The sequence below is a fragment of the Mercenaria mercenaria genome, chromosome 6, assembly GCF_021730395.1.
Source record: "Mercenaria mercenaria strain notata chromosome 6, MADL_Memer_1, whole genome shotgun sequence".
Lineage (NCBI taxonomy): Eukaryota > Metazoa > Mollusca > Bivalvia > Venerida > Veneridae > Mercenaria > Mercenaria mercenaria.
Window position 1 is genome coordinate 89,925,104 of NC_069366.1, and position 72,089 is coordinate 89,997,192.

Sequence of the window (72,089 nt, forward strand, 5' to 3'; positions counted from 1 at the left end):
TGGAATACTCGTTTACTGTCACAAAGGAATTCCATTTCAACAAGGCAGATAGCCCTGTGATTTGTATATCTGGAGTTATCTGCCCTTGTTTCATAGAATTCACTGTTAATCTTTCAGTGAAATTAAATGTCATCAATAACTATCAAAGCTATCAACTTGAAATTTTAAAAAACAGCTTGTAGAAATCGTTGACTTGGTGTTGTTGACAAGAGAAGACGACTCTTTTCTGCATTTTGATAGAGTTTTTCTCTTTTTTAAAATAGAATTTGTTCGAAAACGCAATATCGCAATGACTATGATAGGCATGGAAATAAAGATTAACATAGCCCTTCACTAGCATTAGGCTGGACATATCACAGACATATCACAGACAGATACCCCCATACATACCGCCTCCGACTGACCGCCCCATCTCCCCCATTCCTACCATCCCTCAACACCCCCTCCCCCGCAAAAAAGGAAAGATTCACATTTTGTTCAACATTGTGCACTAAAATTGAAATGTCCACCCATTCGATCTCACACCTCTGACCACGACCTCGCCCCCCCCCCCCCCCCACCCCCCACCCTCCGAAAAAGTTATCTTTTTCATTCTTTTTATTTTACTCATATCCATTTACCATGTTCTCCGTCCAACCTGACCCTCCTACCAGCATTATGTTTCAAATGAACTTAAATGCCGCATATGATCTTTTTCCCTTTCACTATCAAATACGAAAAAGTCGAATGTCCCGCACCGGTTGGCGGTGCTCTTGTTATGTCTCCCTCATACTTTGGGAGAGACATGTTTTTGCCCTGTCGATCCTTGTGTTGGTCTTCCGTCACACTTTCCCTTTTGTTTAATATCTTGAGAACCATTAGGCACAAAGGGTTCAAACTTTACATAATGATTAACCGTGATGAGTAGATGATCCCTTTGATTTTGGTGTCAGTAGGTCAAAACTCACAAGGGAAATAAAGAATAACATTGCCCTTCACTAGCATTAGGCTTGACATATCACAGACAGATACCCCCATACATACCGCCTCCGACTGACCACCCCTCATCCCCCATTCCAACCATCCCTCAACACCCCCTCCCCCGCAAAAAAGAAAAGATTCACATTTTGTTCAACATTGTGCACTAAAATTGAAATGTCCACCCATTCGATCTCACACCTCTGACCACGACCTCCCCCACACCGCCCCCACCCCACCCTCCGAAAAAGTTATCTTTTTCATTCTTTTTATTTTACTCATATCCATTTACCATGTTCTCCGTCCAACCTGACCCTCCCACCAACATTATTCTTTGTATACTTCAACACAAATGTTTCAAATGAACTTAAATGCCGCATATGATCAATGTTCCTTTCACTATCAAATACGAAAAAGTCGAATGTCCCGCACCGGTTGGCGGTGCTCTTGTTATGTCTCCCCCATACTTTGGGAGAGACATGTTTTTGCCCTGTCGATCCTTGTGTTGGTCTTCCGTCACACTTTCCCTTTGTTTAATATCTTGAGAACCATTAGGCACAAAGGATTTAAACTTTACATAATGATTAACCTTGATGAGTAGATGATCCCTTTGATTTTGGTGTCAGTAGGTCAAAACTCACAAGGGTCACAACAGCAATCTTTAAGTGCCGTGTGGCGGCTGTAAAAATGTTTGCCCGTACTTGGATTCAGTGTTGTTATATTTTCTGGTCCTTTGGGATCATGGAGTCCATTCAACATATGTGAAATAGAGTTCCGCTTAAGCCGGTGCTAGGGGGCGTGAGAGGTGTTGCACATTTCAATACCTTTCATGAACAGACTCAATCAAACCGAGTCTGCTAATATTCTTCTTAGTTGTATTATTTGCTTCTAAAGGATCTTTTTACAGATTTTATTGACTTACGTTAAATTGGTTTCACTTTGTTTCCGTTCAATGTTTCGAGAACCATAAGGTACTGAGGCTCAGACATCATATGCTGATTGATCTGATAGGAAAATGATTTCTATTGGTTTTCTTTTCAGTAGGTCAAAGGTCAATGTCACAGGAGTCATTTTTGCAAAGTAGGTTTCTCTTCCATTCCGCTTAATATTTTGAGAACCATTAAGCATAGAGGGTCCAAAGTTCACATGATGACTGATCTTGGTGAGTAGATGATCCCCATTAATATCGATGCCAGTTGTTGAAGGTAAAGGTCACATGATTTACTTTGAAGCAAGCACTTTAAAAAAAAAAACAACAAAAATATAACAACAACAGCATGTTCTAGTTAAAGCTGTTATCATTATGTTATTTTATGTTTTAGGGGCGAAATTTCCTCCATATATGAGATACTAAAGCTATTCCAAATACAAGCTGTGGCTGAATGAACAAGTACAAAACCTATAGTTTTCCGAAATGACATGCTGAATATTGCAATACGGGAAATAGACAGAAAAGCTGTCAATTTGAAAGGAAAACTTTTTTATCAAGTTTAGTGGAGAAGTTTGAGAAGATTATGCTGCACCAAGACGAGATTTTTTTTCAGGGTTCATTTTAGTTTAATTTATTTTTCAAGTCGATAAATATCGAACATAGTATTACTCTGGGCCGTAAAATAACATTAAACTATGTCGCCTGCATAGCATGCCAGACACATAGGCATCACTTTGTCTGCGTCCTCGTCGCTCATCGATATCAGGGGTCACAGTTTAGTTTCTAGTGATTAACTGCAGAACCCAAGGGCGCAGGGTTATCAAAGTTAGTAAGCCTATTGTCATGGTCAGTAAATGACCCCTATTTATTTTGGGATTAAATGGTCAAAGTTCAATGTCACAGCTGTCTTTAGTTGAAAGACATATGTTCATTTACCTGAGAACCTTTGGAACTAAGGTCACCAAACTTAGTAGGCTTTTTGGTGATGTTCATTAGATGTCCTCTATATATTTGGGGTATGTGGGTCAATGGTAAAAGTTACTGTGACCTTTAGTTTAAAATAGATTTATGTTCATTTACTGGAGAAGGCTTGGGCTTTTGGCCATTCAACATAGGTCTATTGAATTTATTGTTCTATGTTAGCTAGTTGGATGTGGGTTTGTGTTTATATTATCTACATGAATGTCTGCGTTATTGTGTTTACGTTGCAGTGTAACCGTGATTAAGGAACGTAGCATTCACTTTGTATATTCATCCTTTTTTCTACTTTTCCCTTCAATTTCCTCCCCGACCCGTCCCCACCCAACGTTTTACCGCTTCCCACTTCCTCCCCTTCTATCTATATATATTCTTCATAGATTCATATGTACTTGTTAGATTTTTGAAGCAACCTGTCTGTAATATTTTTCCTTTACGGCATCTGTTAGTTGAGGGCCTTCTTCGCAGCTGCTCTTAGGCTGTGTCTTTGATGTTCTATGTGTTACAAACTGACATGCGGGTCTCAATATATCTGTAGTTTAAATGCAGGTTGTTCATCATCTTTTTGTAAATGTTTGAGTTATTGAGGGGTAAATGTCCGAGTTTACTTATAAAATACCTCTTATGTGTTTCTGTATTTTATAACTAAAATTTCCATATAAGTTATATTAAATTCAGTTCTGAAATAAAAAAGTTGATATTTTTCAAACTTCAGTAATTTATTTTTCATACCCCAAACCACTTTAACGGGCCTTAAATTGTCAAATTCAAATCCGCGCCAAAGTATTCGAATTTCACGGCTATGTCGTGATTTCCGTTAAAATCGATATAGCAAGAGTTCATACCTATGCAGTGAGTTCCGTGAAATCCAGTATTTGGCGGTACATAACAAATAGACTGGACGAGATATCTTTAGGGAACAACATTTTTGACAGTCTTCAGACGAAATTACGTTACTTTGATTTTTCTTGGTAGAAGTTTTGCTCAATCGAGCTTCTTCCACCAGAGAACTTTTTACCTGGTAATGATGTCACGACCCGGAAATTAAATACCCGATGTCCGCTTTAGTGTTGGAATAGATTTTTTCCAGCGCAGAGCTTTCGTCCCATAGTTGTGACTTAACCGCCAAGACAGCTCAGGGATACAAACACCTACAAACACCGGGCATGGGAAGCAAAAAAGGAGTCAACGTTTTCACGGTTTATATTTTAAGATATGTTCTTAGCGCTACTTTAAGTTTGAAGTAAAAGAAAACACCTGTGATACGTCACAATAGAAATCAACTGTAATTTATACTGGATTTAAGAAAACAGATACTGAGCTCAGATGTTTTTAATTTTCTGTTCTTTCTATTCTTTTAAGGTTTTTTCTTCATTCATTGTAAATGATCATTTTTTGTAAATAAACTTGTAAATATTGTAATGAGTGTCATCCATCCTGTCACACTATGTCTCCGATAAATCTACCATTACCTATTGTCTTTGGTCAGTAGATAACACCTACTGATCTTTCGGTCATTCGGTCATAGGTCAAGGTCACCGTGGCCTTTACATTAAAATTGGCTTCAGCTCATTCACTGGGCTAAGCCTTGGGCTTAGGGACAATCAAATAGCAGCCTACACAAATCTTCCGAGAAGCAAATTTCTAGTAAACTTGGCTGTTTTAAAGAATAAGTAAAGCTACTTTGTTGCAGACACAATACATATTTGACTTTATGTTAGATCCTTACCTAATAGAGGTTTTGCTTTCTTATTTGTATCAATCTCATTCATGACAAAACTTTGTGGCACAAACTGCCCTTTCATCTTTGTTTCATACGTAAAAATTGTGAGAACCACAGAAGAGCTGGGTGAAGAATCAAGGAACATTGTTAGGCTAGCTAGAGTAACCATCTGTCTTTGTATATTTGAGAAGTTGTTGAAATGCCGTTCTTTCCAACCAGATCAAAGACTAACAATAATTATTGCCACTTAAAGGAGCACGCCGTTGCAGGCAGCTATACATGTGTTTGACACATATTTCATATCCAAAAAGTACCGACGTAAGTGGTCCTGGACTGAAAATCATAGTATAGTGACAGTTTTTGTGTTTAAAACGCATTCCGTCAATCGTAAGTAAAAATATGAATAGCAGTTATCCACATATGACCACCCGACTTTCGCACTAAAAGAATTATGGTAAAGTTAATGCGTCTTCGTCAAATGCAAGTTTTATTAGTATATGTAATGAGAAAGTTAGAAATAGGTTTGGAATACTGAATAATGTTTGATTGTTAAGTATTGCTAATTCGCATGTGCAAGGCGTAGCAAACTTGACATCAGAAAGTTCAAATACTTGATATAGTATTTTTCATAATAACAGTTTCGTACAGTCAATAGAAAAAGTGGAAACTTCACAGGTCGCTCAACACGACAAAAACAAAACTGTTGCAGGCTCAGTTTGATTGAGCCTGTTCATGGACGGTAGTGGAAATGCATGCTACTGTCCACGCCCTCTAGCCCCGGGATGAGCAGAACTCAACATTTACACATGCTTAAATTACAAAAAGCAATTTAGAGACATCCGCAGAGGTATTCATATGGCAATGTACAGAGAACCTTCAATGATACACGGGTTGTGGCGTGTAAGTCCATGAAAAGTGGCAGTAGGTCCCCTAATAAAGTAATGGCTTTGCTCCAGACGAGAAAACAATGGGCAGAACTAAACAAACTAGAATTTAGAAAGGGGATCTGAGGTTATGGAGCCTGCATATCGCAGGAACTGTCAAAAAAAACAGGCAAAATATCCAAGGGGTGATTACACAATACCCAAGGCTATGAAAGCGGGAGTATTGGAACAACCCAGGCCGAAATGGTCATGCTGAGAAACTAAACAGTACCAATAACACGACATTAAAGTCGTCTGAACGGTCTGAAAAGATCGAAAAATATTTCTACATTAAGAAGGCTATTTCTATAAGACATTTTCATCAAAAGGTGCCAATTTCGCAACATTATTGTTTTCATCACGAACCTTTAAAATTAGTCAATCTATTCAAACACTGCAACTTTTCAGTTTGAAGATGTGGACTCTGAAGAAGAAAGTTCTCTTTTGCACATGCAGGTAATATATCAGACTATGGATTTAACAACCCATACAGTATGACAGTTCCAAACAAAGAAAAACGTATTCACAAGATAAAAAGTTCTACCTGTTTTTTAGGTTAATATTAAGTCATAACATACTTTTTAACTTTTGTAAGCTTATCTCACGAAATGAATGTTAGAATCACCAATGTTTATTGAAGTACACATTTTAACCTGATTTTCTACGTTCGTGCGGGCGCTCGTCAAACAATTGGTTTTCCTTATCTAACTTTACATAGGAGAGACCCAGTGCATGAAAATTTGCTGTGTTGGTAGCTTGCACGGTGCGGAAGCTTTGGATTGCATATGAGTCAATAGGGTCAAGGTCAATGTTACTAAAAATATATAAAATATTCCGTTCAGTAACTAGTTAGTTAGAAGTGTTCCTTCGCAATGAAACTTAGCACGTGGGTGTCTTGCATGGAGAGGAAGCTTTGGGATTGCATATTTAATTACTACAGTCAAGGACACTGTTGCTAAACAAGAAAATTTTATGTTTCCACTCAATAACAATGAGACAATAATCTCAGGTGAGCGATATAGGCAAATCTTGGCTTTCTTGTTGTAAAATAATTTCAGTTCAAGCAAGGTATGAATGAGGTTAGTTGCATATGGAATTTCGTTGAAGAAAATGCAGAGGCCTTAAAATCCCTGTCACCTCAAAACAGCTTTCCTCGGATGAATTAATAGGTCTGATTTAGGTCAACTATTCCGAGAAAAGATCAAATGTACGTACAAAGGAAGATCTTACAATCTTTGCATTGGAACTGTTCTTACATTCTATTGAAGGTTTGATTGAGTAGGTTAACTTCAATGTTGAAAGAATGATTTAATGATAAAACAAAAGAAAATAGACTAACTGAAGAAAAACACAATTAACAAAAAAAAAAAAAGAACAAAACACACACACACACACACACACGCACACACACGCACACAACAACAACAACAACAAAAACACATAGATGTAAAAGTTTCTACTCAGGTTTTATATTGAGAAAAAGCTAAATGTGCTGCAGACAGTTTTATACTTGAACTTTCAATTTGTGTTTGGCTACTGTTTGGAAAATACACCTGTTCGCATATAAGTGAAAAAGAAAACAACTTATAATTGTTAAATAACTTAAATAACTTGAGTAATTGTTGAGTCTAAATTTGTTTAAAGAGTTAGGTTCAATGCATTATTTGTCGCTTCAATGTCTAACTTCCATAGCAATTTAAAAGAAGTTTATGTAGCAAGCTGGTTCAGTTGCCCAGTTTGTCGAGTACGCTTGCGATGAGCTTGCCTTAGTCTCCTTAATGGCAATTTTGTATGTGCGTATATGTATGATGGATGTTTGGGCTCGTCATGTAGCACTTGGGCATTTAGTTCTTCAAATATGCAGGACTTTTAATAATTGCTATCAATTAAGGATAATAAATACCAGGCCATTTTAGCTGATTTTTTTTTTCAACAATAAGAAGAAGAGATGTTGTGATCACTGCGACATCTTTGGAGTAACCGTCCCTATTTTCAATGTTGTCATGCAAATCTTGAGTGTTAGGTATAGCATTTTCAGACATGTTATATTCAAATTTGACACAAACAATACTTGTGACAAGAGCTTCAAAATAAACTTTAAAAAGGTAAAATTTTGTAAACAGATGAGCCTCGACACTGCATGCATTGTTCTTGTTTTATTGTAGAATTAGTGTTACAGGAATTTACTTTTTAGTCACTTTCTTTGGTTATTTTTCTATACTTTTTAAACAAAATCATGGTTAATATTAATTTTAAAGAACCCATTTTTTTTGTCGAAAACAAAAGCCCTCTAACAATTCTTTTAATATATACACCTAGTTTGTAATTTTATTTTTAACCTTCTTTTAAACAAAATGGTGTGGGTCAAACGTCTGCAAAACACAACAACAGCTATTTGTGAAACTTTTGTTTCAGAATGATATGAATTATTTCATTTTTTTTTCAGAGAAAGAGATTTGTTACACGCGCAGAACCATGCTCCACCATGTGATTAAAGAACCTTATAGAAATTGAGTTTTATGACGATGAAGCACGCTTGCCGCATAATTCAACCTAGGTGTTGGAAGTGTGGCTACCACGTGTGGAAAACTTGTGAAAATACAATGGGCATTTAATGATTCCAGGAAAACAATGTTATCATTGTGATGGTGTTTCTACATAACGTTGCATACATATATGAAATCTTTCATATAATATTTAAACTTTAAAAGAAGGCTTTACACTGATAGGGACTTTTTGTTACCACTGCAACAGAAAATACTGTATTATCCATGTGGATACTCTAGAAGCAAAAAATATTCATCAGTCTTGTTCTCTTTTTTTTTTAATTATATTGGTAGATGAGCTTGGACAAGTTAAATAATGAACCATTTTGGGTCATGTTGATCTGAGTTCAGACCCCTGATTGATCTGTAAAAAAATGCAGTATCTGCCTTAAGAAAACTCTAGAAGCGCCATTTGTACTTCAATTTTGTTCTAAGGGACTGCAGATGCACAATACTATAATATGTTTGACAAGTTTGATAACATGCATGATTGGGTCATGTTGACTTGCGTATAAACAAAAATGTTGTAGGTGAATACACTAGAAGCAATATTTATTCAGCAATCTTCTTAAAATTTTCTGAGGATTTATATTGGTAGAAAATCTAGTGAATTTCATAAAATGAGCATAAAGGTGCCATGTCGATTTGAGCTATTGCCCTTTGGATGTTCGCACACAGAGATAAATGGATCCACAGATAGACAGTGGAGTATATCTATGTCTATAGAGCTTTGAATTTCGAACCGATGTCAAATGTTGGAGCCAAGTCCTCTTAGGCAATATTTTCTACAAAAGAAGTTTCACTATCGCCATTAATGAAACAATGCTTTATAAGTATCTCTTTTGAAACTAGAAACCAAGCTCTGTTTCAATTTATAATTTTAACTCAATATAAGTAAATTATAGTAAGCGGTTTTTGTTTCACTAATAAGACTTAACACAAAGAAATGGACAACTTCATGCTCATGCACCTACGATAAACGGTTTTGACACAACAGTTCTTTTATTTTGCGAAAGGGCAGAAATCTTACATCATACAATAACACCTTACATTCCTATATGGACACATACTTTAGATACCGGGATTAAACATTACACGAGAATCGCCGACAATTGACATTTTTCGATATAAAAATTTATGAAAAACTTTATTTTAACAATCTATAAACACGCCATTTAAACATGTCAGTGACGATAATGACAATCTGATCATTGTCTTAATGGAATGTCGGCCGATATAATATGAGTGCATACTCCAGTAAAATAAACAGGTAAATCACAAGTAGTAAATCATAAATCACAAGAAATGTAATTTAATTCGGGCCATTTATTTAACTAATATCCGGTAACATACAACTGTGACTTAAGTTACTAATATTTAGCTCATATGTACACATTGACGTCTCATAAACACAATATAATTTACTTTGTGATACATTTACCATAGTTTATTGTAGGTTTAAGCATATGTTTGTTTTTTTTCAGATGCATGTAGCTTACAGTCGGTGCTGGCTAAAAATTCATGCACAAGGCGAGAAAAAGGTTTTCGTTATTAGTTTTTTCACTGCATTTCCTAACTGATTGAACTTCTTTCAATTAGATTTGTAGTTTCTGATACCGTATTACAGTATATTTATTTGCATCAAAAGTTGATATTAAAGTAATATTGCTAATTAAGCTATTCCAACCATAACGGTAATGTTAAATATTGAGCATATACTTGTTCTACTTTTTCGATGAAAAATTGTTTTATTAGTTTGCAAAACTCTACAAACATTCACTAAGCAGAATTTGATATTTGTAATATCTCTTAAAATAGTATTTTAAGAGTGAAGCCAACTACTGATAATCTATCGTGATAGTCCTTTCAACTATCGATAACTATCAATAACTATTTTAATAGTTAATTTGGCTGCAAAAGCCAGTCTTAGTCAATATATTTAAATATACATTAACACCTTTTTTTTTGTGACAGCTCTAGTTTTCAATTATCATAAAGTTAAATTCCTGAACATCCGATAGCCCCTAGTGTAAAAGCGCTGTTATAACATATTTTAGGTCTTGTTTTTTTTGTTTTGCGTTATCACGCCGTTTTTCAAAGGTATTTTTGTTTGTAACAGCGGGCAGTTACCCTAACCAGAGTTTTCAGATTCTGAACCAGTACAAACTTAATCTCCGCAAGTAACTACCAACTTCCCTAAATTAATCAGAGGAGGAGGACGAATGAATTAGGATATAATGCTTTTATCAAATCGTCACGGAGAACATACGCCTCGCCCGAGGAGCGAACTTTATCGAATTTATCTTGTAAAGCAAATGCTACAATTATATAAATCAATGTCGACATCTCATTCCTGATGAATTCATCGTCATGAGGGTAGGAGAAGAGAAATCAGTTTCCCTTTTAATGCTAAGCGCCAATAAAGGAAGTTTACCTTTAAGGCGACTGAACCAACGATCGTTTTAAAGGTAATTATTTCATCGAGTACAACAGATAATAACTCCCTTTATAACTATAAACCTAAAAAGGCAAAACTGGTTCTATATTGCTATGGTAACGCATATGTAAAGAAAGATTCGGATAAAGTTGTAGAAATATTCTTGATACGAAATCAAAAGAAACAGACAGAGAAAAAGCCTAGGCAGATTTATAAAACAAAATATATTATTTCTCAAAATAATTTTCGGCCGTCCTCACATGAGAGAGTAATCTCTCTTGTTTTTGCGCGATTATTTTATCCTACAATGCAAAATTAAAGCTCGATGCCCCTGTATTGTGACAAATTATAGTGTTGAGCATTACAAACTAAAACATATTTCAGAATAGTTTTCTTTGCCACCATTTTAAACGATCAAACATATTTTCAGCGTATATCTTAGATAGATGTATTTATTAATTTATTTTTGTCTATTACCGACGTCTGGTCACTATGTCTTTCTGAATTCTGAAAAAAATATAGGAAGTTACCAAAGAAATGGTGATATTTTACATGCAGAGTTAGTGGGGGTAATTTTCCTTTGATGAAATAACACATCAAATATACAAAATAAAAGGAGGAATATTGGACATTTGCTGACTTTGTAAAACTGTAAATATTTTTGTTGTTGTAAAATGATTTGAATTAATGGCAATATTATTTAACATTTTAAACAACTTTTAAAAATCCCTTATGCTTTCAGATTCAGTCCACATTAGTCACACTGTGAATGACATATAGTTTTGCCGATCTACTTGCACGATGTGTATTGTTCAGTTTGCGTAATACGGGATAAAATTGTAGTCGCACATAGTTCTGTAATTTAAACTTAATGTAATTCAAATAAGGATACTGAACGATAATTTTAAAACGGAATGCTGCTAACAATAGAATCAAATTGCACCTGTGTCTTTGTAATTCTAAAAGGCATCTTGTTTTAATTTCATTACTGTGCTTCTGGTCCATGCGCGCACATATAAATGTATTAAAATGAGTACTACAACAAACGTCAGCCTAATAATTTTAATCATTTGACTTTTTTGTGAATATGAAATAAATCTCACCTGTAAAGAAGGCAATTGTCTTATTGTTACTCGCGCTATTTGCACGTGAAAGGAGTTTAACTTGTCTTTTTTCCTTTTGAGATATATTGCATACTTACTTAAAGCATACACAATATTCTCGATAAGTTTCTCAGAAGATGGTTATTTTATGAATTTCAAAAGATAATAGCCTATTAGGTTAGGGTAGATTTCTCGGAAGCACAGAGCACCAAAAACACAGCCTCAGAGCCACGCATAAGCAAAGTGGGCCCAAAACAAAAAAAGTAGCTGTAATGGAAAAGTATGAATGAAGGGTTACTTCATATATCTAACAAGCACATGTTACTTTATGTGAAATATAGATGGAGGGTGAGGAAGTGGAAAAATGGTGGGGTGGTGGGTGAATTTGAAGAGGAAATAAGAACAAGGATGAAAATACCAAACAAATGCTACGTTCCTTAATGACAGTCACACTATAACGTAAGCGCAGACACTCGTGTACCACAATCAAACACACAAACATACCAAACTCAATAACATAGAAAACAGCAGGGCACAGTCTTAAAATCACAATCACACACATATAAGCATAAAAATCAATTGTGTACCTCCTCGGTTCATACATAACATTTAAGCATTACCTATGAATGTTAACACCTTTTAGGTTTGCAACTTTTATTATTTCATTATATCCGCCCGGAAAAAAATTCCAGTTCGCAAAAATATAGAACAATTGCCCGATTTGAATAATAAAATGTCCAATTAGACGACATATATCCGATCGGATTTTGTAAAAAGTCCGATTGGACATTTTGATATAGATCTTTTTGTACATATTTTTCTAAATGTTACAATGTCATTTATTTATCCTTGACCCCTAAACTACCATCTAACCTTAAGTCTTAGTCATTTAGAAATGGAAGTAGAGTTTGGCAAAATCCTAGTTTTAAAAAAGATATCTTGGTGACTGTTCAGGACAGTTCTGTTATTTTAATGATAGAACAATACATTGAGCTATAACTTTTTTTTGACCGGTACTCGAAAAAGCTCAGTTCTGTTTTTAGATAAAACCGGCCTCTGTCGAAAGACATTTCGTTGGACGACCTGTCCGATGAAGAAATATGATTATATCTATTCAAAGACAATGCATCCATTGTCACAGAAAATTTTCTTTATTACTCCGATAGAGTATTGTTGTATAAAATGCAAAAGTCGTTTATGCCTTTAATCAAAACGCAGATGGCAATAGAATAAATTTAGCAACTTTTTAACGACTAAAGTATATCTGTAGCCTACATACTAGATATTTTCTCTCAGTAGTGTAAAGGCAACAAGTTATTTTAAAATTTCTTATTTCTTATTTATGGCCTCTTTCCTTTCAAAAATCCATTTATGCTTGCATTGGATAATCATTCAGTAATAACACATAGAGTTATATATTATTCATGAAATGCGACGAAATCGGTTTCTTTTCAGTTTGGTTTGCATTGCTTGTGTCATGGCGATAGCTATGGAAAGTAATTTTGTGTTTTATTTTTCAACCATACGCTTCAAACATTTAAAAAACGACTATCGAAATATAGATTCCATAAGAAACAGTTTAGTTGATACGGTTAACAAAAATATTTTATTTAGAAAGGTGCATAGGCACCCATTAAATATTTTGTTCTTTAATGCACCTTCTTGGATAAATCTAACAGCGGATAGTGAGTACGTCAAAACCAACTGTGATTTTAATAATTGTGTTTTCACTCGAAACCATGCAAACGTTTCAATGATGTCAGCAGTGGTATTCAGTACACAGAACGGCGTCAGTAAAAAAGATACGGAAAGGTTTCATGCACAACGGTCAAAGCATCAAGTCTGGGTCTTTTTTAGACTTGAAGCTCCTACATTTGGAAATATATCATGGTATAAAGATCCTGTCTGGAGAAGGACAATGAACTGGTCATGGGGATATCGACTAGATTCGGATATCTTTCGGCCTATGCAAGTACTGACCACTAGAAATGTGCTGGTACATAAGGACTATCGTTCAATTTATTTAAGGAAGAGAAAAATGGCCGCTTGGGTAGTAAGTCATTGCAATGCGCCTAGTCGTAGGGATGAATATATTTCTAAACTTACTCAAAATGGAATTAGTGTAGACATATTTGGATTGTGCGCCGAAAACGAAAAAAAAGTAGATGGCTCTTTTATTTTAAAGAAAATAAACGACGAATACATGTTCTATTTATCGTTTGAAAACAATATTTGTACAGACTATATATCAGAGAAATTCTATAGATATTTCAGTTTAGATACTGTGTTAGTTGTACGGGGAGGCTTTAGTTATTCAAAACATTTTGATAGCAAGGCGTTTATAGATACATCAGACTTTCCAACTGTAAAATCTTTAGCGACATATTTGCTAAATGTTAGCCGAGATATTAAACTTTATACACAGTACTTAATACACAAAGATATATATGACGTCGCAAAGTCAAAAACGGAAAGCATGAGACAGTCAGAATGTCAGTTATGCGAAAAACTGAATAACAAAAGTAGTTATAAAAAGGTCTATTACAGTGTTGAATCATATTTACACAACGGAACGTGCCATAATCCTAATTCTATACTGTAAGTTTATTTTACCTAATTAATCTGGCTTTGAATGATATTTAATACAACAGGAAACCTTTCAACTGAACAAAACGCTTGTTCACCATAATTTATGCGTTGACATAGTGTATATAGACATAGACAAATCACATCCCCATAATTAAACAGGAAAATTACAAATGAAGAAAAATATAGCAAGAGTTTCCATTTGTTCAATGCTGCAATTTGAATAAATTAAATAATTTCAGAGAGTCACTTTATGAGTATACCTGAATTTTATAGCGTCTAATCTATAACAACAAAGAGGATATCGTACAATGACGAGGCTTTGAGTATATATATGCAATGTAGGATGATACCAATTCAAAAGGACCCAATATATCATGAAATCTTGTTTAAGAACCGGAATTTTCTAGTTTAAACCTAGACGTGGCGATGTATTGACTGCAATCTGAGGAATATCTGCTTACTAGATAAAACTTATAATAATAACTGAATAACGTTCAGATCAAAACATTGTTCATGTAGAAGAGTCATTCAAATGTAAGTTTGATTTCCTGAGAATAGTTGGTTATAAAGCAAAGGCTTTGTGTATTTTCTGTATATAAAATGTTTATCCCTTTTGTATACGGACCTTCCTATGCTGAGACTTATACAAAATTCAAACTATATTTTTCTATATTGACTAAGTGATTGATTCCTTTACACTTTCCTAGACTAAAAAGTGTAAGACTCCTTGATGCTTTTAACCTAATAATACACAAAATGGACGGAGGTAGATGAATGTTGTCTCGCAGCTTGCTATGTCGTGCCTTTTGGTGCTATGACTTTAGACAAGTTGTGGAGTAAATTGGTGTAATTATACCTTAGATTGACCCTATTTTTATGTTTTTACTTTATATGACCTGCAATTTTGTTACGTATGTTAGAGCCTTCTGTTTTGTCTTACTTGTTGAAAATATGTAAAGTGCCAGGTTTGCATGCCCGATACACGTTTAAACCCCAATGCTTAGGTTACAGACTATTCCGAGGCTGTGCCCATATTTTCAACTTGCTACCTGTCCGTTTCGTGTTGTTGCTTATGTTGTCTCATTTGTTGTTGGCGTTTAATTCCCTCTTTCTTTTTTACTACACCCATCGCCCCCTCGCACTCATTTCTCTTACAGTTGCGTTCCCTTTTATCCAAATGCGCACCTGCTACCTGTGTCAGGGTAAGAACGTCTTGCGCAACGTCCGCCATTTTAAACTTCAAGGACGAGGCGTGCTTTTTTTCGTTTTTATTGAAAAGTTCGAAGTTAGAAGATATTACAAACTTATCAGGTATATATTTTTTCTTTCGGACATTTATATTAATGAAAATCGCCAAAGGACTAATTCGTCACTACCTAAAACGATGGGTGGGGTAAATTAACTTTTGTTAAACTTTGCTCTAAAACATAGATGTTTTGGCTGGACTACTACATGAACTACATGAACGTGAATATCTCGGCGATTACTTGACCGATTTCATCAATCAATGTGTCTATGAATTTGAAAACAAGGAATTGCTTAGGTGCAAAGTCAGTCTGAAAATATCAAGTCACCTCAGGTATTACATAAAATCTGTCAAAGCTTTGTTGTTGCTTTTCAATAATTTTAGCTTAATCAAGAGAATTTTTACACATTCCGATTTACAGACTTTCATCACATTGTTCATCTACATCTACTTGTCCAACTAATTGTACGCCGTCACGATATTGTGATAATGTTTGTACATGTCAATATCCCTCCTTCGCGTCCAACACACAAACGGTCTTTTCTGTGGTGAAAGTTGTAAGCGGATTTTGGTTTCCATTCAATTATTTTCACTGACTTACCGCCAAAATAGTTAAATTTTACACGAAAAAAGCTGGATATTTTTAACTAATTTAACTTCTAGTTTGGGCTATATTCTGGCCATTCCATTTATCCATCGGCCATGCGGACTGGTGGTCTTGTTTATACCAGCTTTCGGATTCGGTCCTGGACAAGCCCTGGACAAGCCTGTTACATGAATATTAAATCCATACGGCAATAAAAAATAAATGAAAAAAAAAAAAAAAACGCGGAAGGAAAATTCAAGAGGGTAATTTTTTTTATTTTTGATTGAATGCAAAATGAAGACAAAAATACAAATTAACAATATTTTCCCATAAGCCGTAATGTTAAAGAAATGACGTTATGTCATAGTTGAATATCGTTGGCGACATTTTTAATTTTGACGTCTACAACGCCGTTTTTAACCATTACGGTCTATGGGATGATTTAGAAACTTTCACATGTTGACATTTTTTTTCATTGTATGTAATGTTCCTTGAAAATGGTAAATAGTATTTTTCTTCTTTAGGTAAAATGATAAAAATGCTAGTGATGTTCCGATTGACGCCGACAATGGATTGTGATCACTTAATGAGCCAAAGCCGCCGACATCGATTATGAACTTGCATAATCGTTTCTTTGACACTAAGGCTAGTTTAATGCATTTTTTTGGAGTTACGAGATATGTAAAGGTGCAGCAGTGAAAAAAATTTAAAAACATGGGGTGTTTTGTTTGCCGATTATGCAATAAAGACCGCAAATAATGGTATCCCGCCCACTTTCGTAATGTAGCTTGATTTACTTCATAATTTCAATTTAGCATTGTGCTTCTAGATTTTTATTAATATATAGCTCTAGATATGTTTGTTAATAATTGTAGCTTAAGCGACAAAGAAACTATTCACTGCATAAAATAATTCGCGAGAACCCAATCACTTGAAAAGAGACAAAACTTGAATGTCATCATACCTGTAACAGTGAATATCATACGTTGCAAACTTTATGGAAAGCCAGTGTCAAGATGACGGCATTACCTGTTTGCCGCGTTCTTATGGCTTTATGCTTATAAAGGACATTTTATCCAAATGTCTGGCCAATTCTTGATCTTTTAAAAGGAAATAATTTTTTTTTTCTACCAACTGGAAATCTTTCTTGCATTATGTTTGAGTGATGGGTTATATTCTGTATTCACTGAAGTTCTGTATTCACTGAGAACAAAGAATTTCCTGTGAGCACCTGTCCGCTGGGGACGCGCTTTTCGTAAAATAAAAGCAAATTTGAAATTATTTCCATAACGTAACTTTTTAAAAATAAAGATACCTGAATGAATATAGGGATTGTAACTCAAATATGAAACTAAAAAAAAAATCTCGACTTTGACGGAAGTAGTATAAAATGGCGGCAGCCAGACGTCGACGAAATTGTTTCAGCTACATCACACTGCCTTATTCGGCACACCTTTGTTATATTATGGAGAAATGTAGTCAATATTTTGGTTTTTACGGAGTAACACATATTATGTAGCTATATTCCTGTTGTCATAGGAAGTGTGTAAATTGGTTGACTGCAAGGGAGCAACAAAGGTTGTAAGTTTAAACAACCTATTCACTCTGTATCTTGTTTGACAACACAGTTTGGCGTTTGTAGTCTCTCTATGGATAATGATGAGTGTTTACCTTGCTACGGTGAAATGTAGTGAATATTTTGGTTTTTACGGAGTAACACACATTATGTAGCCAAAGTCCTGTTGTCTAGGGAAGTGTGTAAATTGGTTGACTGCAATTGAGCAACAAAGGTTGTAAGTTTAAACAACATATTCACTCTGTATCTTGTTTGACAACACAGTTTGGCATTTGTAGTCTCTCTATTGATAATGAGCGTTTACCTTTCTATGGTGAAATGTAGTGAATATTTTGGTTTTTACGGAGTAACACACATTATGTAGCCAAAGTCCTGTTGTCATAGGAAGTGTGTAAATTGGTTGACTGCAAGGGAGCAAAAACGTTGATATTTAACAACCTTTTGATATTTGATATGAAGCATTATTCATGGGTTCTCAACCGATATTGTTCAAATTATGCCCCTGGTATGGAAAGAGGCCTTCCACGGGGGTCACAAGTTATACATAGACTTATACAGGAAAAAATAAATAAAGTATTCCTGTCTGAATCTATAAGGCCTAGGCCTTTGATATTTGATATGAAGCATTACCTAATGGTCCTCTACCAAGATTGTTCAAATTATGCCCCTGGGATGGAAAGAGACCCTTCACGGGGGTCACAATTTATACATAGACTTGTATAGGATTTATTTTTTAAATCTTCTTGTCTGAAACTACAAGGCCTGGGCCTCTGATATTTGATATGAAGCATAACCTAGTGGTCCTCTACCAAGATTGGAAAAGTTATGCCCCTGGGTTGAAAAGTGGCCCCTCCCGGGGGTCAAAGTTTACAAAGACTTATAAAGGAAAATAAGAATTTAAAAATCTTTTAGTAAAAAGCTACAAGGTCTAGGCCTTTGATATCTGATATGTAGCATTACCGAGTAGTCCTCTACCAAGATTGTTCAAATTATGTCCCTAGGATGGAAAGAGGCCCTTCACGGATTTTCACAAGTTATACATAGATTTATATAGGAAAAAACTTTTAAAAATCTTATTGTCTGAAACTACAAGGTCTAGGCTTTTGATATGTGGTATGTAGCATTACCTAGTGGTCATCTACCAAGATGGTTCAGATCATGCCCCTGGGTTGAAAGAGGCCCTGCCCGGGTATCACAAGTTTTACATATACAGGTATAGGAAAAAAAAACTTGAAAAAATCTTCTGGTCTGAAACAACAAATCCTAGACCTTTGATATTTGGTATGTAGAATGACCTTGTGGTCTTCTACCAAAATTGTTCAATTTATGACCCTAGGATTAAAAGAGGCCCTGCCCAGGGGGTCACACATTTTACACAGACTACCAATTCTTATACCTCTGCATACTTCTTTCAGTGAGTCCAACATTCACTTAACTTTACAAGATCTACTGACCTACATTCTGTATTTGAACACACAACAAAACCTTTGTTACCTTTAACGAAGTCTACTTGTTGCATTGTCCTTCGCCATGTAGGGCCATACTACTCAGGTGAGCGATATAGGGCCATCATGTCCCTCTTGTTACAGAGGAACACACATTATATAGCCAAAGTCCTGTTGTCGAAGGAAGTGTGTAAATTGGTTGACTGTAAGGGAGCAACAAAGGTTGTGAGTTTGAACAACAAATTCACTCTTTATCTTGTTCGACAACACAGTTTGGCGTTTGTAGTCTCTCTATTGATAATAGAGAGTTTGAGATTTCAATCTTCGCCTTCCCCTTGAACGTTGCTACTGAAGTTTTCCATGTAATATCAAGTAAGCCTACGACTTCTCTATATTACTATGTGAAATAAAAAGCTTAGTTTCAGGATTTCTGCCAGTTAAGTTATTCGATTATCCACATGTATAATTAGACTAAATTTTTGCCGTATGAAGTGAAGTTTTGAACGTCCGAAGATGTGATATCACGAAAGTCAAAACTTCAGTCTCTTTGGCATGACAGTCATTTTATTTGAAAGATGAATAATAACGCCCGATTATCATTTGGTGGAACATTTTATTTTCACTTCCTAATAAAATCAGTCCGATCATGTCGGACACTTAATACGACAATTGCGTGTTAATTATAAACATAAAATGGTACTAGTAAGACGGAAAATTCTTCTGAAGTATCAGACAATTTCACATTTATGATATCATGATGCGAGAAATTTCCTGTTAGCCGTATGGGATAACTCTATTCTTTACATGCTTGGACCAAGAGCCTGGCAGAGGGCGATTGTGGGTCAATCCCACCTTTGATTATTACATTTTACAAAGAAATTCGGTCTTGAAACTCGGTGTGACCCCCACAACCCCCCATCTCCCACTGAAATGGGTGACCCTCTCTTTAAAGTCGGTGGCCCTCTAACCAAAATTCCTTGATCTGCACATGCTTTACTTATGAAAAAGTATATTCAAACAAATACGTTTATATGCCCACATGTTATTTTGTGCGACAATTTTCGTCTCCACCTAACTTTTCTTGACTGTTTCGCTAGACAATTGGTGACTTGGCACGATTATTTTGTGCTGTCTGAGATTTTGGCATTATACAGAGTCTTACAGAGTGTCTTGATGCCAAAAACATATGATATCACGAGAGTATCTTACATTTGTTTCAAATCGCTTGTTAAATGTATTCATAAATTGTGTATATTGGCTTATGTTATCAACATATCTATTAAAAGGTTAGATTGTCATCAGGCACATTGTTTATGGAAGTCTACATGTAAAACGCGTCTTTTAAGGAATTCGAGGTACAAAGTACCAATTCAAAGTACAAAGCCTCTAAGAAAAACTATGAAATACTAGTCAACAGCATGACGGATGAAAATGTCCTTTACATTTTATGGTCATGACTTTTGTGTTTGCTTTATCGCATAAATTTAACGTAACTTAAAGTATATCGAGAAATGCATTTGTAATAGTTGGCGTCTCATGTTTTTGTTTAAAAAATATTAACTGTATTATCTTTCAAGAATACCACCAACAATAAAATCATTTTTATTTCCTCTCATGTATGATTTACAATCGTACATTGTATACTGACATCAGTTTATATAAAACTTAAATGTTCGGAGCAACACCAACGAGTTTTCACATTGTTCACATTGTTTCGTTGTTTTATTGTAATCACACTAATGTCCATGCGATGATTATAGTAATTGATTTTTTTTTATTTAATTTTCATTTTTTAAAAACCTCTTGTAAAAGCCTTGTCCTTTCGGACAATTGATATCAAAATGCACGAAAAAAAAACAAAAAAAAAAAAAAAACGATCATAATTACGAATAAATCTAATGGGCTGATTAAAAGAAGTAAGGCTCATTCTAAATTTTGAAATCTCAAGGAACTTTAATCGAACTTCAACTTCATACGTTAACTTCGCAAGAGACGTTGAGGGGGAAGGCGAAGGTTGAAATCTCAAACTCTATAATGATGAGCGTTTACCTTGCTACGGTGAAATGTAGTGAATATTTTGGTTTTTACAGAGTAACACACATTATGTAGCCAAAGTCCTGTTGTCATAGGAAGTGTGTAAATTGGTTGACTGCAAGGGAGCAACAAAGGTTGTATGTTTAAACGACATATTTGCTCTGTATATGTTTGTAATATGTATGTACACAGTTTGGAGTTTGTAATCTCTGAAATGTTTTAAGAAAACAGGATATGTTTTGTGTATGTAGAAAATATTAAAAATAAACTTGTAACCTTTTGTATCCTTAGTTTTATATCAGTGTAAAGTAACTGATTCTGTTGTTATTCTTCAGAAAGTGGTGCTGTCACTGACAAGCCAGATTATACAAAAGATGAACCAGATAGGATTTGTCCAGTGCAAGGTGAGTTCTTGTAATTATTCAATATTTACTTATTTAAAATTATCAAGACCATTAAATGTGACATATGAAATAAGGACAACTAGTTGACTTCAAACCCAGCTGTCAGTTGCAATATTCTTTTGTGATGTTTCAATAGTATTTCTGTAAAACAATGATCGGAAGAAGGATTTCTGAGCCCTAGCCATTTGAGCATAAATTGGGAATTTTTGGCAGCTTTCGACTTTTTGACCATATAATTTTTGTCAGGTCCACCACCCAAATTTTGATTTTGGAGGCCAAAGCTGGTCATATAGTGCTATTTTCAACCACTGGTAAAATTATTTTTTTTGAAATGTAGTGAATGTATTGGCATTTAAGTTAGTAACATACAATCTGTAGCCAAAGTCCTGTTATCGTAGGATGTGTGGCAAGAGTTTAGTCCAATATGATAAAGAAAGCTTATATAACTTTACAATAATGAATATAGGGCTATTGCTTTGATAAATTGTTTAAACATTGTTTTACTGATGATGTTGAGGCTGAAGTCGGAGATTAATTTAAGAATAAAGACGATATTTTTAATGATCACACTGATATTGTAAGGTTTGTACTTACTTCGCCCTATTTCCTGCTGCAATTTAAAGCCAGAATGGTTGACTAATGTCAAAATTAATGTAATGAAATTTTGATATATTTGTCAAGGATCAAAACATTTTACGGTGTTTGGTGGAAATTGTATCTTTCACAAGACGATTTTGTGCCAGGTGTCAACCGATTATCTCTGAAAATGTCCATAGCGTTACTGGACTAATGTTTTAGCGTCAACAAAGAATCAGTTTCCGGCTGTTATAGGTTTAATTGGTCTACACCTTAAACAAATCCAAGAGCATTTAGTGGATTGCAGACGTCATACAAACGTAACATAGACCATGTAATATGGAAGAAATATGGATTTATCTGACGTCACGTTAGTCGTAATAGAAGTTTCAACAGCTCAAATCTTTCATGCAACCCTTAAACGCAGGGTATTGGGTCTTGTTGTCATCAATTGCTTATTTAAACTTCAGGACACGTGATTGCATGTAACGCCACTTTTTTCGCGGATATTCGTTGACTCTCATTTTCCCTTTTAGCCTTTCTTCAATTCAAAAATGTCATGATTTCAAGAGTTTTTTTTTTTTACAAAATTGGTTCATTTCATGAAAACAGCATTTGTACGGCATTTTTCATATCTTCACTCGCCTGATCCGATGTCAACGTCATGATTTCTACATGAAACCATTATACGTAAGTCACTTGATAAATCTTCATGAAAACAGCATTTGTACGGCATTTTTCATGAAGATTTATCAAGTGACTTACGTATAATGGTTTCATGTAGAAATCATGACGTTGACATCGGATCAGGCGAGTGAAGATATGAATTGGGATAAAAATCCATTCTCTGATTCGTAAATAATAATAAAGTAGGTTTGTCACAAACTGACATACGGGCCTCAATATATCTATAGTTTGAATACAGGCATTGCATCATATTTTTGTAATTTTTTGAGTTTTTGAGGTAAATGTCAGATTTTACGCATAAGATACCTCTCATGTTTTTTTGTATTTCATAACTTAAATTTCCATGTAAACTTTATTAAATTCTGTTCAGTAATAAGAAAGTTGATATTTTATAAGCTTCAGTAATTTATTTTTATCATCAGGACCACTATAACGGGCCTTAAATTGTCCAATTCTAATCCGCGCCAAAGTATATGGTCAGATTTCCCGGCTATATCGTGATTCATGTGAAAATGTTAATAGTCTGAGTTCACGCATATGTCGTGAGTCCAATGAAATTTAGTATTTGGCGGGACATAACCCTACAAATAGACTGAACTAGATATGCCTAGTGCACACCATTTTCGACATTAGACAAATTTATGTCATATTGATTCTTCTTGGTAGAAATTTTGCTCGATCGATGTAAGAAATATATTTGTTAGATTTTTGTATAACTTTTGAATTACGATTTTTATTTAGTAAATTTTTGTTCATTCTACAGAATTGTGTAAACGTTAACTTTTCGGCATGTGAGTTTGGCTAGTTTTTATATGACAGGATAAGTTATCAAAATTTCAGGCTTTTGTAAATTATTTCGAAAGAGGAATCTAAAACGTTTCTTTTATATAAGCTGTAAGATTTGTACTGAAATTTGTGTAACATGATAATTGTAAAGTAATTTTTGTCATAAATATATGTCAATATTTCGTTGTTTATTATGGAACGCCGTTACTGCATTGCATTGTAATGTATAAATCTATGTGTCTAGTACCGTGTATGTAATATGTTTTTTGTAATTTGAAATTATTGTTTGCCAGTCTATAGCATATACATACAATGTCCGTTTTGTTGAATGGAAATTGATATTATATTCATGCTAGCTTTTGTATAACGTTTATTTTGCATTGCATTTCGTTCATGCTTTGTTGTAAATAATAGCTGCAGTTTATCATTTCCTTATCTATAATTTTTCATCCTAAACTTTCATATCTTTTCCATACTTTAATTTTAGACTTGTAAGGAATTTATGTGAGAAATAATGGAAGTAATAAGTGACGGATTGTAATCACGTGACGTATAAACTTAGTAGCACTCGTATTTTGTCTAAGTAGCACGTATTATTTATGGGAGCCTACGGAGGTATGGTGTACCCAAAGGAGCAGTTCTATGCTCTGACTTGTTTTTGCTATGGTGCTTACCATATGTTATATATTTAATCTTTTTCCATCAGACGACTTTTACCTGGTGATGATGTCACGACCCTGAAGTACAATACCCGCGGTTAACTGGTCTTCACACGTCTGGATGTGATTTTCCTAGCGCAGAGCTTTCGTCCCATGGTTGTGTCGTAACCGCAAAGACAATGACTTTTGCTATCAACTAAAACAGCTCAGGGATGCAAATGTCGTGTGTTCTCTTGCTCAAGGGATGGTGCGTTTTGGCCTGTAAAGGCACAAATACAAAATCTTGATAAATAAATTATCGAGATAGAAAAAACTTCAGGCGCAAGCCATCAAGAATCTATTTCCAAGTGCAATTCAATAAATACAGCGCCGAATTACATAAATATGATATGGAAAGATGCATGAATACATGCCAAAATAAATGATATAACAATTACCTGTAAAAACAAAATCTTGATAAATAAATTATTGAGATAGAAAAAAACTTCAGGCGCAATCCATCAAGAATCTATTTCCAAGTGCGCATGCGTGTAGTTACATCCGGGAAATATTTTTTTAAAAAAATGAGGCCCGGCATGCAAATCTTGTTAAGGCCTTTAATAAATTTGTAAGTGTTAGAAAATGTTAGATGGATGAATGAAATGAAAATGATATAGGAATTCATATAGGATCGGGCTGTAAGGAAATAATACAAAATAATAACACATAAAGACATTTCGTACAATGTATATACACGGAACGAGGACAAAACAACATATAGACAAAATACTGATATTCAGTTGTTTTGGACCTCGTGACATACTCCCCCTCTTCGGAGAATGTCGCCCCGACATTCAAAAGAATCTAAATATACCAGCTTGGAGCAGAATTACTAATGTACTATCAACGTCAGTCTAGACTTTAAAGTAACTAAACTACTCACTACAGTAAGGCATATGTTTACTACAGATATACGTGTACAATTACTTATAGTAACACCTTACATGGTTATATCGCAAACAAAGTTCTTCCGCTTCAACAAGACTGACCACCGAACATCGAACTCCGCGAAATAAGTTATACCTTGAATCTTTAACCACGGCTCGCAAAAATAAATATGTGTAAATTTATCGTAGATGTGCACAGTCTACAATAAATATGAACAATCTCTACTGTGAAGTACACACATTAAGGATTTCAATAGTTTTATGTGATACATTCAATGAACCACATAATAAACTAGGGACAACAAAATAATCAAAACAGGTATATTGACGTGCAACATATCAAATACAAGTATTATACACTGTACCATATGCGAATAAAATGAAAGTGACCAGTATCACTTAAAATTCCAGCTGTCTGATCTCATCCACCCAGGTTTAACTCTGGTTCGTCTAGGTCTCTGCACCCGTCTCTGATCGTCAGGCTTACCACGTAGTGCTGGTATTACATATTTAACACTAGGAGCCTGATCTGAAACAGAATGAGAAACATCATTTGTTGGGCCACCAATGTCATGTGTTCTTTTTCTCAAGGGATGGGGCGTTCTCCGTGATGTATTCACAGATGTATGTTGAACGTTCTCTGTCTCAGCAGTACCTGAAGAATGAACAGAAGTTTCTGGAGAATAATCTTGTGCATTGAAAGAAACACTGCTGGGAGAATCTAGATTTGGACTGGGTGGGTTCTGTTCAAAGGAATTCCCATAAAGGGGAGTAGCAGGTTTCTGTGAAGAACTCTAGGCTTTTTGTCTGCTATGCTCCTTCTTCACTTCGAATATGGAGATACCTTCAGTAGGTTGACCAACAATGATGTACACGTCCTTCTCCCATCTGTCTGTTAACTTGGCCTTCCCTCTGATGCCAACATTCCTTACAAGAGATCTGTCTCCAACCTCAAGCTTTGCTTCCCTTACCCGGAGATCATACCACCTCTTGTGTCTTTTACCTTGCTTCCTGGCGTCTCTGCTTGCTACACTATAAGCAAACTTCAGTCTGTGGCGAAGACCAGAAACATAGGACTTGTCCTTGACCTCAGATTTGTCTGGTTCGATGCCCAAGAACGCATCGATTGCAAGCCTTGGATGGGGCCCAAACATAAGAAAATGGGGTGTGTAACCAGTTGAAGAATAAGGGGTAGAGTTATAGGAATGGACAAGGGACGGGACATGAAACTTCCAGTTGGCCTTCTGGTGATCTTCTAATGTTCCTTACATGTTGAGGAGTGTCTCATTAAATCTCTCCGGCATTCCGTTGCCTTGCAGGTGACAAGGATTCGTTCTGAACTTGTCAATATTGGCGATCTTGCAGAGCTCCCGGATCACTTCACTTTCAAATTTCGACCCTGATCACTATGGATCCTTAGGGAAACCATACTTACAGATGAAATTTTCAAAGAGAAGCTTTGCGGTAGTATGTGCGGTAGTATGTGCAGTCTGGCTTTTGGCTGGGAGTGCCTGGGCGAACCGAGTAAAATGATCGGTTATGACCAAGGTATGTTCATAACCACCAAGGGACATCTCAAGGAATAAGAAATCCATACAGACGATTTCCATAGGATAACTGGAATGTACATGATTCAGCTTGGCTGCAGTCCTATCCAGTCTCTTCCGTCGAATACACCTTGGACAGTTACGTACTCTATGTTCAATGGACTGCTCCATCTAGGGCCAAAAGAAACGATATCTGACCAAGGAAACAGTACGGGAACAACCCTGATGATCTGCCTCTTCATGTAAACCTTGAAAAAAAAAAAACAAGAGATGTTCAGGAAGATCAAGTTGAGTGACGGGAGAGCCATTTGACATACCGTTACGGAAAAGGACAGAGTCTTTGAGATAGAGGTTACTCCACTCTCTGAGGTAAGCTGTCACCTGTGATGTCTCGTGCACCTTCTGAATAACACGGGTCAGAGTTTGATCAGTTGCTTGTTCCTGCTTCCAGTCTATCGACTTCAAACCACTTCCAACAGGTACCATATCACGGGGGTTGTCAGTAAGAACTTACTGAAAAAAATAAACTCAACAGCTGGTCGCTGATTTGGACCATCAGACTGAGCTTGAAGTAAAGTCTTTACAGTACCAGAAAGAAGAATGTTAGAGTCATGACAAGAAGAGGAAATTCTAGACAATGTGACGGCATTGATGTTCTCTTTACCAGAGCTGTAGTTCGTCTTGATGTCATAGGTGGACAAAGAAGCAAGCCATCTGTGGCTAGTGGCATCCAGTTTAGCAGAAGAAAAAGCATATGTGAGTGGGTTGTTGTTGGTACGGACTTCCACAGATTTGCCATATAGGTAATCATAGAATTTATCGTTAACAACCCATTTGAGAGCCAGGAACTCAAGCTTATGAGCTGGATAGTGTCTCTCACTTGCTCTCAAGCCCCTGCTTGCGTAAGATACAACATGCTCCTTTCCATCAGGTCCAATCTGATAAAGAACAGCACCTAAACCACTGCAACTAGCGTCGACATTAAGAATAAAAGGTTTGGTGTAATCTGCAAAAGCCAGGACTGGCGGAGAAGTCAATTTCTCGATCAAAGTAGAGAAAGCTTTCTGTTGCTCGGGACCCCAAACAAAGGGAACCTTTATCTAACGAGATGTTTGTAGATATTCCAACTAAGAGATCGTTCAAGGGCTTGGCAATCTGAGCATAATTTTCCACATACCGTCTGCAGTAGCCAGAAAAACTTAAAAAACTTCGGAGTTCCTTAATATTGCTATGCTGGTTACAATACCCCACCCAGTCATGAACGCTAGACAAGCAAACTCTTGTCATAAAATTCACAAACAGTATTAGTGCTTCACTATAAATATTAGTAACACTTAAATTATAGATATAAAATGTATCTTTTGTTAAAGTTTTCATGAATAATTATTATAAATATTACTTGTATTTAGTCCAAATGAAAGTAGCATGCACCATATACTGTCAACTTGTAATGGCCGCCATATTGGTCGAATCTGATTGGTGGATATTTATTCTGGGAAAAACCTACTTTCATTTTAGACGTCATGTATAGAATGTAAACGTGTATATAAACTGAAAACCGTTTGATTATAAGAGGCATTCGATCGAAAGAGATCAAACGAAAGAGCTATAAAGAAAACCGAATAAAGATAGAACACAGTTAGAAAATAGTTCAATTTTAAGAACTCTAAAGACAGAAAGCGATGCAGGTATTTTATAGAAAAATAGAATAGACAAATTAAGGAGTTCATATAAATTTTTGGTCTATGAAAAATAAATATTGGAAGTATTTGAAGAATTAAATCTGATTATTGGCCATCCTAACAAGTAGTGTCAGAAGTTAAAAAATAAAAAGATAACGATTTTAAACAAATGAAAAAGATAATTTATTATTAAAATTGTTAGAAAATTGACATTGTTGAAAAAAAAATAGAAAAAAAATAAATAAAAAGAAGCATGTGGAAAATGATAGAGAGCATTGTATAGCAAAAAGAAAAACAAGAATATTTTTTGACAGTTTTATTTGTAAAAAATATACAAGATAATATCATTAGTATCTGTCACCAATTATTGTTAGCTGCTGTAGTTGTTGTTTTTGTCTGATGTGATATAGGATACCTGGGAAGAATAATTTTATTGAATGGTTATCTAAAAATGACAGATATGGATAGAGGTGAGATAAATTCAGAATATGATGAACAAGAAACTGAACGGGTAAATGAGGAGCCTGATTTAAGAAATAGCTCAAATTTTCATCTAGAGAGGAAAATGTCTGACATGTCAGAAATTCTACAAACAAGCAGTGTAACTATGTGAATTTTAAATACACAATTACAGGGAAAAGTTGATACTTTAGAAAAACATGTACAAAATATGTCTGACAGACAGAATATACATGTTGATGATGAGGTGAATTTTCACCCTAGACACTTAAACTGTGTAGTTGGTGTAAATAAGTCAAATGACAGTATAAATAGGTTAGCCGACAGAAATACCAATCAAAACATGGTTGATACAAGTAGTATAAATAATTTAAAACTTAAACCTCAGATGTATAATGGTTCATCAGATATTGGTGAATATTTGACCCGGTTCAACATATTCTCAGAAATAAATGGTTGGAGTTACCAGATGAAAGCTCTATATCTGGCTAGCTCATTAGATGGAAATGCTAGGTCTTTGCTTAGTGAGTTGAATGAAATGCAGAAAAGAGATTTTGACAGTTTGGATAATGTTCTTAAAACAAGATATTTCAGATCACAGTTAAAATCTGTAAAAAGACAAGAAGGGCAAACAATTACAGATTTAGCTCAGCAAACAAAGAAATTGACATGACAAGCATATCCTGATGCTAACTCTGACTTGACAATTTTGAAAATTTAGCACTAGACTCATTCATTGATAGCACAGATGACTCCGACATTAGATTCCGATTAAGAGAATGTTGTCCGAAAGCAATAGCAGAAGCTGAAACAATAGCTGTAAGATTAGAGGCACACAAATTAGCTGATAGACAGAGATTACAAGCAGTAAATAGCACAATACAACAGGACAGTTTAAATATGTCAGTTAATTCTGTAACACAAGAAAATAGGTTAAATAATCCACATACAAATATGGAACAGCTATTCAGAAAAATTGATGCACTTACACAAGAAGTGGAAAAATTAGATTCTTTGCAGAAAAATGATAGAATACAACATGTAGAGTCACACAAATTCAGAATAGTTCCAACAGACGAAACAGTGGTACAAATTACAATTTTGATACTGAAAATGCTAAGCCAGTTTAAATGTATCCTTACAGAATACCGTTAAGTAAAAGAAATGCTGTCGAGGAAGAAATTCAGGAAATGAAAAATGACGGTATAATTGAGAAATGTCCCAATAGTCCATGGAATGCGTAAGTTGTTACTGTAACTAAATCTGATGGTACACTTAGACTTTGCTGCGATTACAGGGGCTTGAATGTTCTCACAAAGAAAGATTCTCAGCCTTTGCCTAGAATTGATGATATTATTGAAGCTTTGGCCGGTTCAAAGTGGTGGTCTTGTCTAGATATGAAATCGGATTATTGGCAAGTAGATGTTGATGAAAAAGATAGACATAAAACTGCATTTTCTATACCAGGGGGTGAGCAGTGGCAGTGGAAAAGGTTACCATTTGGGTTATGTAACACACCAGCCACATTTACACGCTTAATGCAAATGGTATTCACTGATTTGTTGTGGAAAACTATTATCATATATTTGGAGTGCATACTGTTTCAGAAAGAGGTTACTTTTCTAGGTCATACTATAAATGAAAATGGTGTAGGCACTTCTCCTAAGAAAATTCAAACAATCAAAGATTGGCCCATTCCCAGAAATGCTAAAGAAGCTAGAAATTTTATATCTTTAGCTAGCTATTACAGAGCATATGTTTTTTCAATTTGCTTCAAAGCCTAGACATGAATTAGCTGAGAACGGTAGAAAATTTGGCTGGACAGTCGAGTGTGAGAAGTCATTTCAGGCAATAAAAGATGCTTTAACAAATGCGCCAATATTAGCTTTTCCGACAGAAACTAATCAGTTCATTCTGGACTGCGACGCGTCTCTAGTTGCACAAGGAGCACTCTTGTTGCAATGCATTAATGGTAGAGAAAAAGTTTTAGGATATTTCAGTAAATGTTTCACAAAAACTAGAAGAGAACTGTTGGCTATTATAACAGCAATGAAACTTTTCCATTACTATATCTATGGAAGACATACAATTGTTAGAAGTGATCATTCCAGTTTGAAATGGTTATTAAATTTTAAGAATGTTGAAGGTAAGTTGGCAAGATGGTTAACATTTCTTAGTGTTTATGAACTTCACAATTGAGCATAGAACTGGTAGGTTACATTCTAATGCTGATGCATTGTCTAGACGTCCTTGTTTAGAGGAAAATTGTAAATACTGTATGAGAGTAGAAGCAATACAAGATAATGGTTTTATGGTATCTAATATACAGATTTCAGACAATGATAAAGTAGCTTCGAATCTGATATATAATTACAGTGAAAAAGTTTGTGCCAAGAGAGATAATTCACGGATGACTGATACAGGTTGTTGTAGCATACTTCTTTCCCTTGCTTTGATATTGATTTTTATCCACATAATACAAACAAGGAGACAATGTTTAGTACTACCACCCATTAAGGAAGAAGAGACTCAGTCCAAAATTTCAAAGACCATGGATTGGGCCATGTGAAATAATTGACAAGGTTAATGATGTTTTATACAGAATTAAGACTGGTCCTAGAACTAAACCAAAACCAAAAATTGTCCACCATGATAAACTAAAAAATTACAAAAACAGGAAGTTTTAGCTTTATCTATAGATATTTAGAAATATGATGATAAAGAAAAGATTAGATAAGAAACAGTTAACCGGATACCTAAATAAAACTTGATTATTCTTATATTTGCAGAAATTCCGTTGCGGACTGCGTGAGGATCTCACTTTTCCTGTCAAGAGAGCGTGTATGGCCCATCTGAGAGAGAAGCACAGTGGAATTTCATATAGATAGGAATGACAATCCTCATGCATGCAGGACTGACAGAAATGATTACGTAATGTTTAACCAAATTACTGGAAGCAAAGGTATTAATGCCGAGAGAGATATGGACAAATTCATTCAGAAAGCTGAAAAAGAGTACTGCATAGACATAAATAGGGAAATATGCGAAAGGAAGAAGACGATGCCGGTATTGCCAGGAAGTAGGAGTGTTGCAGAGGAACTGCATCTATGTGATAGTTCAGAGACTGTTACAGAGAGTGATACAAATAGCGATACAGACAGTAGCAGTAGTGAAGATAAGTTTGAGAAATTTCGAGAGGATAATTATTTGAATGAAGTCAGGATATACGAAATAGATGAGTTGGAATAAAAGAATACAGAGGAGGAAAGAAGAAAGAAAGAGGAAGAAAGAAAACAGAAAGAAGAAGAGAAACTAGAAGCAGAACGAAGGAGAAAGGAAGAGGAAAGATTAAAAGCAGAAAGAAAGAGAAAGGAAGAGGAGAAATTGGAAGCAGAAAGAAAGAGAAAGAAAGAGGAGAAGTTAGAAGCAGAAAGAAAGAGAAAGGAAGAGAAATTACAAGCAGAAAGGAAGAGAAAGGAAGATGAAAAATAGGAAGCAGAAAGAAAAATAAAGGAAGAGAGAAGTTAGAAGCAGAAAGAAAGATAAAATAAAAGGAAAAGTTAGAAGCCGAGAGCAAGCAAAAGGATGAGGAAAAATTAGAAACTGCAAGGAAGAGAATGGAAGAACAGGTCAGAAAATAAATAGAAACAAAATTAGAAGAGGAACAGAAGAAGAATGAAGACGATAAAAAGCTAACAGAGAGAAAGAAAAGGGAGGAGGAGAAAAAGACTGAAACTGAAAAGAAGAATGAGAAAAACACAGATGAATCTAAGAAAAAGGAGGAAGAAAATGAAAAGAAAAAGAAAGAAGGATAAAATAGGAAAGAGAAAAATAATAACAGTGAAAATAGGAGAAAAATGGATAAAGAAGAAAAGAAGGAAGAAAAGAAAAATGACACAAGCAGAATATTGAAAGATTTGACAAATAATGAAGATGAAATGAAGGAATTAGATCGAGTTCTGAAAAAGGTGGAAAAACTATTGAGAGGAAAAGGAAGCTGAAAGAGAACAATTATGTTTTTGAAGAAAATGGTTATGTCTATGAAGTCACAACTATCACCAAAATGTTTAATTTGAATTAAAAATAAATAAATATATAAAAAGAGTGTTAAGTAAAAGGAAAGAAAACTGTTACATAGAAACTGATTTAAAGAAAACTGATTTATGGGAAACTGATTTGTAGAAAACTGTTGTACCTAAGACAACTTAAATTCTCATAGTGTAACTGCCTGGGACTTATCTGGAATACAAAAAATAAGACAGACATTAATGTTTTGATAAACAATGATATGTTTTAATTGTATTACAGTAAGATTTCCATCTATAAACAATTGAACATTTTTAAATGTATAAATGTGTTTATATATTTCATGTTTAAAAATGTGTAAAATATGTGCTAATGAAAAAAAAAAAAAAAACAGAAAAAACATTTAAACTGAATTATAACATGACACACACTTGAGACAGTTTTTATGTATGTATTTATGAACAAACTTACCCATTCCAATTATTAAGAATTTGGACAATTCTTGAAGCGCGGGGGAAGTGCTATGCTGGTTACAATATCCCACCCAATCATGAATGCTAGACAACCAAACTCTTGTCATAAATTCACAAAACGTATTAGTGCTTCACTTCAAATATTGGTAACATTTAAATTATAAATATAAAATGTATCCTTTGTTAAAGTTTTCATAAATAATTATTATAAATATTACTTGTATTTAGTCCAAATGAAAGTAGCATGCACCATGTACTGCCAACTTGTAATGGCCGTCATATTGGTTGAATCTGATTGGCGGATATTTATTCCGGGAAAAACCTACTTTCATTTTTGACGTCATGTATAGAATGTTAACATGTATATAAACGTAAAACCGTTTGCTTATAAGAGGCATTCGATCGAACGAGATCAAACGAAAGAGCTGTAAAGAAAATCGCTTATTTCCTTAGCAACTGTCGAGAACGTAACTATGATATTGTTAATCTGTTTAAATCTGAATACAGAATTATGTTTAAATATCTTACCAACAGGAAAGTAAACAATCTTTTCACACTTAAATTTCATGAATATGCAGAATCATGATATAATAACAGAGAATGAACTACATATTTGTTTATTTGTGCCATTTTACTTGTTTATATACACTTGTTTTTGTACAATGATTGATTAATAATAAAAAAAAAAAGAAAATCGAAGAAAGATAGAAAAGAGTTAGAAAATTTTAAGAGTTCTAAAGACAGAAAGCGATGCAGGTATTTTATAGAAAAATAGAAAAGACAAAATAAGGAGTTCATATGCATTTTTGGTCTATGAAAAATAAATATTGGAAGTATTTGAAGAATTTAATTTGATTGTTGGCCGTCCTAACAATATTTGTAGGAACTGGATAGGTTTTCAGAGCTCTGATCTTTTCAGGACCGGTTTCAACACCTATGGAACTCCCAATATGACCAAGATACTGAACCTGGGGTCTAAAGAACTCACATTTGGATCCCTTTAACTTGAGGTTATGCAGCTCGAGACGTTGAAATACTTCTTCCAGACGCCGAAAGTGAGAATCAACAGAATCAGAGAAGATAATAATATCATCGAGATATATCAAACATTCTCTGAGATGGAGCTCTCCCATACAACTTTCATCAAACGTTTAAACGTTGCAGGGGCGCTTGCAAGACCAAAGGCTATCCTGTTGCACTCGAAAAAGCCGAGTGGACCAACACTGAAAGCGGTCTTGAGCTTATCCTCCTCTTTGATAAGGACCTGCCAGTTATCAGAGCGAAGATCAAGTTAAGAAAAGAGAGTAGAACCAACAAGAGAATCTATAGTTTCATCAATACGAGGGAGTGAATATGCATCTTTTATGCTGCGATTGTTTAATTTCCTGTAGTCTATGCAAAAACATAAGGAGCCGTCCTTTTTCCTAACAAGAACTACGTTGGAAAAGAAAGGACTGTTCGAATCCTGGATCGCTCCAGCATTGAAAATGTCTCGCAGGTGTTCACGAACCTTTTCAAACATTCCTGGAGGTATGCGACGGTAAGGATCTTTAAAAAGAGTGGGATCAGATAGCTTGATTCCGTGCTCAACTAAGTCTGTGGAACCAAGATCTGTAGGTCCGGCCGAGAAAATATGTTTCCACTTACAAAGAAAGGAAAGGGCTTCATGTTGTCCAGAAGTTAATGTGTCAGTGGGAATCGTGATACCAAGATCTTCCAGAGACTTGTCCAACTTCTGTGATTATCAACAATTCCTTCACATGGATCAATAGACCGCACAACAGAAACATCCTTTAAATTACAAAGTGTCATTCGAGGATGTATAGACATGGGTCTAGCAGTTAAGTTACATACACGTACAGGAATTCTACAAAATGAACTACCTTGCTGCAACTTTACTAATCTAGGGCAAACATTCAACATGAAGGAATCAGTAGACTCTGTTACACCTGCTGACACGTTACCAATATTCCTTGCTTTGCCGTGAAGAGTCGTAGTCTCATATGGTTTCACTATAACTGTGCGTTGATGAAGAAGTGTGACAGGTGTGGTATTTTCTCCGGGCAGGGAAGCCAAGACGTCCGACAGAGAAGATGACAATCCTTCGGTTCCAGATGACTTCAAAAAGTTCAAAATATTGGTTCCTATAATCAACTAGACAGTGAATATGCAGTGTCAGGGACAATCATAATAGGGACTGGAATAGTAGTTGATGTAAAAGATGGAAAAGAAACATCTAAAACAGAATACCCCAAATATGGTATCTGAGAAACATTAGCACCAGTAATGTCTTACCTGAAATCTGAAAGCTGACTCAACTTTGGCAGTGGATCTAATGATTTGAAAAAGGATTTACTGACGGTAGAAACAATAGATCCGGTGTCTATCAAACCTTTTGTCAAAGTACCATTGATACGAATATCGACCTCATTAGATGTACCAACAAGTGGCAAAGACGAACCAGGACTAACACTGTGATGTGATGAGCTCGACCTTCGATCTGCCCTACGACGAAGGTCGGTCGGAGTTTAAATCTGGCTTGTCAACATTTTCCTCCTTTGGAATATCTGCTCCTTTGGACTTACCACCGTTCCACTTTTTTCTACTGGCTTGGTTAGCTTTCAAGTCTCTAATGTCCTTCTCCATGCCCGAGTTTTTGGCATTCATCCGTTCCATTTCCTTGCCATGCTCTGGATCTCCTTAAGTAGTCTACTTTCTACAGTGGTAGCTTACTGTTTGGCAGCAACCGGGTCAGCTGTATCTGATTTCTTGTCTTCAGATGGAGGGGATATTTCCTGTTTCACTTCAGGTTTACATGCTTTGAGGGTAGATGTTGGAGTTCTAGACTGGCGAAGATCCTCTTCTATGGCTCTCAGCTCTTTTTGAAGCGTGTTATAATCCATGTGCTTCTCGAAGAGGTACCTTGATGCATTCTTCAGGTCCATATCTCGGAGTCCAGACCATAGCCTACTCCTCTGCATGTTGTTCCTGCTTGTTCTATCAAGGTGTCCAGGGACCCTGCTAAAAAGTCGCTCTAGACGTAGACTATAATCTGCAACCGACTCCTCTGCGTTCTGCCTCTCGCTATAAAACTGCTCCTTGGGTCGTTCGACTGTACATTGCCATATATACCCTCCAGTTTAGCAATAATTTCTGTAACAGATGCATATTTACCTAAATGGAGAAGAACACCTCTGGCACTACCCTAGAGGGACTTACGGATAGCCTCCCTAATAATATGGGAGGGATATATACCCGCATCAAGGAGACAATTTACATCATACCTCAAAATTTCAAACATGGAAGAATTTAACTTTCCATCACCAGAGAAAGATGGTAACTAAGGAATGCGAGGATGTACATAATCAATGCGAGGGGCCACAAAAGATCTATCAGCATACTGGGGAGGGCTAGATCCTGGAAATAAACGCGCAGTAGTAGAAGGATGAAAAGAAGCTTCATCAGGATATGGTCTATCTGCACCAAATCTACTGGACCTCCTATTATATTCTCGTATTGGGGTAGGCGTCACATTATACGTGGTAGTATGGGATATACCTGTAGTACGTGGGTACTAGTAAACTCACTGACATGAAATTTGCCAGACTTGCGTAACTCTGAAGCAAAAAATTCAAGATCTGCAGAAGAATACTCCATTGAACGTGTCGGTCCATCCGCCATGTTTAAAACAAACAAATATACCTAATCAAAATCAGTTCAAAAAGGTTCAACTCTACCTCACAAAATAATTTACACTAATACTGGAAGAGTGAGATTACATATGACAAAAGAAAAAAAAATGTTACAAAAAATTCAGGTTTTGAGAAATGGCATTACTAAGACGCCATACTATTTATAAAGCACAAGTCTGGGTAACAATGATGCTATCAGCAGTTCACTGTAAAAAATCAAAAAGCTATCACTGGTAAGGCTAAGTCACCAGTGCACTCAATTCATACACAATGGCTTTCTCTGTACACCATACAATCTGTACTGACAATAGTATGAGTATCAATCAATGTGTTCACAAGATCAAAACTTGTTACACAAACAAGAGAACTTGAAGTCAATTTCAATTACTCTAGAAAAATATTCTATATAAAATCAATGACTGTTATGGTCTGACTGGTACACCATACTCTGCAGACAAATTTTCTGTAACACTGCTTGCTTCTCATCTTACAGTATATTCTAATGACAGCTTAACCACCAGCTGTATAACTCAAACACAACGTTGTAAACAAATTTTTAAACCACATACAAAATTAGTGCAATAAATTGTGAAATGTGGTAATCCAGAAAACAACTTTATCTGTGGTAACTAAATTTTTATTTGAACTAGTAATCTTGATAATAAGAAAACACAATAAATATATTCTGCAGATAATATATTTCAAATGCTTTCTATATTTTCTGCACAAAAACAGAAAAATTTGATGAAATAACACAACACGGTTTCAGATTTTATTCAATAATATGTCTGATTTTCAATTCAGATCTTACCACTTGACTGTATATCTTCCACAGCTGTTACTGTGCCTCAATCTTGATCACCGTTCAAAATTCCGCGACAACTTTTCGAAATGAACAATTCATTCTATCCAAAGCATAAATATTGCATTTCAAAACTTCTGCTCCGATTTAACAAGCTCAACACGTTCACTTCTGGTTTAGCTTTAAAATATGGCTTTTCATTCCTTTACAACTGTGTCAAACTAATCGAAATGCTGTACTGCACTTATCTAATACTAAGCTACAAGAAATTCTGTTCAAAGATGGTTCCTTTGTTTTTCCAAAAGAACACCACTGACGAAAATTACACACAAATAAATATATGATGTTACACCGGAATAATGTATTGTGACCGGAATAATATACTGTGACCGGATATTTTATAATATATTTGATATATTTCAATATAGAATTTTCTTGGACTGGGGTATGAGTTAACGAAGTATGAACTTGTTAGTTTAACAATTACCAACCCTTCACCACCTGTAAATCTGTGTTTGTGTCAAGTTGTGATGCTGTCACCCGTGCCAGCCACTGTACAGTTTAGACCATTCAGTCAGCAAATCATTCAATAAATATATGTGAGGCAGCCTGAGATACAAGGCTCCTTAAACTTCAGCCTGAAAATATCAATGCAAAAGACTTTGAAAAGAAATAAAGAAAACTTTTGTGATATGTGCACTTTTGTCATGTCCATGTGTTTGTTGACATGACATTCCTGAGGAAGTACCGAACTTCCGGAAGTAATTCCTCTTTCTTACAAACGTTTTCATTGGCTGTTCGCGGGAATCCGTGACGTCATTCCCGAAGTACCTGTTTCGTCCCCAAAATTTCGTACCATAAAATATCGCCCATCTGTACTTGAAAAATCCACACTGGCAACCGATGTCGTGTGTTCTCTTGCTCAAGGGATGGGGCGTTTTGGCCTGTAAAGGCACTAAAACAAAATCTTGATAATAAAATTTCGAGATAGAAAAACCTTCAGGCGCAAGCCATCAAGAATCTATTTCCAATTGCAATTCAATAAATACAGCGCCGAATTACATAAATATGATATGGAAAGATGCATGAATACATGAGAAAATGAATGCAGTAACAATTACCTGTAAAGACACTAAAATAAAATCTTGATGAATAAATTATCGAGATAGAAAAAACTTCAGGCGCAAGCCATCAAGAATCTATTTCCAAGTGCGCATGCGTGTAGTTATATCCGGGACAATTTAAAAAAAAATAGAGGCCCGGCATGCAAATCTTGTTAAGGTCTTTAATAAACTGGTATGTGTTAGAAAATGTTAGATGGATGAATGAAATGAAAATGATATAGGAATTCATATAGGATCGGGCTGTATGGAAATAATACAAAATAATAACACATAAAGACATTTCATACAATATATATACACGGAACGAGGACAAAACAACATATAGACAAAATACTGATATTCAATGGTTTTGGACCTCGTAACACAAACACTACCATCATAGGGAGCCAAAACGGAGTCAACGTTTTCACGGTTTAGAGGGACTTTACTTGAAGATATTTTGTTTATTTTTGTGCTACTTAAAGTTCGAAGTTAACGGAAGCACCTGTGTCACGTCATGTTAAAAAGGAACTGTTAGTGTTAGGACTTTATAACTGTTAAAAAGAGATACTGACCTCACATATTTTTTTTGATTCATTCTTTCTTACAATAAGATTTTTTTTTCACTTTTTATTTATTCATTGTAAACAATAATTTTCTGTAAATAAAATTGTAAATATTGCAATGGGTGTTGATTTGTTCTGGTAGCTCTTGTCCCCGGTACGTCCATCCAGCCACAGGGTTCTTCAATGACATTTTCCCGTGTGAATATGTTTCTGAAAAAATCCAAATGTTTGGGATGAAGCTTTTTTTATAATTTCAGTATATTATTTAATTACGATAGTGTTTTTGCTTTGATAAATTGACTTATATGAAGACTGTTAGTCATTTATTATCTTAGTAATAGAGGGGTGCAACTGTTTTTTGATATTTTAAGAATAGCTATTTACTTTCAAGAGCACAACGGAATCAAATAGTGTAATATTATTTACTGTTGCAACAACTTATCTGTACTTGATTTTACTATAGAATATTTTTTTACAGCTAATCATTTCAATTTAGAAACTATATAAAAACCAAAGTTTCTTTGTCCTTTATTTCTAGATGATGATGTCGGTGACCCTGACTTCATTGATGACGATAGCAGTGAAACTTCTTCCTCTGAAGCTAATATATTTAGAACAAGCGAGAGTCCGATACAGCTTGATAGACAGGAAAAACACTTTAAAAACATGACACAAGAATGTAGCATTCCTTGCATTTGCTTAAACTTTTGCCATATTTTGGAGTTAATTAATTTGAATACATTGTAAGATTGCAATGGTCTCCTAGCAATTGAAGCCATCCCACCCTTGCAGACACATGTTTTCCAAAGGCATAATGTCATGAAAGAATGAAATGTATAAAAGTAAAAGAGTTCATATATCTATAGCATATGTTATTATAATGCAAGGCAATAAAGTAAACAACAAATGTTGTGATTTTTTTTCTGGTGAGGAAGATTCCTGGTATTCTCAGAAGTTTATATTATTGTGTTTGTGTTAGAGTAACTGATTGATATAGTAGGAACTACTTTATAAATCATTGATAAAAGTAATGCTTTTAAGTTGGATCTATTTTTCAAAGAAATAAAGGCCATGGTTTTATAAACCGCCGGCATCTGTTGATTGACTTGTCCGTTGTCTGTCCATAACACAATTACAGTCTACCTTGTGAACATTCAACACCCTAAAGGTCACATTTTTGTCAGATCTTCATCAAACTTTGTCAAAATATTCATCTGAATGATATCTAGGTCAACGTTGAAACTGGGTCACTTGGGGTCTAAAACTAGGTCACTTGATAAAATTATAGAAAAAAATTGTTACCTCTCTAGAAGTCATGTTTTAGTGTGATCTTCATCAATCTTGGTTAGAATGGTTTTATCAATGAAATCTAGGTCAAGTTTGAAACTGGATTACTTGAGATCTAAAAGTAGGTCACCAGGTCGTCATAAAAAAATTTGTGAACACACTAGAAGTCATATTTTTAATCTGATCTTCATCAAAATTGGTCAGACTTTTCATCTTGATGATATCTAGGTCAAGTTCGAAACTTGGTCACCTGGGGCCGAAAACTAGGTCAAATCATAGAAAAACCTTGTGAACACTCTCTCATGTTTTTAGTTCGATCTTTATCAAACTTGATCAGAATATTTATCTTGATGACATCTAGGTCAAGTTTAAAAATGGGTCACGTAGGGTCAAAACAGGTCACTAGGCCAAATCATAGGAAAACCTCGTGAACACCGTAGAAGTTAGACATGGTGAGATTGTTTATCTCGATGATTTCTATGCTTAGTTCGACACTGGGTCATGTAAGGTCAAAGACTAGGTCACAAAGTCAAATCATCAAGAAAGCTTTTGATTTTTGTTGGTTGTGTTTAACGTAGCACCGACACATTTTAGGTCATATGGCGACTTTTCAGCTTTGATGGTGGAGGAAGACCCCAGGTGCCCCTCCGTGCATTATTTCATCACGAGCGGGCACCTGGGTAGAACCATCGACCTTCCATAAGCCAGCTGGATAGCTTCCTCACATGAAGAATTCAACGCCCCGAGTGAAGCTCGAACCCACATCGATGAGGGGCAAGTGATTTGAAGTCAGCGACCTTAACCACTGGGTCACGGAGGCCCCTAGAAAGCTTTTGAACGCTCTAAAAGCCATATGTTTGCCTGATCTTCATTCAAATTGGTCAAAATGTTTATCTCGATATCATCTAGGTCAAGTCTAGGTCACATCCGGTCAAAAAGTAGGTCAATAGGTCAAACGATCAGAAAAGTTTGTGAACACTATTGAAGCCATATGTTTAGTCTAATCTTCATCAAACTTTGTCAGAATGTTTATTTTTATGTTATCTAGGTCAGATTTGAAAATTGGTCAGACAAGGTCAAAAACTAGGCCCATAGGTCAAATGAACAATAAAGCTTGTGAACACTGTAAAAGTCATATTTGTAGTTTGATCTTCATCAAACTTGACGAGACACTGTTTATCTTAATAATATCTAGGGCAAGTTCAAAAATATGTGACATGAGATCAAAAACTAGGTTTTAATGTCAAATTATTTCTTGATTAAAAAGCTTGTGCCATTTGCGTTTCTAACGCATCTTCTTGTTATCTAACTTGCATTATTGCACGTATATAAAATATATACCTCCATATGATAACATTCCTTTTGTCAATCAATTTGTATAACTCAATCGCACATTCTGTTAATATTCCACAGATGATGTTGACACAGAAAAGACATCTGATACAGAGTTAAAAGATGTGGTATGTCCTATTCCAGGTAAATTGTCAACATCACTACCTAATATAGTTTCCTAATAAAGGTTACCAATTTGCATCAAAATACAATTTTCTGTCTTTGAACTTTCAACGTTTTGGTTATATATGTGTGGCCATATTGGTCAATGCAGCACTTTTTCTCACAGAGTAATAGAAAACTTGTTTAATTCCTTGAATAAAAAAATGATCTTTTGATACGACATGTTGTTATTTTTTCAGATGGTTACATTCTACACCCAGACAACACGTTGGGTACACAGAAAGGTGATGCTGCTGGTTCTACGGAAGCTAACTGCTCACATATGTACCTTGTTAATAGTAGGTGCTACATCACATATGATAATACATATATTACTAAAACAAAAAAAAGGTTCATTACATATAGTATACTGTACAATAATTTTCAAGAGCAACTATCAAAACAGGACATCCATTAACATCTTGCACTTTAAACTTAGTGTTTTGATAAGACACAGTGATTCAAAGAAGCTGCCCCTACTATTTGTGATACACTTGCGTATAGCTTCAGTCATGTTTTCATTGACCGTGTCAGTGTGTGGTAGCTTTTCCTAAACTGAATAGCCGTAAAAGTTTCTGATTATATATATTAAAAAAAAAATAGATAATACAGCATTTCCAGAGTTTCCTCATTAGTTCTCGTTTTTCCTTTTTTCAGAGATATCTGAGATCATTGAGCCATCGTGTGAAGATATTGAAAGGCCATCGTTTCCACAGCTTATAGTAATGGATAAGGTGAAAAGAAATACTAAAGGCAGTCTCTCCAGTAAAAAACACTGCTGTGCTTACTGTGGGAAGTTATAGATATTTAAGTCTGAAACACACAAATGAGATAGCAGTAGGGAAAATCCTTGCCTTGCCAAAAAACAAAATAGATAACGGTAAGTTCTATTCATTCCGTAGAGATGGTACCTAAAAAATTCAAATTCATCTTTATAGGTTTTTTTTTCAGAGTGAAATGATAAGTGCACCAATTTTCTAAATATATTTATGGTTTTCCTCTTCTCCATGTCAAAAATAGAAATATTTGACATCTAAAAAATGACTTTCTCAAAATATCTGAAGCAAAATGGACAACTCTTGTATTGACCGTTTTTCAAAGATTTTAGGACTTCCCCAATTATAGTCTATATCAAAAGCTCCCACAGCTAAATAAATTCAATAGAGTATAAGGTAAGTTTACTCTACTTTCAACATTTTGAAAGAGCCTATACCGAACTTCCTTTTGTTTTTTAATAAGGTCAAATTCTAAGACTAGCCAAGAGTCTAAAACGCTTGAAAAAATTCTGAGTGAAAGAGAATGACATGCTCTTTATTATAAGCTTGCCAAAACCATACCATAAATGTACCTTAAAGAAGTTATTAAAGATTATATTGTAAACAAACCCCTACACCATTTTACCATCAATATTTTCCACTCATGAATGGACTCAATTCAGGTGATAATGTTGATATATTTATAATTGAGAGGCCCCAACAAAACCCTTTTTTCAAGTTGTGTAAACAATATAAGTTTTAAATTAATGTTGATATCTGTAATTATCCGATTACTTTGTTTTCAACAATAAATAAAACACCTTTTAGTTTGTTTAGGGTAGTTGACCTGTAACGAAAATCATCAAATAGAGTAATCTCCATATGCTTTTTCAGCATTTATTCGTTTTTCAAGGAAAGCAAATGATCGTGCTAGTTCCCTCCAGAGAATGTTTAAATTGAGATTTGCTTAAAATACATTACATAGAGTCATTACCTGTCAGCTACCTTAACATGTAGTAATTACAACCACTACCTTAAAACATTGTAATTATATTTGACGACAATGAATTTTTGTGTTACCAATTTAACGTTTTTTGTTATTTTTTTTTTGTTGGATATATACATTTTACATTTTGATATATAAATGTTGTGTAAACCAATGTATCACCATTGAGAACAATAAATAAACAACTTTGGCTAAAAGATCAAAACTTAATAACATTTCTTAATGTCGTTAATTTTCTTCAAAGGAATGTATGCATTATTCTATATAATCTTCATACATTACTTAACTTTCTATCAGGGCCTCACTACAACTTACAAAATAACTGTCAGTGTAAGTCATGAGAAAAGCGTGCATATTGTATATTGAATACAAAGGGATTTAAACACATGTAGGTCATATTTTGTCTGCCTGATAAATTGTTTGAAACAGGACCTATCTGATTTTTCTTTCACTTTTGACCGATGTTTAATGTTGGCTTCAATTTATTGATCAATTTAGAGTTGTCCCCCTTTGATTTATTTGGGTAGGTACCATCTCTACATTCCGTACTACTTGTTTGCTACTTATTGCCTCTTGTTGGGTACTTAAGGGTACTTGAGAACAAAGGAAGTACCCAATAAAGGGCCGTTCGTTAGTACGTCCGTCCGTCCGTACTAGATCAAAGGTCAAGGTCACAGTGACCTTGCCAATAAAATTTTAAGACAGTATTGTTATCGCATCTAGTCAGAAACTACTGGTGGGATTTCAATGAAACTTGGCATATATGATCCCCTAGTACTCTAGTTGGTCGTAAGTGAAAATGAGGTCACTAGGTCAAATGTCAATGTCACAGTGACCTTAACCTTAAAATTTTAAGAAATATTTGCTATCGCATCTAATCAGAAATACAAGGTGGATTTCAATGAAACTTAGTCAGAGTGTTCATCTAATATCCTACTTTGTCCTACGTGAGTATGGGATCACTATGTCTAAGTTCAAGGTCACAGGGACCTGGACATTGAAAATGGTTTCTGCTCAATAATTAGAGAACTATTTCACCTAAGGCCGCGAAACTTATAATAGTATATTGGTCCTGATGTGGAGTTTAATCCTACTGAATTTTCGATACCTGGGTCAAAGGTCAAGGTCACAGGGACATTGACATTGAAAATGATCTCTGCTCAATAATTAGAGAATTTATTCATCTGGGACTTTGAAACTCGATAGGTTTATTGGCCCTGATGTGTAGATGACCCCTACTGAATTTGAGGTCACTGGATTAAAGGTCAAGGTCAGAGGTTTCTGGATATTGAAAATGGTTTCTGCTCAATAATAGGAGAAGTATATCACCTAGGACATTGAACCTTCACAGGTATGTTGGACCTGATATGAAAATGACTTCTGCTAAATTTAAGGTCACTGGGTCAAAGGTCAAGGTCACAGGGACCTGGACATTGAAAATGGTTTCTGCTCAATAATTAGAGAACCATTTCACCTAAGACCGCGAAACTTATAATAGGTATATTGGTCCTGATGTGGAGATTAATCCTACTGAATTTTCGATACCTGGGTCAAAGGTCAAGGCCACAGTGACCTTGATATTGAAAATGTTCTCTGCTCAATAATTAGAGATTTTTTTTCACCTGGGACCATGAAACGTCATAGGAATATTGGCCCTGATGTGTAGATCACCCCTACTGAATTAGTGGTCACTGGGTCAAAGGTCAAGGTCACAGGTTCCTGGATATTGAAATTGGTTTCTGCTCAATAATAAGAGAAGTATGTCACCTTGATACTTCAAAGGTTCAATAGTCTTGATGTGTAGATGACCCTCGTTGTGTTTTGGGTCCCTGGGTCAAAGGTCAAGTTCAAAGGGGCCAAAACAATGAAAATTTTCATGAAAAAGATAATTCAATGGTGGGCGCCAAGATCCCTCTGGGATCTCTTGTTTTATATGTTTAATATGTAAAGAGTTAAAGGAAAATTCTTAAAAAGCAGTTAATTTCCTTAATTTTGGATTAAAATAAATCGCATTAAGCAAAGTTTTTTGGTCAAAACCTAAAGTGTTAATGCATAATTGTTTTCTTTACTAATCATAATTATTATCTTGTATTGCAGTAAATGTCTAAGAACATTTAAAAGATGAGACAGCATTGTTAAATTTGGTGACATATGGATATTACTGCGCGTTTTGTGTCATTCAATGTTTAGTTTGGAAATAAATGTTTACGTTTTTGTTTTTTAACATCGTACATTTATGAACACATAAAGAAAAAGAGTGTAAAAGTTGTCTTTACATACGTATTAGTGAATTGTAAAAATTGTGAAATGAAATTATGAACGAGTAAACTTCTGATTGTAGTTATTTTAAATTTTTAGAGGCACTTCCGCCAGATTCACTGAGATTATAAAAAGACAAAGAAGGAAAAATGGTTAAAAGCGTGGAGAATTTTCTTACGCTTTGAAAATTGTAGAGAATTACTAAACAAACAAATTAAAGCCAAAAATTGAGGGTTTGCATGTTTAATTTTGAGCCTCTTAATGTGGGATTTTAGTTGTTTAAATTCCTTTCAAGGGCAGATAACTTTTATATATATATATATATATATATATATATATATATATATATATATATATAAAGTCGGGGAAACTAGCGGATGTGCCTTTAAAGGCATACACGTGATCTTTAAATCCACCATATATCTGCACCCCAGAAGATGATCCCTCGAGTGCCTGGACCGTAAAATTTCACGAGATATTCATGAGAGTTATTAAGTTTGTAGCGGTTTACCTTTGTCCAAAAAGCGTGGGGATCAATCACGTACTTATATTTATTTCTGTTATCGTACTCTTGTACTGTTTTATTGAAAATCGGCCAGCGCCATGCGGAGCTAGAGCCCGTTTTATGAGCCTAGGTGGCCAGCTCCGGCCACACCCTGGATTGTGATCTGTGTTGGCAGACAGTTGCTGTGACTGAGCCGTCTAAAAACGGTTCTGAATTTTCAACTGACCCAAATAGTGACCTGTATATGTTTCTATGCAGTTAGCGGGAAGAAATAAATATATCAAACTTAGGCCTTTAAGTGTGTTTTCAACGTTTCCACAATAAACTGTAGTGACTATACGGTACGTCTTACACACGACATGCTTGAAGTATGGTTGATATGACACACGGTAGTATGTAATAGATACCGTATCAAAATAGGCGAAACAGAACCAATTAATAAGTATAAAAAGGCATTCAGTCGGCATTAAATCTCTCATTGGATAAAAAATCTCTACACTTGTGGCCACTTCTTCTACTGAACCCGGACTAATTGTCTAAGTCAAATCAACGTTAACCCGGTTTTAAACCGAATCTATAACGGTGTAGCATAAGCTTCCGTTGACTTTCAGTGCACAAATATGGTCGGGCTTACGTAAATCGAAGAACATTATAATTGGACCTCGACTTAGTAATTATAATCCGTTTTATACCCGCCACTCATAAACCTTCGTCAGGCTGTTCGGCGATATACGTACATATTTCCGATATTTCACGGTATTGATTTATTGAATACAGACAATTTCGCACGATTTCCGACTAACGGTAATTTTACATCATTCTTTGCTGTTTGAAGGATTTACCGTTAGTCAGAAAGCTTACGGGTACGAACGGAATATTGATGAGTGTCAGGTAAATACTGTATCACAATACCAATTCACGACTTTTTGGACAATGGTGAACTGTTGTAAAACAGCAACATTTGTTGAAAAATAATTTAGATAGCCACTTAATACACAGTTTATTATATTTAATATAGTACTGCTTTAATTAATATAATCAAAAAATGAAAATGGGTACAAAGCCGACGAACTTCTTCTCTAGAAAAAGAAAAGTATCGAATACTACATGTAGCAGTTTAAAACAGAAACCATATAAATGTAATTAAAAGTAAATACAACAATTTGTCAAAGTATTATTGTACAATTTATTTGATCTGTCAATATTTGTTTAATGCTTTCATTATATTCTGTTCACGCCCATATAAGATGAACACGAAAGCCGGAAATATGATTTGACAGGTCAATTAAATAGCACAATACATATGTATAATTCTATAATACTATATAATTCTATAATACTACCTAAATACTGTTAGGCTCAAAGGAATAAACATTAAAATGTTTGAACTTTTCAGAGAGTGATTAATGTTAACAAGAAGCAGGTAACATGGGGTTGTGGCAGATGCTCGGCCATCCCACGCCCCTCATTTTGTTGAAAATGTACGAGCTCAACTTTAAAATTTTACATTGTCGCATACACGTGTCATACCCAGCAATCTAAGCCAATTTGCTATCGATTAACCATTATCGCTCAATTTACGCCTATTGAAATATAGAAAGAGAAAAACTTTAACACATCAAATGACATGAAAAACATTATCTGACAATATTTATTAAGTTGTTGAAGTAATCTGCAATATTTACATATTTCTTTCAATATAATTTTTGATAAAATAAAATATGATCTTCTTGCTTCCCTAAGCGTTTGAAATAAGTAATGAATTTTGATCACAAGTCACATTGATTTCGGTAGGAAATGACAGATTTTAAGCTTTACATGGTCTTTTGAAATGATATATTCTCATATTTGTACTCCTCTCAGAACATTTATTAAGTTATCGAAGTAATTAGAAAAGTTAATCTTTCTTTCAATGGGTTTAGTTTTAAGTTATTTTTATGTCTTCTTGCTTTCCTAAACGTTTGAATATCACTGATTTTATTCATTCGGGAATTTGTGCCCGTATTAGTACACGTGTACTGGTACAAGTCTCTGAATTAGATAGACATGTGTGTCGATCTAATTCTATGTTTAATGTCATTACTTTGTCAGTTTAAAATAAAAAATAAAAATACTTCATTTGCAAATTAATTCAATACTAATTTTCACTACCAAAATTATTTATTGCATTAATACATAACATAGTTGATTAACATATAGAACTGTATGTTCATAGTTAAACTTGAATATTGTACATGTAAATGTAACACATGGACAATAAAAGTAATATTCAGATTAAAACATACATTAAATTTTGCAGTTTACCCTGATGTTAATATATTAGATTCTATTCGGCTGCAATTATTAAATAACAAGCTTAAAGTCAAATAACGCGTTTGACAATATAAGTTAACCGAATATTGACATATTTCTGTGTATTATGGTAGCTAATTGGATTAGTGTCTTTTTGCCTGACATGTCCCGCGACTAGGGACAACTGGCTCTTGTCTAAGAATCTTTTTAGTTAAAATCTAAATTATGGATATAAACTTTTATACTTTTTGGTAAAATGCATTTATAGGCCATGGTTTCAGAGTATTTAAAATCTTTTAAAATTGAAAAGACACTTTTTCAAGGAGACCCTAAATACTCATATATTTTGCCTTAAAAAGTAAAAATTAAAAAAATAACACATTTTAAAAATACGCTGAGTAATGGGAATAGCATGCTTCCCGGCAATTTTGAAACAAATGCCAGATTTTCATTCAAAATCACCAACTTGAAGAAATTACTATCTAATTCCGTCCATGTCAAATTAAATAACAAGTGTTATCTTTAATTACGTTTGAATAAAAATATCTATTTATTTTTTTAAATCATTAACATTAATTTCATGATTCACATATATTTCTGCCCTTAAAATATGAAATACATATCTAAATGTTGCGATGAGTAATGGGAATAACCTTCCCGACTCTCAGTTTTGAAACAAACACCCGATTGTCATTCAAAAACACCAATTTGAAGAAATTATAATTCTATGTATACAGAACATAGCCTCGGGCATTGTATTAACTCCGCTTGTGTAGAAAGGTTTCACTCCATGTCGTTACAATACCCATAATTAACAAAACAAGTGTATAGATTAGATATATCAATAAAAATCGATACTCGCGTTTAAATGGTGTGAAGGGAAGCAATCAAAATTAAACAATTTAGATTAATATTCAAGGGGCGATACTTTTCAAAAGACAGTCTCATTTCTGGACATGTTTGTCTATGTGTTCGTCGTACCGCATTTGTTTTGCGCGGATTATTTATTTTGTTGATATTTAAGTTAAACTTAAGGGACATCTTTATTATTACTCGATTCTTGATTAAAATGTATGTGGTGAAAACATTTCGTTGCATGTCCAGTAGTTATACGCTACTAATACCCACTTAGTTAACGCCCGTAGTTATGGAGGAGTGCGTATCATAATCATTCGAATTATTACACAATCTAATATTCGTAAATAAATAGCGTCTTTTTGGCTGGATGCAAACAGCCAGATACATATCAGTCGACGCGTATCGAATGATGGATTTCCTTTAATATATCTAAATATACTCAAAACAGAAAGTTTAGCAAGTCGTTAAACAGTGGTTTTCCCATAGACAACAATCACCACTCCATGCAGGCAAGGGAAGGTAATAGAAAGTCATATGGACAGCAACCAAGAAAGTGCTACACACAGCTAAAATGATCGCGTTGAATAACAGTAATTTTATCAATCCGTTTCCGATTATTTGGTTATCAAATTTTACACTTTAAGCAATGAAAAGGGGGGTAATTTTATCATTTCGTTTTCCAACTAATGATACCTCGCAAAGTAGGGAAGAAAATATTCGTTTTTGAGGCGTTTTTCTTTTTCTTTTTTATTTGTTTCTGACGCATTTTTCTAACATTTTGTTGAACAAACCAGTAGTGATTCCTCGTTTATGGCTTGTAACGCTGTTACAACAAAAGGGCTGATAACTCATTGAATGCATAACTTTAAAGTACGAGCGAGAATTTTTCCTATTCTATGACACTTATTCTTTTATAGCATGCTGGCATTCAAGTGACAAGAAGTACAAGAAATACCTGTTTCGCCTTCAAAACGAGTTGCTAAACCTATTTTTTGAGTATATATTTAATGAAATCAAGAGATGGATATGTAAAATTTTAGAGCATAACTGTTTTGTCTAAAATTTGTTTAAAACAAGTCACTAGCGTCATTTTAGATTGTACAAGATATTCGTCCCTTGAGAACACAGGAGGTCAGGTTTACTTTCTTTAAAACGTGTGCAAGAGTCCAGGCTCGGGAAAGGGAACTAAAACGTTGTCACAAATTAACATACGGGCCTTATTTTATATGTAGTGTAAATGCAGGTATTGCATCATCTTTTTGTAAATTTTTGAGTTATTGAGGTAAATGTCAGATTTCACGCATGAAATACCTCTCATGTTTTTCTGTATTTCATAACTTAAATTTCCATGTAAATTTCATTAAATTCTGTTCAGTAATAAGAAAGTTGATATTTTATAAACTTCAGTAATTTATGTTTTTATCCCCAAAACCACTATAATGGGCCTCAAATTGTCAATTTAAATTCGCGCCAAAGTAGTTAGATTCCCCGGCTATATCGTGAATCCCGTGAAAATAGAAATAGTAAGAGTCCACGGCTTAGCCGTGAATCCCATGAAATTTAGTATTTGGCGGGACATTATCCTTTAAATAGACTGGACTAGATATGCCTTGCGCACACCACCTTACGACTTTATAGACGAATCTATGTCTGAATTATTTTCTTGCTAGAAATTTATGCTCGATCGAGGTAAGAAATTTATTTGTTAGATTTTTGTATGATTTTTGCATTACGATTTTTATTTGGTAAATTTTTGTTCATTCTACAGAATTCTGTAACATTTACTTTTCGGCATGTGATTTTAGCTAGTTTCGGTATGTCAGGATGATTTATTAGATTTTTCAGACTTTTGTAAATTATTTGGAAAGAGGAATCTAAAATGTTTCATTTATATAAGATGTAAAATTTGTACTGAAATTTGTAACATGATATTTATAAAGTACTTTGTTTCAAAAACTTATGTCAAACATTTTTGTTAATTATGGAACGCCATTACTGCATTGTATTGTTATGTATAAATCTATATGGCAAGTCTAGTACCATGTATGTAATATATTATTGTAATTTGTAACTGTGTGCCAGTCTATAGCACATCTAATTAATGTCCGTTTTAGTGTATGGCATTTGATATTATATGGATGCCAACTATGATATAACGTTTGATTTATATTGAATTTTGTTAATTTGTAGTTGTAAATAATAGCTGCAGTTTATTATGTCCGTATCTATAATGTTTCATCATATACTTTTCATATTTTTCTCATACTTTAACTTTAGTCTTTTAAGTAAGTAATTTTTGTAATAATGGAAGTAATAAGTGACGTATTTTAATCATGTGACGTCTGAACTTAGTAGCACATATGTTTTGTATAAGTAGCACGTATTATTTGTGGGAGCCTACGGAGGTATGGTGTACCCAAAGGAGCAGTTTTATGCCCTGACTTATTTGTTTTGCTATGGTGCTTACCATATGTTATATATTTTAGCTTCTTCCGCCAGACGATTTTTCCTGGTGATGTCATAACCCGGAAGTACAATGCCCGAGGTTCACTTGTCTTCACTCGCCTGGATGTGATATTCCCAGCGCAGAGCTTTCGTCCCATGGTTGTGCCGTAAACCGCAAAGACGATGATTTTTGTTATCCTCTGAAGTCAGCTCAGGGATGCAATCACCTACCACCATAGGGAGCCAATACGGAATCAACGTATTCACGGTTTAAAGGGACTGTATTTTGAATTTAGAAGCTATGTTTTGTTTGTGCTACTTAAAGTTCACAATTACATTAAAGACCTGTGTCACGTCAGATTAGAATGGACTATAAGAACTTTTGTATCTAGAGATACTGAACTTTCTTTTTTTTTTTTCTTTCTTATAATCAGTTTTTTTTTTTCTTTTCATATCTATTCATTGTTAATAATCATCTTTTGTAAATAAATTTGTAAATATTGTAAAGGGTGTTGATTTGTTCTGATGGTTACTGTCGCCGGTACGGCCTTTCCTGTCACAAACGTATTTCTGAATACAATTGATCACAGATAAATACTGTCTCTGCATCACAAAATCAAAGGTCTTCAAAAATCCATTTGAACAAGAATGGAACTTATCAGGGGTATAATCCATTTAATTTCAAAGATATACTGAACGGCGATTAAGGAATACAAATTATGCATAATTCGCAAACGTAAAATTAGTACATGCACGTGATGAAAATGTTCATTATATACGCAACTTGTTCACGTAAAAACTGTCAAATTTTACGTTCATGATATAAAATAGGTTCTGAAATAGTTTGTGTTATTTGAATAAGATAAATAATAAATATGTTTTATATCTTATCAATGAATAAAATATTGGTGGGACTTTGTATGTGTAGTACATGTTATTAAATCACGAGTGCGTAGCTTAGCAAACGACCGCCCATATATTATTCATCAGTTAGATATAGAAAAATATTTATGAATTACTATATATAAAAGTTCAATTTGCAAGGCATTAACAGCAGCAGACTTCTGTGTTTTTTTTTTTCAATTATTTTAATTCTTCACTGCAAGCGCTTTCAATTGTACACATATCTTCAGGCAGTTTACATTTTGAAATAATACAATGACGTCACGTCATAACAAAAATTACGGAAACGTCGTAAACAGACGTTGCGGCAAACTTCAAGAAACATGTATAATAGACTCAAGAATACCCTGCGTACATGCACACAAAACTTGGCAGAAACAGATATTGTACCGTTTAAAAAGGGGAGTTAATAACTGTTGTTAAAACATATTTATGTTCGATATATAAATTAAGAAATAATATCAAGATGATTACTTAAAAAGTAATAATAGCTTAAAAATCAATTATGGATACTGTTAAAAGAAAGTATTACTCAAATTATCCACTCGCTCTTTATGACAAAAGTGGTATATAGCCAACTATATAAATAACATCAGTAATTAAAGGGAGGTAACAAAATTTAAAGCTAAAACTGTATTACAGGAAGTAAAAGAGATAAAAATTTAAAAAAACAAAGCAATGGTAGTACGTTAAATGTACACAGTTGATAATATTAATTTTTTAACAATTATGACCAGTACTATTCTACGTGTAAAGATAAATGAGCAAGCATATATAAAGAGGAGATTTCACTTACACTGCACATATTCAATAAAATTTAAGGAGCTCGCCATGCACGCGGGCCTTAACAACTATTGACAAACGCTATTAAGTTCTGGTTTCAAAATATTTATAAAATGTAGTTCCTTCTCATCTCTGAAACTGTCACTGTTAGTCAGATTTTTGTGTGCATGTACACAGGATATTCTTGAGTGTATTATACATTTTTCTTGAAGTTTGCCGCAACGTCTGTTTACGACGTTTGTCGTAATTTTTGTTATGACGTGACGTCATTGTATTATTTCAAAATGTAAACTGCCTGAAGATATGTGTACACTTGAAAGCGCTTGCAGTGAAGAATTGAAATAATTAAAAAAAAAACACACAGAAGTCTACTGCTGTTAATTCCTTGCAAATTGAACTTTTATATATTTTATACCTGCATAAGGATTTTACTGACTTTTTTTAATATATATATATATATATATATATATATATATATATATATATATATACAGGGGAAAAAAGATGTAGAGAAAGATGCTGAAGTCTTTACATTTTAATATTGTCTATAAACATTTAAAAGCAATAAAAACAAAGAAATAAATAACCGGTTTCACCCGTTCAACGCGGGATCTTCAGATAAATGACGTTGTCTCTAGGCGTCGACGTCATTCATGTCGCTTGCGTCTTAGAAATGACGCCGCTTATGTTTCATACAATTATTTATTTAATTTATTGGTGGGTCTTATGTTAAAGCCTTAAGTGATGGTTGAAACAATTTAATAAAGTGGTGTTCTTTGATTCTTCGTGGAGTACTGTTATTTTCTGGTGGTCGATATATAGGAGAAATCTTGTATTTTGTGTTGCAATCTTTAGCGCATTGCGCGATATGTCTGCTAACTGGAATGGGTGCATCTTTACCTCGTCGGATATGTATATATATATATATATATATATATATATATATATATATATATATATATATATGTGTGTGTGTGTGTGTGTGTGTGTGTGTGTGTGTTAGTCTCACATTACAAGAGGTCTTCAAACGTAATCAGGTGCGAATTTTTAAGTATTTTTTTTCTTATTTTATAGCGAGAGAAAAAAACGTCTGGTGTTGAAGCATTGTCATTTCCTATGTCGAGTCCATCGAGATGATTATTGAAAAATTATTATTATACTTTAAAAAAATATAGTGTGTGCGAGTTTAGTATAACTTTGTTTGATTCCGCATTAAGATGCAGTCTGGTGTTGTAGACCTGTCTTGTCGTAAATACTACCGGTATTATGATGCTTGAAACTATCTTCACCTTTTCAAAAATTTATACTCAAATCTAAGAATTCCTCATTAGTTTTTTCGATGTCTTGTAATTATTCTGCAATTATAACAACGGTATATATCGCAGATAAATATATTAAACAAGCCCATAGCTTTGTCTAAATTTAATTGCACGTAACGGTATTGTAAGCTCGATTTACGTAAGTTTTTGGCAGTGAATAATTGAAGGTGGATTTAAGCCAGCTCTCTGATGGGATTAGAAGGTTATGTCAGTATTTTTCAAAACTCGCCTTCAGGAAAGTCAACTCCGATTAACCCGGTGGCCTTTGTTTAATGCTAAGAATAATATCAATAATTAATTTCAGATCTAACTTTCATTAAAAAAATCGTCCATATTTTTCTGCTAGATGGTAAAAGTTACAAAAAAAAAAAAAACAACTTGAAATACAGCAGAGAAGTTATTTTAAGGCTTAAAAGCCCTGAAGGCCATGTTTTGTATCTTGGAACTATTTGGTAATATTCCACTGAAACTTTGTCTACATTCCCAAGGCCACAGTGTGCGGTACACACGGGGTATAATCCCTGCACCGATCAGTGATTCCGGTGTTATCAGAGTTTCCATTCGAGTGATAGTACATTTCGTTTGGCACGTTAGCCTTTACACTTCCATGTTTTGACAAAGATGTGGCAATGTATTAAACTTTCGAAATATCGTTGACAATGAATGAGGCGTTAAAAATTACACTGAGAACCTCACTTAGGTAAAGCTGAGCAATGTGCAAATTGTTCTTAATGTTGGCTTGTTTTTAACATTTCTAAGAAAACATTTAGCTCTGGGGAAAAAGTTAGTTAGCATACTTACAGAATGACATTTTCTCTATCACGATCCTTCATTTTACGCTTGTAACTTTACTTTTCACAGAACTGCATGGGATTTAAAGGGACTAGTAAAATGAAAATATGTCCCCGAACCAATCAATCCTTGAAATACATTTCACCGGATACCAATCAGTCCATTTTCTTTCCCCGGATACCAAATTTTAATCAGTACAATAATTCTTTTGAGCCAGTTTCAAAGCTTTCTATCGGTATATTTTACTGAAATGTATACATTTGGTCCATATTATTATACAATTTCCCAATCATATACGTCCAGTAAGTGTGTTTCCTGGTATCGAATGGTAGTATATGCAGTCATGAAAAGTAGGGGATTTCCCTTTTCACTTTCGGGAAATATTGATTGAAAAATTTCCCGATCGGAAAAGTAAACACCCACTTTTATGTACCTTGTCGCAAGGGCTCCGGGATGAATAGAACACGTTGGATTTACATACTATTTGCTCGAATCCATTCTGAAAACATTTATCTAAAATTCTACCGAGGGCAAAGCTTTAAAACATTATCATTTCTGACATATTTAAGCTCAAAGTTATCGCTTTCTGCACATTTCCGTTTTGGATAAAAAGGTTTCCCACTTTTATGTACCTAGGCGCATGGGATCCGGGATGAAAAGAACACGTTGAATTTACATACTATTTGCTCGAATCCATTCTGAAAACATTTATCTAAAATTCTACCGAGGGCAAAGCTTTAAAACATTATCGTTTCTGAAATACTTACGCTCAAAATTATCGCTTTCTGCACATTCCCGTTTTGGATAAAAAAAGTTTCCCCAAACAAGAAAGAACTGGCAATTTCTATTTCCTGATAAAAGATGTTTTGAAATGCAATCTTCATTCTGACATTTTAGCATTTACAACTTGTATTCATAATTAGTATTCAAATTATACACAAATAATATATCGTTCCAAAAAGTACAAGAACAAAATATTTGATAGCCATTTAACTTGATTACTAACCTTTAACATGGAAAGGTTATTTTCATTGGTAAATGTTATTTACTTTGTCTATTTGGCTGTTTTAGTATTTTAAAACGTTTTAGCTCTTTAGGACAGTTTGACTTTCAGAGACCTAATAAATATCATTTTCATTTTAAAAAATAGGTAGTGTTATTAATGTAGTAATTCTAACTGGAGATGGAAAAAATATGATACATATTGCATTTTACAGGCAGTAAATTTTGACAGTCGGTACGTTTACAGTGCTTTTTATGATCTACCAGTTTTTACTGGCAGGCCTAAAAATTAACTGCAGCACTGTGGACTATGATTCGTTGGTGAAATACTCTAAATGGTAAATCATAAGTATGACAGAAACTTACCAAGACTTCTAAAACTGTGAATGTGTTGCAGAATATATCACTGACAGCTATTCAGATTGAAATCAAACCTTTCCTGTTCAGAATATTATTATCCAAATCAGGAAAGTTTTTTTCATTTCAACCTTGACAGTAATGAACCTGAAAACTTTTTATCCAAAACGGGAAAGTGCTGAAAGCTTCAGCTGTGAGCTTGAGTATCTCAGAAGCAATAATGTTTTAAAGCTTTGCTCTCGTTATTCATCCCGGAGCCCATTCGCCAAGGTACCTAAAACGTGGGTGTTTCCTTTCCCGATCGGGAAATGTTTCAATCAATATTTCCCGATCGGGAAGGTGAAAAGAGGAATCCCGCTAGCTGTTTCATACTGTTAGTAGTTAGTAGTATGTGTCATATCAAGTTCAAGCAGTAGTGATTTTCCTGTGTGTAATTCAAGAAGTAGTGATTTTCATGTGTGTGTCTTATTAAAGTCTAGGTAGTTATTTTCGTGTGTGTGTAATATTTATCACGTGACCATGTAGTGATACTCAGGTGAAAATCAAAATTGTTTCTATTGATCTTTTTCAAGACGAATCACCCACAGTTGTTACATTTAATGCTTATTCAATGCAGTGTTGAATTTATACACGTATACGTTGATCGGAAGGTACTGTAGTCATATTCCGGGTAGAAATTGGTGTAGTGACTTTTCTCCATGAACGCGTGTGTGTGTGTGTGTGTGTGTCTGTGTGCGTTCGTGCGTGCGTGTGTGTTGAAAGTGGGCATGAAACAAACATTATGACATTGAGAATCCATCAAACAACGCACTATATCTTTACGACCCATTACATGAATCTTTGTAGTGAGATGGAAAAGAATAAAAAATGCTATATTTAGATTTTCTTTAGGCTAGAAATATAAAAGAATAAACAGTTTCATTTGATTGGAGGTGTGTGTGTGATATCTTTTGCACATATTTTGCTAGTTAGCACACTGTACCTATGATTTAGTTGCGAGCATGCGCATTTGAAAGATAGAAATTCACTTTTGACTGGTTGAAAGAAAATGGCTACAAGGATGTATTGGTGTACTGAATTTCATTTTTAAAATAAAACCTTGTTAACTAAAATCTTTGTTTAAAGATTGTTGTGCATTTAAATATTATTAGTCAAGGTTGTGATTGCGATCGATTGAATATTCATGTAATGATAAGGTCCAAGGCTTGAAGTAGACTGTGGATTTGAATTCAGTACTACCGTACCGTACAAGTTATAAGTAAATAGGTAATTTACGAAATGAACAGACAAGGCAAAGCATAATGTTTCTTGGATTGGTTTCACATGTTTTGAATACGGTTCTTTTGTTTATTTATTGATGGCAAGTGATCTTTCAATTTGTAACTTCTGTCTTAGTTGCTAGTATAGTTTGAAGGCAAAATGATAAGAACTGTTTATGTTATTCACACAAATTATCCGTTCGAAGTCTTGCATTTTAAAGGAAGACTAAGGTGTCTACAGTCTAGATATCTGGTAACAGGACGCCTAGTCTGCATGCTAGTTGTCCAGTACCCGGAGGTCTATCCTGTCCTCATGGAAATGTTGGCTTTGTGGTAATCGTTTTATTTAGGAAGAGTGTATTAAGACATCAAAAATGGTTACCTATTAAAAAGGTAGGCTGAATCCATACCTTATAAACAAAGTGTCAACAAGTAGAAACAGACCTGTGGCAAAAAAAAAATAAGTTGCCAATTTACAATCAATAACAACATTGGAACATCTTTAAACAGAGAAATATATAAGCGACATCAGTTTTATCACAAATATTTATCAGACATAATTCTGCAAGTTATTGAATAAATATAAGATATTCATTGAAAAAAAAACACAACATAATTCAAATAGTCGGCTAGAAAAAAAAACCCTAGAGGACATGAACAGCGGCTGGTTATTAAAGGACTAGAACTTAGGCTAGTTTTCTGGTTACTGCAAATGGATAGAACAACGTATATCCAGCCGACCCCACGGGAAGCGTCATATATACCTCATCAGTCTAGGCTGATACTGCTGGAGACCATTATCAGTTTATGTATTTTTAGCTGACCTGAGCAATGCTCAGGTGAGTTTTTCTGATCGCTCGATGTCCGGCGTCTGTCGTCTGTCTGTCTGTCTGTCTGTCTGTCGTCTGTCGTCTGTCAACATTTGGCTTGTGTATGCGATAGAGGCTGTATTTTTCAACTGATCTTCATGATATTTGGTCAGAATGATTACCTTGATAAAATCTAGGCCGAGTTCGAAAATGGGTCATCTGGGGTGAGAAACTAGGTCACTATGTCAAATCAAAGAAAAACATTGTGTATGCGATAGAGGCTGTATTTTTCAATTTATCTTCATGAATTTTGGTCAGAATAATAACCTTGATAAAATCTAGGTCGAGTTCGAAAATGGATCATCTGGGGTCAAAAACTAGGTCACTAGGTCAAATCAAATGAAATGCTTGTATATGCGATAGAGGCTGTATTTTTCGATTGATCTTCCCGAAATTAAGTCAAATAATAACATTAATGAATTCTAGGCCGAGATTGAAAATGGATCATTTTGGATCAAAAATTAGGTCACCAGATCAAATCAAAGAAAAACATTGTGTATGCGATAGATGCTGTATTTTTCAATTGATCTTCATGAAATTTGGTCAGAATGATTGCATTGATAAAATATTAGTCAAGTTTGAATATGGGTTATCTGGAGTCAAACATTAGGCCACTAGGTCAAATCAAAGAAAAATTTTGTGTATGCAATAGAAGCTGTATTTTTCAATACATCTTCATGAAATTGTGTCTGATTAATAGCCTTAGTGAAATCTAGGTCAAGTTTGAATATGGGGACATCTTGGATCGAAAAGTAGGTCACTAGGTCAAATCAAAGAAAAAATTTGTGTACGCTATAGAGGCTGTATTTTTCAACTGATCTTCATGAAATATAGTCAAAATGATTGCCTTGATAGAATCTACGTTGAGTTTGATTATGGGTCATCTGGGGTCAGAAAGTAGGTCACTAGGTCAAATCAAAGAAACACCTTGTGTATGTGATAGAGGCTGTATTTTTCAACTGATCTTCATGAAATTTTGTCAGAATGATAGCCTTGTCGAAATTTGGGTCAAGTTTGAATATGGATAAGCTGGGTTTAAAAACTAGGTCACTAGGTTAAATAATGGAAAAACATTGTGTATGCAATAGGGGCTGCATTTTACACTGGATTTCATAATATTTGTTCAGAATGGTTGCCTTGATGAAATCTAGGTCAAGTTTGAATATGGGTAGTCTGGGGTCAAAAACTAGGTCACTAGGTCAAATCAAAGAAAACCTTCTGTATGCGATAGAGGCTGTATTTTTCAATTGATCTTCTTGAAATTTTGTCAGAATGATAGCCTTGATGAACTCTAGCTTAAGTTTGAATATGGGTCATCTGGGGTCAAAAACTAGGTCACTAGGTCAGATCAAAGAAAATACTTGTTTATACTCAAGATTTTTTGCTCCAATTTTAATGATAATTGGTCAGAATATTTTTTCCATGAAATCATTAGGTCAAACATGTTTACACTGTTATGGTGTGTTATGGTATGTTTCTCAGGTGAGCGACCTAGGGCCATCTTGGCCCTCTTGTTTTTTGTTTTTTTGTTTGTTTTTTATTTGTTGGATTTAACGTCGCACCGACACATGATAGGTAATATGGCGAATTCCCAGCTTTAATGGTGAAGGAAGACCCCAGGTGCCCGTCCGTGCATTATTTCAACACGAGCGGGCACCTGGGTAGAACCACCGTAAGCCAGCTGGATGGCTTCCTCACATAACAAATTCAACGCTCCGAGTGAGGCTCGAACCCAAATCGATAAGGGGCAAGTGATTTGAAGTCAGCGACATTAACAACTCGGCCACGGAGGCCCCTATGTCGCTAATAGATCTTGACCGAACAAATTGAGTAAGACTTAACAATGCGCCAAATGCCTTATTCTCATGCACATATTTTATAGCTGTGTTTTGTCTAGAAAGCTTGCACAAGCGAAGACATAGTCGTCGAAATGGCTGTTTGGTGTATGTACGTGAGTATGTGCGTCCGTCCGGCTTCGATTGTTCGGACGATAACTTTGAGGTGCATGAAGTATTTTTGTTTATATTTGACATGAATATTTACCTTATACTACAGATTACTATCTCAAAGGTCAATGACACATTTGGAGGCCAAACGTCATGTCAGATTTTATTTTGTCCGGACCATGGCTTTTATTTATGTTTGAAATGAATGTGTACCCCAGTAAGACGGAGAGACATGCAAAACCAAGGTTACTATATCTAAGGTCAAGGTCACAATTAGGAGTCAATGGTCATTTAAGAGCTTGTGCGTGTCATAACTATAACACAAGTTTGAATGAATCTTTATTATTTGTCACAAATGTTAACTTCCATGAGACAGTGTGGCATGCGCAAACCCCAGACCCCTATTTCAAAAGTCAAGATCATATTTAGGGGTCAAAGGTAATATAATATTTAAGGCAATAACTTTGACATGTCTTGAACAATCTTTTTTTCTTGTTTATTTCACAGATTCCTTTTTAGTGGACATGTATTTTTAATTACTTCTCTTTTTTGTTACTACAACATAGTTTCTTTTGTTACTTGTTATTTGTAGTAGGGAAAAACCAAGTCCACTTTCCTGTGGTACATCATGTACAGTAATTCAAATTGTTAGTTGTATTTTAACATATTTGTACCTTGCCAAGGCATGTATATATATATATATATATATATATATATATATTCATTTAGCGTATAAATATTAATCCCATGGAAACATAATGTCACGCGCCGACTCAATGTCCCTATTCAAATTTCAAGGTAGCACTTTGGGATCAAATGTCATTTATGATTTATTTTTGCTACATTTTACACCCAAAACAGACTGTTTCTCCTTGCTCAAAATAGCTTTATTTACCACCTGAGATTTAAATATTCTCTCAAACTGAATATGATAGTTTTCCCATTGGATTTAAGGAATTCTATAATATGCATAGTGAATAATGTTAATGCTATAAAGCCAAGCCTTTGCTTTATTTAGCATCAGAAAACATGATACTTTTCATGTTTTATTAGACTGAAAAGTTATCTTTACAGACATGTTTGCAATAGATGAATATATTATTATTATTATTATTATACCAGATTTGTTGAGCGCCCTTTTCATATGGAATATACGTTCAAAGGCGCTTTAAAATTAAACATGTGACACATCGCATATATGTAGGAAAATAACAAAACATGACATATGCAATCACAAAACTGAAACTGAACAATTTGATTAAACGCCTTTTTTTATAAATGATATATTCAATGGCGTTGTACATAATAATAAAAAATAATAGTTATTACAACAATATCATAAATGAACAATGATAATATTTACAGCCTTATTGTAACAAACAGCCATGACCGCAACCCCACCCTTGAGGTCGTTTTACCCTTATTGCCAGTACCAGTGCTTTAAACATCTGGTACGCCCAGACGGGCTGCATAACGTGGTTCAACCTCCCAGTAAATGGTGCCATCATGTACTGTATTAGATAGAAATACCACACACTTCAAGTGAAACTCAAGTCTTGCGAAAAACACACACATAGAACGTCATAACCTTTAAAATGTGACATATTGAAATAAAAGCTGGATTTAGTTAATTACATGATGAATTGTACAGTTAAAGTTATAATACCGGCCAGCGAAGAATACGTAGCGAATTATTTTGGAAAGTCATTTTTCTACAGCAACGCATAAAACATCCGTTCACGAAGACATTGACTGGATAAATTTACCTGTAAATTGACAGATTCCACCGATGGAGGCGGATATAAAAAATGTTACTTTCGGTTTCAGTGACACAACCGCCATCATTCGGATACGTCCGTGACTACGCTAAAGGAAGTGGGCTAATCGTACGGTCCCGTATGAATAGTGAAATAAACCGCAGGTGGTTATTCGTACGGCAGTTTTGTATTACATTGTACAGAAGTCATTCAACTGATATGTTTTCAACCGATTTCTTTACTTTTCTTTAATTTTCAGTTGCACATAAACAGGAAATGATTTCGAATATAGAAAAAGGCTAATTTTATGTCTGCATGCAATGTTGTTGTCATCGTATGACACATATGCAGTAAGTGTGAAAAATAAAAATGACATCTATAGAAGTTCACATCATCGTTTGAGTATCATGTAATATGCTTACTTTTCTTTCATATTTCGGTTGATAAGACTAGAACTAATTATTGACAATAATAAGTCCTCTCCCTCTCTCTCTCTCTCTCTCTCTCTCTCTCTCTCTCTCTCTCTCTCACTGAAAGACGCTGCTAAATATCTGAGCGTAAAACTAAGTAAATAAATGTACACAATGTATCTCATTTGGTCAGAATATGTTGATAACATCACATCAAAAGCAAAGAATTCACTTAGATTCATCAGAAGGGGAAGAAACGAAAAACAAAAACAAAAAACAGCTTACAACACAATGTCCGCCCACACCTTAAACACCTTAAACACTGCTCCTCTATAAAAATGGGACTAACATTTACATGTCTTCACTTGGTATCAGCAGTGTTCCACAAGATTGGAGGACGGCTATCGTTGTCCCTGTATACATAAAGGGCCCACAAAGCAAAGCCAGCAATCACAAACCTATTCTCTTACTTGCAATTGCTTAATTCCAACTGATGGGGCATGTTTTAGTATCAAATATTATTAATCATCTAGATAATAAAATTTGCTTAATTCCTTCCAACATAGCTTCCGCTCAAAACACAGTTGTGAATCTCAATTTTTATTAAATTTTAGTCAAGAATTTTTTATAACCTTGAAGCTAGTAAATAGACAGACCTAACAGTAATGGACTTTATCAAATCGTTTTTCCAAGTCTATCACAATCGTCTGGTCTATTATTATTATTATTATACCAGATTTATATAGCGCCCTTTTCATGATCTATTTCACGTTCAAAGGCGCTTTACATGGTTCAAAAGCAGCCACACAGGGCGCATAATTCATCCTCTATTAGTACAGACACAGAGCGATCTGACCAGAGGGACAGAGTGAGACAAAGCCCTCCTGACAGAGAGATCAGAAATCAGATACCTTTAAATACAATACGAACACAAAAGGTCTTGAATCAGATATGCCACATCTGGTATCAAGGGTACCGCAAGGGTATGTCTTTAGGCCTTGCCTTTTCTTAACATGTCCGTCACCTGCAAGGCTCACTTAAAAGCACCGTAAGACTCGTTGTTGATGATACAGTAGTTTATCGCACTATAAATATCATGCATGATTGTGAGACTCTCTAGCAGTACCTCCATAAATTAGAGCTGTGGAAAAAGACCCGGTCAAAGGAGTTGAATTCCGATAATGCGAAGTGATTAGGGTATATAAAAAGAAATAAAAAACATTGTTTTTCGCTATAAGCTACATATCCATGAATTTACAACTATAAAAATGCTTAATATTTAGGCGAACCAGCAGTGTTAGATCACAAAAAAGACAAACAAGACCCTAAAATACATGAAAAGAAATGATCAAACAAATGATAAATGTACAAATTTAAGAAACTCCTTATAAAACATGTTCAACCATAATTGGAATATTGCTCAACTGTTTGGCATTCAACAATCTCTAACACATGGAATTGAAAAATTAAGACAGGCTGCCGCCAGTTATGTTCAAATCAAGTATGTCTGTAGATGAAGCATCACAGAAATGTTAACTGTACTGGTAAATGTTAAAACAAAGAGAAATTTCACATCCTTGCATCCCTGATTCTTTTTATATAAAATCCGTCATTCGTCCATTGTTTTTTTTTTTTTTGCAGATCAGTACCGGCTAGACTCTCAGAACCTTCACTTTTATATTCCCTTCTCTCGCACCCATTATCAAGAGAACTCATTTTTCCCCCAAGAACCATTAGACTCTGAAACAACCTGCCACATCATGTTAAATCTAGTGCTACTCTTAAAGAGTTCAGGAGTGTTGTATATTGAATGAATTATATGTGAATATATTTAGAATGTTATAATGCGCATGCTCAGTATCATATAGCCAGTAGTCAGTAAAATTTAGAACTATCAACACGTGTTTGTGTTCTCTTTGTAGCACACAATCTGTGGCTATATTAGATCTATATCATAATAAACACCAAATACAACAAGGAGTGGCCTAGATTGTTCAAACCTAAAATATCTGTTTTATCATCTTTTAACCTGTAACTTGTAATATAATAGTGCTGATTTTAATATTGCACACTAATTTGTGTTTTCAATGAAGGCTGGATCTAGGTGCTAGGAGGCGTGGGCAGTGTTGCATTTTCCATTATTGCTCATGAACAGACTCAATCAAACCGAGTCTGCAATTTTTCACTGTTTGTATTGTTCTCGATGCTTCCGAGGGATCTACTTTTCAGATTATATTAATCATCGGTGTCGACCAGACAGTCGCCTCCCAATCACAGTCAGTCATTGACAATGGGGACTATCTAGTTCTGGCTAACATAACTTAACTGACACTGTTTTTATTTTCTGATGGTCGCATTTATTTAGTTATGGCGGAACCCCATTTTTTAACTAACCAGTATCAAACCGCAACATCTCGCACAGTCTCTTGTGAGAAACTCATGATGTCATGCAACAGTTCAGAGCACGTGGTTATTCTTGAAAATCAGTATCAAAATTTTACCTATTTATGAATTTATATAATCATATAAAATCTATAGAACAACATACAATTTCTCAGAAAATGTCAATAAATAACGATTCCCTACAGCCTATTGGTTTTTCAAAATGAAGAGTACCCTGAACAGGCGACAACTCAATGACGGACAAAATATTGCAGACAGGGGTACCAATTTGAAACTTGTGTTCAAATTATGTTGCATGGATTATTTATGACAGATTAAAAGGAAAATTGATTAGAAATATTGTATAGTAAAAGGTGAGTCCATTGTATTTGATAAAATTATAGCACGACAGACTTCTGGAACGAAGGTGTTAGGTGTCAGTACGGGATTCATTTTAGCTCAGAGATCCGTAACAGCATATTATGTAAACATCTTTGAGCTGAACTTTTAGCTAGGGACTACTGTGCAGATGTAGACAAATTGATTGTGAAACGTACGGGACCGTAATACGAGCCACGCTAAGTGATTGTTCGTACGGGACCGTACAAAGAGCCACGCTAATCTATTTTAAGAAACAAAACAACAACATGTTCAGCACATTCGTATCGCATTTTCTGGTAAACTGCCTTTCCTTTTATTTAACAACAGGCTAAATTTTATAACATTAATGCATTTTTTGTAGAAATGGCATCGAAAAGCAAAATATTTGTAAATTTCTGCATTTATCCGCCGTTTTACACAAAATCCTATCACGGCCGACCAGCCATTGTTGTTTTCGACGTATTTAAATTTTTGTCACGTGACACTGTCTTCGTTGGTTTACGGAATTCGGCGAAGCCTAGCGAGTGAATTAGTGTAAAGCTGGTCATTAAATATTTCATGGTTTTATATCCATTCGTATCTCAACAATATTTGGCCATCCAAGTCTAACTAACGGGCGAATTTGTTCAATAGATTGTCTTCTACAAATCTACAAAGTTATTTGCTTTATTTTAACGGTGATTTTTGCAAGTATTATAACTTTAAGAGATCTTCGTCAGCGACGAATGACTTGCCGTTATATATATGACAGAATATTAAGGTTGAATTTAAAAACCAGTGGTATGATCTCTTTCAAAATAAGGCGTTGTTATAAGAAACAGCATTTCCAACCCAGTGCCGGAGACAGGTTACAGAAAGCTATGTTTGTAAGCAGATATATTGGTAGGTTAAAAATGTGCGTAGTGCATGTTCAAGCTCTCGAATTGCTCAGGATGATCTAAGCACAAGTAAGATTATGCAATGTGATCGCTTGCCGTCTGGTGTCCGGCTTGAGTCCCTGGTTCGATTATAAAATAAGTTCACACAAATGATCCTAATATAAATCTTTAAGTCTTTTCTAATTATTTTGATTCGTCAAGAAACATGAACACTAGAGGGCGTGGTCTCTTTTCCACATATGTATTAGTGGAAACTAAAAACTAAATCTCAGGTGAGCGACCTTCTGTCCTTTACATTTTTTTCTCAGTATCGAGTGACATACCGCCCAAAAAACAAATATGGTCTCATTTTATAACATTATCGTATAATTCTCCCCAGTGTCTATTCAAATGTTCTTTTAAGCCCATTTCTAAGGGCCTATATGATAGAAAAAAAATGATTTCTCTTCATGGACCACGTAATGGATCTTCACCAAACGTTGCATGTAGGGTGACTCATATTTGTTTAAAAGGTTGCACCTGGTAAATTTCAAGGGCTTCCAAAGCAAAAAATAGAACATTATTTTAACAACTTCTTCTCCACCTGACTTGTCCTTCAGCATCCTTGTATGGTCATCATTCGATTTTGTTTTAATTGTTAATCTTCGCTTTTTTATTGGGCCTACTGAGATAAAAACAGGAGAAACTAATGATAAACGACTTCTTCTCATGAGCTGCTTGGATTAGGTTAACGGATCTTATACAACCTTTTGTGTAACATCCTTGTATAAACCAGTCTCATATTCTTAAGCAAATTTAGTCTGTAGTGCTCATCCTTGCAAAGTCCTTGCAAATTTGTTTTAATTATTCATTGTTCATTGATTTTATGGCCGCCAATGTGTCGAAAACTGACATACAGGCCTCAATGTATCTGTAGTTTAAATGCAGGCATTGCATCATCTTACTTGTGCGTCGCCCTACTTCTCCCAGTGGTTCTTGTATGTATTAGTGTGCAGTAAACACACTAGATACAGTATTTTAATTGGTGTATGTTAGCAAGCTTACTTGCATATATTTTAACCCACTCTTATATTTTAGTGCTCCACAGTTGTGTTATACTAACACTTCATCATAGGATAAAGCACCTTGGTTTACTTTTGTTTTATTTATTACACTAAAGTGTTAACACTAGTTACAGTTGATCATTTCTTGGTAAGGCTAAGATATTGGTACAGTCTACTGTCACTGTACATTGTTTATTGTTGCCTATATAACCCAGACTGACAAACAGTACTGTTGCGCAATTTAGTGTATTCTTATTTAAGTGAGGACGTTTGTGTAGTATATAATTTGTGAGTATAGTATTTTATTTGCTTCAGTGTTAACTGTAGAGCCTTATTTTATAACTAGTGTAGTCTAGTAGTCCCTCACGATTGTTTAACTAGTGTCTCATGTTGTTATAGTAGCTGTTGTATTGTTGTGTTGTATATTGTTAATACAGTGTAATTATTTAAACATGAGTAGTGTAGGGGAGTTAACACAGGTAAGGCAGGTGTTAGGTTATGAAGGAGAGGAGCTTTGTTAAACAAGATCAGGTTAGGGAGCGTGAGGAAAGACATAATAGATGAGAGGCAGAGAAGGACAGGGTAGAAGCAGAGAAAGAAAAACTAGAATTAAAAGCTAGTTTGCAGAAAGAAAAGATAGCATACGAGCGTATGTTAGAACTAGATAAGTTAGAATACGAACGTAAGTTATAACAGGGTAAGTTAGAAATGGAGAACAGAAACTAGTTTTAGCTAGGGAGTTAGAAAAACAGAAGGAGGAAGCACAAAGTTAGATATTAGAGACAGAACATAAGCTTAAGAGAGACTTAGAAAGAATGAGTAAGAAAAAGGTAAAGGTAAAGATGTCTCCCTCTGATGGGAAAATTGATTCCATGGATGCGTACTTGAATGTATACGAAAAGTACGCTGTTGCGTAAGAGTGGGAGAAAGAGCTATGGTCACTAAACTTACCGTTCCTTCTGAAAGGTACGACGAGAGAGGTTTTTGATAGACTTCCGTTAGAAGACCGGAAGGTCTATGATAAACTGAAAGCCGCTTTGTTACGTTAGTTCAGACTCATTGACGATGGCTATAAGAAAAAGTTTAGAACTGAAAGGCCGCGTGATAATGAGACATTTGTAATGATTTTGGCTAGAATAAGTAGGTATTTAGATGGTTGGCTTAGGATGAGTAAGGTAGAGAAAACTTACGATGGGATGTTAGATTTTATGCTTAAGGATCAATTGTTAGATGTATGTAATAGAGAACTGTATCAGAATTTGAGAAGTAGGAGTTAGTTAAAGCTAGTTAAAGCTAGGGATGTAGCTGTAGCTGAAGATGCAGATTTGTTAGCAAAGACTCGTGGAGGTCCCAAGTATGTGGTGAATCAAACGAATAATGACCGAGAACATAAACCATATGAAATAACTCAGAGACAGTTTCCTAGTAATCGTAATGCAGGCACTGGTAATAGAGGTAGTAGTAATAGTGCGAATAGAGGTAGAGGTTATCCATTTTTTGGTGTACTAACGTGTACCAATTTTGGTCGTTTAGGGCATAGCTCATTATACTGTAGGAAGAGAAAGTCAGGTAATAGTGCTAATGCAGCTGCAGAGGTAGAAGTAGAGCAAAAACAGGAGAGTAGTAAAGGGGAAAATAGAGATAGTAAGGAAAATAAAAATAGAAGTAGAGGTCGTGACCGAACTAGGAGTAGAGGAAGAGGAAAAAATAGAGATAAAGATAGGACCAAATCTAATAGGTCGGAGAAAAAGTGTTATAGAATTTAGTGATGTTGAGGAGATAGGTATGCTTAGTGTAAGTTCATGTCCTACAAAAACCCGGTACTGGTTATGGTAGGGATATAATCGTAGTAGTATAAGACATGGGAGTTTGGGGACAATTTGATTCTAAACTGACACCAACCCAGAGTCCAATGTGTCCAATGCTGACCAATTCAAAAAACCACTACTGTAAAAACATTTGGTTTTTTGTTGAACGTAAGTGGACTAAAGCGTCCCAGGAAGATTTTAGATTAAAAAAAGGTACTGAAAAATATATAAAAAATATATATTTAACTTTAAAAAGTATCTTAAAAATATCTTAAAACCGATATTAACTTTACACGCTAACATTAATTCTTTCTAGTGAGAAATCAATAACCGCCCGCGTCATTTTTGCCAACGTGGAACTTAACATTCATTTTTGCCAACGTGGAACTTAACATTCAATTTTGCCAACGTGGAACTTAACTGTCATTTTTACCAGCGTGGAACTTAGCATTCATTTTTGCCAACGTGGAACTTAACTGTCATTTTTGCCAACGTGGAACTTAACTGTCATTTTTGCCAGCGTGGAACTTAACATTCATTTTTTTCAACGTGGCAATTCTCACTGGCGAGAATTAATCTCACTGGTGAGAATTCATGTTCCTGATTTTAGTTACTCTATAAGTTAAGCCGTGTGGAGTTTTGCTCCTTTGACCAAATGAAAAAATAAAATGCTTTAAATACATATGATATAGAGAGTTTACAGAATAAAATATATTGTTTGAATGAAAGAAGATTTACTGATAATATTAATCCTCAATATGTCACAACGAAAAATGGAAGACTGATGATAAAAGCAAAATGTAAATCTTGTGGAAAAATGAAATCGAGGTTTGTTAAAAGTACAGGGGGTAATTTAGATATTCATAAAGCAATGTTACCTTTATTACCTAAGAAAGGAATCACACTTCCAGGATATAACTATTGTGGACCAGGAAATCCCCTAGATAATGGACAACCCATAAATGAATTTGATGCAGTATGTATAACCCACGATTCCTGTTATAATTCAGGAATAAGTAAAAACGAATGCGATAAACAGATGTTGTCTAATTTAAATAACACTTAATCAAAAACATTTGGAGAAAAGATTGCAAAACATTTAGTTGTAAAACCTACAATTAAAATGAAATATAAACTTGGTCTCGGACAAAAACAATAGTCAAAAAACGGAAAAAGGGGGTAGAGTATTTACTTGAACGTAAGTCGTTGGAAGCTAAAAGCTTACTCAAAAAGACCCCCGAAATAACATGGAGTGATGAATTAGCAGAATAATAACATAAACCAATTAAACGAAAATTTAGGAATCGAAGAGTGATTGTCCGTGACATTGATGATATTTGGTCAGCTGATTTAGTTGATATGCAAACTTTTTCAAAATATAATAAAGGCGTAAAGTACTTGGTAACCGTTATCGATATATTTAGCAAATATGCTTGGGTTATTCCATTAAAGAATAAAACTGGAGAATCTGTTACAGAAGGATTTGAAAAAATAATTTTACAAGGTAGAACACCTACAGATGTATGGGTAGATGAAGGAAAAGAATTTTATAATAAAAAGTTTGAATCATTTTTTAATAAAAATAAGATTAACATGTGTCATACATTTAATGAAGGAAAAGCTGTAGTAATCGAAAGATTTAATAGAAGTTTAAAAAGAATAATGTGGAAATATTTTACAGCAAAAAATACTTACAATTATTTAGATAATTTGCAGAATATGGTTGATAAATATAAGAAAGGAAAACATTCTAGTATAAAAATGACACCAACCGAAGCCAGTAAAGACATAAACAAAGGTACTGTTTACTTTCATTTGTATGGTAATTTAAAGACAT

The 72,089-nt window shown here is 34.7% G+C and overlaps 1 protein-coding gene across 1 annotated transcript; it reads left to right on the top strand.

The window, feature by feature from the left end:
* Positions 1 to 12,871: 12,871 nt before the first annotated feature.
* Positions 12,872 to 42,219, top strand: LOC128557916 (alpha-(1,3)-fucosyltransferase fut-5-like). Its single transcript, XM_053546578.1, has 3 exons — positions 12,872 to 14,196; positions 21,410 to 21,478; positions 40,001 to 42,219. Exons 1-2 carry the CDS (start codon positions 13,028 to 13,030, stop codon positions 21,426 to 21,428), a joined length of 1,188 nt encoding a protein of 395 aa, XP_053402553.1. The 5' UTR covers positions 12,872 to 13,027; the 3' UTR covers positions 21,429 to 21,478; positions 40,001 to 42,219.
* The last annotated feature ends 29,870 nt before the right edge of the window (positions 42,220 to 72,089 follow it).

What these genes read in the sequence shown, in the direction of transcription:
- LOC128557916 (XM_053546578.1), top strand. Translation starts at nt 13,028, where the DNA reads ATGCGACGAAATCGGTTTCTTTTCAGTTTGGTTTGCATTGCTTGTGTC.